This window comes from Gadus morhua, chromosome 14 (genome assembly GCF_902167405.1).
Source record: "Gadus morhua chromosome 14, gadMor3.0, whole genome shotgun sequence".
NCBI lineage: Eukaryota > Metazoa > Chordata > Actinopteri > Gadiformes > Gadidae > Gadus > Gadus morhua.
In genome coordinates this window covers 11,120,084-11,189,637 of record NC_044061.1, presented here as the reverse complement: position 1 = coordinate 11,189,637, position 69,554 = coordinate 11,120,084, and the positions used below count along the sequence as shown (strand labels likewise).

General features: G+C 42.4%; 3 protein-coding genes and 1 long non-coding RNA gene across 4 annotated transcripts; 2 read left to right on the top strand and 2 right to left on the bottom strand.

Moving 5' to 3' along the window:
• Positions 1-16,499: 16,499 nt before the first annotated feature.
• On the top strand, positions 16,500-20,071 carry zgc:162592 (G-protein coupled receptor). The gene is made up of 2 exons (XM_030378105.1): positions 16,500-17,583; positions 18,471-20,071. The coding sequence occupies exons 1-2, from the start codon at positions 16,791-16,793 to the stop codon at positions 18,782-18,784; spliced, it is 1,107 nt and encodes a 368-aa protein (XP_030233965.1). The 5' UTR covers positions 16,500-16,790; the 3' UTR covers positions 18,785-20,071.
• Positions 18,229-20,206, bottom strand: LOC115559296 (uncharacterized). The gene is made up of 2 exons (XR_003979476.1): positions 20,090-20,206; positions 18,229-18,780 (listed from the first exon to the last, which is right to left on the bottom strand). It is a non-coding gene; the product is annotated as an uncharacterized LOC115559296 (long non-coding RNA).
• Positions 20,207-24,479: 4,273 nt separating this feature from the next.
• Positions 24,480-27,098, bottom strand: cyb5b (cytochrome b5 type B). Its single transcript, XM_030377566.1, has 5 exons — positions 26,640-27,098; positions 26,322-26,450; positions 26,011-26,037; positions 25,844-25,875; positions 24,480-25,749 (listed from the first exon to the last, which is right to left on the bottom strand). Exons 1-5 carry the CDS (start codon positions 26,802-26,804, stop codon positions 25,659-25,661), a joined length of 444 nt encoding a protein of 147 aa, XP_030233426.1. The 5' UTR covers positions 26,805-27,098; the 3' UTR covers positions 24,480-25,658.
• Positions 27,099-29,967: 2,869 nt separating this feature from the next.
• On the top strand, positions 29,968-53,603 carry dhx38 (DEAH (Asp-Glu-Ala-His) box polypeptide 38). Its single transcript, XM_030377041.1, has 27 exons — positions 29,968-30,243; positions 30,487-30,815; positions 31,247-31,452; positions 31,625-31,777; positions 32,077-32,245; positions 33,031-33,149; positions 33,231-33,307; positions 33,398-33,553; positions 34,498-34,659; positions 35,353-35,460; positions 35,753-35,880; positions 36,026-36,163; positions 36,834-37,020; positions 38,074-38,259; positions 40,215-40,355; positions 40,715-40,825; positions 43,012-43,128; positions 43,560-43,667; positions 44,013-44,125; positions 45,493-45,701; positions 47,189-47,343; positions 48,116-48,271; positions 49,595-49,729; positions 50,007-50,132; positions 50,251-50,346; positions 50,490-50,614; positions 52,536-53,603. Exons 2-27 carry the CDS (start codon positions 30,490-30,492, stop codon positions 52,615-52,617), a joined length of 3,789 nt encoding a protein of 1,262 aa, XP_030232901.1. The 5' UTR covers positions 29,968-30,243; positions 30,487-30,489; the 3' UTR covers positions 52,618-53,603.
• Positions 53,604-69,554: the final 15,951 nt, after the last annotated feature.

Sequence of the window (69,554 nt, the reverse complement as noted above, 5' to 3'; positions counted from 1 at the left end):
ATGAATATCACCAATAATAATTTTTAATAACGGATCCAACACAGAAAAGTAGCTAGTTTAAGTAAAAATATTTTGATATATTGATGTAAAACCTAGAATGATGATGATACATCTTAAACATCTTGTAATGATGATACAAAACAAAATACACAAATATTGTTTTGCTTTGAAGCAAAACAATATTTTGTTGACTATATTAATTTTGTTATTCATCCTATAAAAGATGTCAACTAAAGCTGCATGGATCAAAAGGTTAAAAGATAGACCGACAAGCTTATTAGTTTTGATCAGATTCATGATATAAAATGCAACAAAGGTAGAGTTGAGTGACTCAGCTCAAAGACAAACAAGGTAGTATGGCCTGAATGACTATAAGCGACACACAGTTTTCATTCATTTCAATCAAGGAAATAATCAATCTTATCTGATAGATTGCCGACTTCTGCTACAGAACATCAACACATGTAAACGTTTTGTTGCAGCAGATCATTTGCCTGTGCGTGCCATTTTACATTTACTTCCACTCTATTAACAACCAGGCTAATAGATGAGGTCAGGACTCCAGGGTTTAAAGTAAGTGCGTAATGTGTAATTCTTATATTCGAAGCCTAAATCCCTTCTAAAAGGAGAGTTAATAAACCAGGATAACTCATTATATTTTTTTCTTCATGTCCTTTGCAGTTCCCACTAGTATGAGGTGCATGGGAGCAAGACAGGGTTGTGTTTGGGCTTCTGACCAGTCCTTTGTAGCCAAGAGGTGTAACAATTGGTTGAAACACTCAACTTTCTGTTTACAGTTTTGTTGAATTGACGTCCTTTAATTTTTCTGAAGAAGAAAAGGAAATATCTCTGTAGATGATCATTATTGTTCACTCTTGACTATTAAACAGGTCAACTATCTTCTTGGGAAAGTGATCCATATGGAACTATTCACCTACAGATTACCTCCGCTATAGTGTCTATTCAGTACGTTGTGGTACACTTCTACCCACTGCAAAGCTCTTATCAACATGAAGCGCTGTACTCTGATGATACTAATAAATGCTTTTGAAGCTACACATACTATCTGGCAAATTGCCCTTTTGACCAGGAGCAGTATGTCCTTTCACATTCAATGCAAGTGCTTGTGTGTGTGTGTGTGTGTGTGTGTGTGTGTGTGTGTGTGTGTGTGTGTGTGTGTGTGTGTGTGTGTGTGTGTGTGTGTGTGTGTGTGTGTGTGTGTGTGTGTGTGTGCGTGCGTGCGTGCGTGCGTGCGTGCGTGCGTGCGTGCGCGTGTGCGTGTGTGTGTGTGTATGTATGTGTTTAGGTCTAGGACTGTTTGTTAGCCAGAAAATCCCATAGGCAGGTTGGAAAATGGTAGCTGCCTATCAGATAATCAGGTGAGTCCAAATCCCACTTAATCAGCAAGTAAATACCTGGTGGATGCTGATCAGAATAGTTAAAACGTCTAAACAGCCAAATACTTTGTGTGTTTGTGTGTGTGTGTGTGTGTGTGTGTGTGTGTGTGTGTGTGTGTGTGTGTGTGTGTGTGTGTGTGTGTGTGTGTGTGTGTGTGTAGTGTGTCTGTGTGTCTGTGTTTGTCTGTTTGTGTGTGTGCATTTAAGCCTTCCAGGGGGGCATTCAGTCCCTCATGGAGTGGCACATGAAATCACGCTCTACCAGCAATAAAACTCAAGAACAGTGTTTTAAAATAACTTTAGATCAGTATTGAGTACAGATATATCCAAGTAGTTTTAAGCTGCAAATATCACTATATGACAATGACAATAATGCCAATATTATGGACATAGTAAATATGATGATAGTAAAATACTACTACTACTACTACTTCTACTTCTAGATATACACCCCGGATAATCTATTATTCTAAATGAAAGAGTTAAAGTTCCTTGCCATCAAATTGTTATATATATAGAGTCATATCTAGCGATAGCATTGCAGTTGAGGTGAGCATTGCGGCTATCAATGTTTAATTCTACTTTAATGAATTACAACGAGCATGCATATGAATAACGTGTTATGTTTGTTCTGATAAGGTATAAAAAGTGATTTTGCCTTCCTTACATTTTCAGATGACAGAAAATGTGGTTATTATTCCGGTTAGAGGGTTTATATTGTGCAATAATCCAGGGACAGGTATGGGTATGCATCAATTAATATTTTAGTCAATAATCGATCGGCATCAGTTAAAAAAATGCCAGATGGAGGAGGAAATATGAATGGGTGCAAATGTCATTGAGATTAACACATTATTTCCCACAAGGTAAAATACTGATCGACTCAGGGTTAGCTTATGCCCCACAGTCGGTCTGCCTAATGAGAGTGGCAAGCCTGTAAACAGATCATTAGAGCTACTACTGATTGGTCAAGGCTTATCATTCTGTTGGTCTCCTAAACGGTGCAGTGCATCTCAGGAGTGAGGCTAAAACAACTGCCCGAAGGGAGAGTGTTTGTTTGGGCGGCACATCTGGTGCGTGTCTGGATATTCGATAAGTAATTCAGAAAAGATAGTTAAGTTTCCGTTTTAATGAGCCAGTAATTCCCCTCTTCTCAAAAGGTCATGCCGTACTAATGTAGAGTGTTATTTTGTGTCTATAATATCTAAGAGGTTGAGAATTGAAGACAAACTCAGGCTTGTGGAAGTTTAAGGCACCTCTCAACACCCATATTGTGTTCAACCCCCAGAATAACATAGCATATGCATGCTAAACAGCAAGGGCTCTTTGTTGCTGCAGGCTGGAGGTTGTTTATGCCATTGAAGTTGATGCACAATACAGATAGGATTGTTAAACTACTGATCTGTATTGCTTGGATTTGGTTCCATTATGACTGTGGATTATCCTGCACAGTAAATAGCATTTGCATGATGTATGAGGAAATCTTCAATGTTTAACATTTAAGGAATCCAGCATTTATTTATTATTTGGCTGCTTAAAAAGAAGCATACAAAACCCAAAATATGTGGTCTAATATGTGTACTTACTATCAATTTCTACACAGATATTGTTTGCAGGCAATATATTTCGCTCCCCAAGTGACGAGTTCTGATATTATTTTTCCAGTTATAAGCCTCCTGCTTCCTCAACTAACAATTTGTGCTGAAGGTGGAATATTGATTTTTTCCTGACGTCAAACAAGAGTCGATGAAAGAAACAGACAAGAATCCATTCGGCTCTCTCGTTAATATAGTTCATATAATATAAAGTTATATAATATATACACACTCTATATATATATATATATATATATATATATATATATATATATATATATATATATATATATATATATATACATACATATAAATAAAGCATATTATAATATATAAGATATAATAACCTCAGAAAATGTTGGTTATTTAGTATTTTAAAAACTGGTGCGTACCAACAGCTTTCTCTCTTCCTGCTGTCCACATCAAAACACATCATAATAAAACAATCTAAAAGAAAAATAAACATTATGAATATAACACTCTGAACACATCGGGCTCCGAACTAATTCAAGGAAGTAAAAGGTCAACAACAAACAATCAAAATTCTATTAAGGCTTGCTGTTCTGAAACAGAACCATTCAATTGTATTTATCTATACATATGTATCATTCCAATTTGAAGTTTTCCATCAATCTCCGATTTTTTATGTGGGTAAAAATAAAAACACAAAAAAGGCGATTTGGGTTGGTTCGTTGTTCGCATCACTGGAGGAGTGGGGGGAAATATCCCAGGGTTATTTACATAGACCAGGAGTTGATTCGACTCACTGCAGACTCAATGGTTCGTTTAGTCTGATTTTTGCCATTCAACTATTATATAGCCACTATAGCTAATATTTTATATTTGTGTGTAAATCTTAGGTCCCCAGGCAATTTTGTTAACATAGGCTATGCATTAGTCACATTGTACAGATATTGTCAAGCCTCACAGAAGTTAATTGAAGAGGCTTCAAGAGAGCGTCCCCATGCAGGCTACCGTAGTAGTCATCGAGTCTTCAGTGAGGCTCAGGTGGAACTCTTGACTGAGTATTTTAAGGCAGCAACGATGGCTTGTTTTTCACTGACTGCCCCAAGGGGTTTTACATAATTCATGGGGGATACCATGTTTACTGTTGACTTGCTGTTTAGGTCAGGAAGATAGCATACCAGTCGACAGAGGACAATTGGTGAACACAACCCTAGTCATGGGTTGAGAATGACAGGATCAGAATGGTTTTGAGGCTTCATGAAACGCCATCCAAATCTGTCCATCAGGAGTGCACAGCCGACTAGTTTGTCTAGGGTCACAAGCTTCAATCGTCCAAATGTGGAGGGTTTCCTTAAGAAGCTTGGCATTTGATTGAGATGCACACATTCTATGAAATGATTCATAGAATGTGGATAAGACACCCATCACAACCGTCTAGACTCCTGACCGTGTGATGACCCGCTGTGATGTTCAGCTAGTTGCGATGACAGCAGGAGAGAGGGGCATCAGATGCTTGTTCTGTGAACATTCTTCCAGCCTTCGTCTTCCGAGGTAAAATATACAATGAGTGCTTGCTGTGAGGATGAACCACTATGTAGTGTTGGGTGGGGTAATGGCTCTGGCTGGATGCAGGAGGAGGTTTTCCTCATATTTCTGAAACACCAACTTTGTCAAGCATTCAAAGGTTAGCCCTGAGAGGAAGGTGCTATGTTGTTGAAAAACCACAATTGTCCTCTTTCAGTGAAGTGGAAAATGGGATATTGCTCTTTTCTTTCCCACCATATGTTCTCTCCACCCCAGCTAACCAGGCAGCCCAATCATCCACCTAAATTAACCAGGCAGCCCAAGCCTCCACCTCGGCTAACCAGGGAGCAAAAGCCTCCACCCCAGCTAACCAGGTAGCCCAAACCTCCCCTTCGGCTAACCAGGGGGCAAAAGCCTCGACTCCGGCTAACCAGGTAGCCCAAACCTTCCCTCCAGCAAACCAGGGAGCAAAAGCCTCCATCCAAGCTAACCAGATAGCCCAAACCTCCCCTTCAGCTAACCAGGGGGCAAAAGCCTCCACCCCTGCTAACCAGGCAGCCCTAGTCTCCATCTCGGTCCACAAGCCAGCCCCAGTCTCCTTAGAAATTGACCAGGCAGGCCCAGGTCTTTGTCTGAGACTTCAGAAACCATCAGCAGGAGAATCAGCAGGACCCCTAAGCTCAAGCCTCCCCTGCTCGACGAGGATTGAGGTAATCTGCTCTCCATCCATTTCCAGAGGCAGGACCAAGAAAGACTCTCAGTGGGACAGGGAAGATGAGACGTTCAGGAATCCTCAGGTACATCTGGGAAACAGGCACTTGCAGAGGAAGAAAGAAAAGAGAAAAAAACATACAAGAAATCAGCAGTCTGGAAAGGGGCAAAATAAGGAAATCCAAGCAAACAAGCATACAACCCATACAGACCAATGACCAAGAGGATTTGGACACCTCTGTTGATGAAAATGTATGCATTTTGTGCTTGGCACACTTTGCAAACTACAATGCAAAAATAAGTGTGTGTTAGGTGTTTACTTTGTCAGTTCTTGGCCCACAAAGCCTGCACCCAAGGGGTAGCCGACTCCATTTGGCACAATGGTGACAATGATTGAACCCTTATGTGACTAATGCAAATTCAGGAGAAACTTCACACAAATACACACAGCAGTTGTTTTTGTGCTTAATTTCAAGGTTTAGAATATATGCATTGGTTTTTCCACTTTAAATGGTTTACTGACATTATTCAAAACTGTATGTATTCCTTATTCTTCAATAAAGTCATTGCATTAATTGGATAAAGGATTTTATTCTAAAATAACTTCAAACCTCTATTAACCGCTAGTGTTACTCCAAAGGTGTGCTGTGTCATAACAGCGGTATTCAACATAATATATGCTGTGATTGTGTAGTAGACGTCCAAGTGAGTTATATTTGCAATATGACTACCATTTACCAAAGTTTGAGAGATCAAGCTATAATAACCACTCCATAACTGATGGTAAAACAAAATGTTATACCAGTCCCCGCCATTAAATCAGAAATGGAAGGAGATGAAAAATAGCAGTGAGGTCAGCGGTCATATTAATATCTGATTTATTTATACAATTTGGCTGTAGCGTGATAAAAAATATTGATTGGAAATCCTTTTTATTTTCAAGGCTGGATTCATATACAAAGCTGCATGGAGATAAAAAAATAAATAACAGAAATGTATCCACAGTACTAATAATAATAGATCTGCTCCACACTATGCATTATGGACCAGTGGGGAGACTCATTTTAATGCCCATCCCTGCCTGTGCAGTTGAAGCACGCTAGACACCTCATTGAATCCCTTAATCATCTTTTCATATCAAAAACGTTCACAAGCTCATCTCAATATGCAGCAATTAACAATTCACAGTATGGAGAATATGCAAAACTACTGTATAAATTATTAAACTGATACGGATACTGATACTGTACGGTTATAATTCTAAAGAAGGGCACGGATGGGATACACAGTGCGGTAAGAGCCTGCAGTAACAGACTGTATCTCTCTCCACAGAGTCTGAAGTGGAGGGAGTTAGGCGTTGGGTTCTACCACGCTTTGCATGCTTTTTGAAATCAGTTTGTGCAGAGGTCAGAGAGGGGGTTTCAGTGAGGAAACAGAGAGCCAGCTGGAACACTGACCTCCCGTCCAAACCATCATGAAGGAGAAAAATACAAGAGACTGCTGTGAATAATGAGGCTTTGATGAGTCTTCCAAATGCTCATACTGTATAGTGTAATGGTCGATAGGAGTTTATTTAATCCTATAAATGGATATTGCAGAGAACTATATATATATAAATACAGACATATATGTGTGTATCGAACCGCCCTTGAACCTTTTGGACCCCCACAGAATTCTGCTTCCCCCACATAAGTCAGATAAGATAAGCTCCATGACAGCTATTGGCATACAAATGATTTAGAGAAAAGAGGACAGTGGAGCTGTTTACATCACAGCACGGCTTTTCTTCCCATTTGTATTTATTGATTGCTGTGTTATCCTGCTATTCAGGCGTTTTAAAAAGGATGTGCAAAGTGTCTCTGACAGCTGGAAAGAATCAGAAGATCCCTGATGTTCTCTCCACTGTGTGCCCACTCCCTCTGGCCCACACCTCCTCCGCCTGGAGAGATGTTGACGTGGCTGACATTTTGGAACACTTTGATGGACACTTTTTCAATGCCACAGAATTGGCATGAGGAAAGCGAGTGTATATTCTTTTGGTTCTGTGCCGTCTTGTGACACAATGACGAGCTGACTGAGCTGTGCTGAGTATTAGTGAATGGATGATTGAAAATGAGACTCCCAGTTTTCTAGTTTAATAGTGTGCCTTTATGTGCTTTATTTGAATCCTACCCACCATGCTCCTATAAGGATATATATATGGAGTAATGGAAATGGCATGGAGCAACAGCAATGTGTATTATGACTTACAGGCTGAAATACATTACAAAGAAATTGTTAAACATAGTTCCAGTTAAGTTAATGAACACCCAATGAACACCTTGAAATAATGAGATAAATACATTAATTATGTCATTAATCTTCAGATTGGAAAATAATTATTGTCAGTCAGAATGAATTATTGACTTGAAAATAATTAAAGTCTGTCTTATTTACTTCACGCGTCGATACTGTCGTTTATACTTCCGACTTCAGGAGAGATTAAAAAAATAGTTCTGTTCAAAATGTCATTAGTTCCTTCTATTATTATTATTGTTATGAAGGATTTTTTCATTCAATTCATTTCTTGAAGCATGGTTTTAGCGTGGCATTTGCATTATTACACATAATAAGCCTGAAGGTTGATGTCTGTGGGTAGCTGTGGGTATTGTTCTATCGTACAGCAACTCAATCATGCAAGAACAGACATAAATCAATTGCACTCAGTACACCTGAGATGCAGATCATATCATAGCATAGAAGTTAATGTTTTGTGTGTGTATGTTTGATCTTCTGAAAGAAGGACTTCAAGAATCACGTCAACTGACATTTTTCACAGATTAAATTTGTTGTCATTCTCTTAAAGGAGATACTATGTGACTTTACACACTAGCTGCGTCTCTGGCTAGTTTCGGCCTTGCAGTCATGCCCTGTAGCCTTACCCTAAAATTGGAAACAAAATACATACAAATTCAGCATTTGAGAACTTCTCTGAGATGAGTGCATGCCCTCTTAGAATAAAGCCTTTTTGCCATGGCTGACATTTTCAGTGAGTAATTGGCATCTGGCATAATTTAATGATGCCATATGCCGTGAGAGGCTGGGGTTTACAGTGATTTTAGAACAGTTAGGGGCACTGTTAGGCACGACGTCAAGCGGCTTTGATCAAACAGCTACTAAAACCGTTGCTAAACCAAGGACCGAATCAGCCATTTTATAAATGTGGCATTTACCCTTATCTTCTATGTTTAAGTTTTTTTTTTTTTCATGAATGAGCTGGGCTTAAGAATTAATACCATATGAGGAGCTGGAGCTACCTTATTTCAGTGGAGTTTCTTAGGCTATACGAGCAATTGAGTAACTTAAAAAACAACACTATGTTGAAATATCTTTCCAATATAATGTAAGAAAACTTTTCGATTTAGTCCACTAATTTGTCAAACCAGAGCCAGTTGCTTTCAGTCACTATCATTATAACCAGGAGGCAGGAGATTTGTGAAATACAGTACAGAACTCTTTGCTGTACTAGATTGGGAAATGCCTGTCATGGTTTTAGCTGATAGGAAAAGCATTTAAAAAGATCAATATTGTGAATATTGTCCTTCTATAATAGTCAATCCCATTTCCATTTATATCTGCTTTCCAAAGGCTAGCCTCGCCTGCCATCACCAAAAAGAGGGCAAAAAGGAAAATGTTCCAATGTCAAGAAGTAAAAAAACACAATAGTTATCCTTTCATTTTGTTCACAATGACAACACTGTAATTGGAATAGCTTATCAATAAAAGGCAGTTAAAAAACACTAAACAAAATCCAGCTCAGGGCTGCTGCCGTTTGTTTCGGAATGTGTTCTGTTGAACTGCGGTGCCACAGTTGCACTCGCTGCGCTCTCTTCTTGACTGCCAGGGTGAGGCCTTCTTAGTTACAGTGAGTGAGGCTTGAGACTGGCTTTACCTAGGGCTTTCATTCACTTAAAAAAGTATAACCTGGCACATTTCCCCAATTTCGGATATTTATAAACGATGAGAACTATGTTATATATTTTGTTGAGTTGTGTACTGACGTGATCCCAAATGTTGAAGCTGAGAGTCATCCGTTTTATTCAAGGCAACAGTGTGTTTCATTCGGTCGTCCGTCAAAGGCGTCATATCCCCTTTACCCCTGCAAGATATTGCGGTAGCACTTTAGAATATTTGAAGTATTAATGAAGTAGTTATAGTATATAGTGAATTCAGATACTGAATTCCTCATTCCTCCAGCATTGTTTACAATTATACAAATTGGTAAACAATTCATAACCAGTTATACATTATTAAAAAATAAATATAATGAGAAAACGGTTAATGGATCATTTAAAAAGCATAAGATGCTTATTTACAAACAATTAACCGCTTAATAATTCTGCAATTCATGATTAGTTCAGGTAGTTAAACAACATTAGTAAAGTGTTTTTATGTGAGCTCAACTAAACTGAGGCTGCAATTGTTTGGGGTATGTGTGTGTACGTGTTCGTATGTCGTTTGGCCAGCAAAACCCGAGACATGGGACCAAAACCCATACCCCTCCCTATGGAGCCCTCTTTTGCCACTATTTCCAAAGTAAGGTCAAGGCAGTGTCCGATTACAATTCTCCTTACTACTCATAATTCACCAGAGCCTTGTTTTAACCCACGCTCAGGTTCTATGGTCATGACCCTATCTCTGTATGTGATTTCCGCTGCGAGGACACATTACCCTAATCTCATTCTTCCCAGTTATCTTTCCCTAGTAATTTTCCGGAACTATTCAACTGACTTAAATGTATTAGGCCAACAAGAATTGAATATATCAACCCAAAAATATCTGAGTTGTCATGAAAATGTCAGTAATCCTCCATCCATCCAGCCAAGATACTGAGTTTTCCACAAGATAGATAAAATGACCACAATTACAATTTATTTATCCAGGCAGATAAAACCTGAGATTAAATTATATTTAACAAGGGTGACCCGGCCGAGAATGAGGCTGATCCCACTTCGATTAATGTATTATGTAGAATGTACGCAAAAAACGTAGACATAAAATGAAGTGCATCTTGGAGCAAGAATACATTATCTCCTCTTCAGGATAACCAGCCAAATCTTTTTCCATCTGTGTGCCTCTTAAGGTTTGTCTTTGCTATCTTAAACACAATCAGCACACAAACAAATGGCTACATTTCCTTCCTCTCACGTCGACCTTGTGAGCTCTAGTTTCCCAGAACCCCCCGAGAGTTGTCATTGAACAGAATAACACCTCGTTCTCTGTGGCAACGCAGCCCCGTGCAGCCCACTAACCCCCCCCCCCCCCCCCCATAACCCCCCCGCACAGCCTTCATTTACAAGGGACCGTGAATGACTAAAGGAGCCGAGGAAAGTGAAAAGATCTGTTGATTTTCTTTCTGAATGCAGTAAGAAGTAAGGCTGAATTAAAAAAAAACATCTGCACAGTGGTCTTATCAAATAAAATCAATCAAGAGTATCCAAAATGATTACAAGTCAAACCATCAGCCAACATCAAGGCAAGTTAACGATTGATTCAGTGCTTAATGAGTTTTTGGAACAAGCTAAAGAGAGCAATAAATAAGTAAGTATTTTAAGCGAAGATCATAGACTCCTCATTTGAATTTACCCCCTAACATTGAACGTTTCGTGTGCAAATGAGTTGGTCAGTGTTAAGCCTGACACCCACCAGATCCGAATGCGACAAATGCTACTCGAGGCACTGATTGTGATTTTCAGTTCCATTTGAGTTTCCATCTGCCAACTTTGATGGCTCGTTGTCTTTGTTAGATTGTCATCCAAATGTGCCATCAGATTTTCCATTTAAAAACAGAGAGCATATGAGGGACAGCGGTGTAATAACTCTGTATTATCAGGCTTGACTGCACTTCTGGGAGATAGGTTCAAAGTTCAGGCCATACACACTGCAGTGGGCTTTTCATCTGCTAATGTGGTCTTCAAAACATGAGATAAGCCCTTGGTTTATGCACAGTGCCCCCACACTCCCATTGAGGCTGCCTGTGGCCCAAGTTCACGTGTGTGTGTGTGTGTGTGTGTGTGTGTGTGTGTGTGTGTGTGTGTGTGTGTGTGTGTGTGTGTGTGTGTGTGTGTGTGTGTGTGTGTGTGTGTGCGTGTTTGTGTCTATAAGTGTGTGTGGGTGTGTGTGTGTGTGTGTGTGTTTGTGTGTGTGTATGTGTGTGTGCATTTGGTTGCATGATTATTGTAAAATTGTATTTTATTTAGATGTGCTATGTCACGATCACATATACAGGACATTATTCAAATGGTTTGCTTTCATACACATGTGATACTATACCTTAAAGGTGGCTATGAGATAACAAGCCAAAAAAAGGCATTGACCTTAATTTTCTCAAAATTATATGTGGTGGCAATTATCTTCACCAATGTAACGTTTCAAACATTGTTTATTAATGTTTTCCCAATTATTTTCTATTGGAATTAATGTCTTTAACTTTGAAGTTTTGAAGTAGCAATTATAGTAGCAGTAGTAAAGTTATCTGCTCACTTGATTTTGTTTTGACCGGTGATTGATTTTCAGTTAGAAAAGGTGATTAAATTTGACATTAAAAAGAAAACATAGAAAAATAGCAAATGGTCATTTGAAAGGTATTGTAATAGTAGAATGTTGAATTGTTATGATTATAGTAAAATATGACTGCATTATGTGTAAAGTTTTGTTTAAGGTATAGTCTATCACCAAACAAGTAACACTAATTTAATCCATGTTGTTTTGTCTTTACGCACACATGGGCATAAACGATTCTTGCTCTCTCGGAATTCAATTAAAATAATTTGATTCTGAGACGGATAACTCGGCCAACAAAATGCAGGTAATCATGGCATAGAATCAACCTTCAATTGGTAGTTTTGATCTTCTCTATTATTGAAATGTAATAATGAAATAAAATGTAAGATGCCAGGGGAAATTTTCCACATTATTCATTATTCATTATGAAGACTGAAGAAAAAAAACAACAACTATGACAGTAACTTTAACTAAACCTTATGAAACAGCTATGCACAACACAACACTTATTTATATAAACGGAATCCTTATAAGAAGCAAGTAGCAATCAAAAGGTACATCTAAATATATTTTTTGGAATATGCTTTCCAAGATCAAATGATAAGCAGCTAACTTCCTAAAACAAAACAATGATTGGATAGAACTGGCAGTATGAACACATTAACCCTTCATTAAAATTGTGAACTAAATGGCCCATTTTCTTTTACAGGAGTTTTCTTCCCTTCTCTTTACATTCATCTATTGATCTCTAGCATGTTTTGGCCCACTCTCTCCCCTTTCACTCCATTTAAAACATGGTACACTTAATAGCAGAGACACTCTGTAAAACACTTGGAGGTGGATGTGGAGCTTAGTGGAGACTTTGTTTTGGTTGGACCAAAAAAAAGCACAGTCATTTTTGGCAAGAGCCGACCTTTAACCTCCTTTTCCCAAAGCAACCTAAAAGTAGAACATAAGTCCAAAAGCTCACGGTTGCAAACCAAGGGAAGAGGCAGAGTTTCAAACATTAGCCGATGTGAAAATCCAAAAAGAATAGTGTGGGAGAGCTGCAGCTCTCATGTAAGGCTGAAATTCAAGCCTGAAATTGGTATTGTTATACCAAAGGGAGGAGCGGAAGCATGACATAACAGGGTCAATACGGGTTGCTCGTATGAGCTGGTGTTAGGATCAATGAGGTGTCTCTGAAATACAAAGCATTGGATAGCTGTACCAAACAAAGGATTCTGTTCAGTTTTGTTTTCATTTTATCAGCCAACTGTAGCCTGCAGTTGTAGTGTCTGAATTATACCATTATAAGTAAAACTATTTGGGGAATTTTATTTTTTTATTCATGGCATAGACGGAGGTGGCACATTTCTGAAAGTTATATCATAGTTATGCTGTATTAAAGTGTAACAACAAACTAGTTTGAAATAAAAAAAACCCTGCTCTGGTAGCTAATACGTTCCCGCAACGCAGTAAGCTTCTAGTTCTAACAGTGGCTAATTGGAGTGACCTTGCTCGATTAAAAGAAAGAGCATATCGTTAGCCTCATTGCATAATTGCATAAAAAAACACTCTGATTGGCTTAGGATATAGCCAATGAGGCACATTGAATCAGCAGAGTTAGAAGAGTAGTTAGGTTACATATCATAATTTGGCAAAAATATGATTTAGCCAATTATGCTATGAGGCTAACGATATGCAACATACAGCCTTCAAGCCAACAGGCTGTTATATTGTCAATAAGATAGACACACAATCAGTTTATCCCAATTTCTTTTTTTTGACAAGATAACCCCAACGTGACAAAGACATAACTCCGACCCACATTTCCCCACAAATGGCAGAAAGGATGACGTCACGAAGCACGCCCCGCCCCCTCATTATTTCTACCCTCTAGCACACATGTACACGCACACACACACGCACACACAATCAATTATCCCCTTAATCTGCCGATGGTGAAAAGGCAAATGGAAGAGTCCACCCACTCACAGGATGTACTGTGTGAGCCTGTGCAAACGGTCTCAATCGTATGGGATCAAACACACTCAAACCATAGGGAAGGTAACACACACAGGCACAGCTGCACGCACGTAACAAAACCTCATGTGGTTAATGCCATACAGGTATGTTTATCATAATGGAGTCATTTTATATGTCTTCTTAAGGGCGACACACAGCATCCCCTCGAGTCGACCCCTGTTGACAGAGGAGAAAGCTCAATGGGGTTTCTTCAACAAACATGTGAAATATTTAAATCAGAGAGAGAGAAAGATAGAGAGAGCAATTTGAATTTCTTCATTTTGAGGCACAATGGGTGGAATATTTTCCACCCATAGTTGCTAGAAAGGTAAGTAAAACAATAAAATAGTAAGAAATTACACATTTACACATACAATTAACCCAAGACTTAATTCCATGTTATAATTCTACATGACCGTATACTTTTAGATTAGATTATTAATACACTGATAGGAAGATTGACTTCAAATGAAGTCCTGAAGCACTTTGACTGCATGAAGGTCTGAGTGTTGTTTTTAAGAGCAAAGTCAAAGCTTTCTTCCTGCTAGGGTGAATAAAAGGTCAGGGTGGCTTGCGTGCTTCATGTAACTGAATGACGACAGGAAAAAGGAACAGAAACAACCGATGCAGGTAGAAATCTATTGATGAGATATCATCACTGAGGTTGACCAACCCTATGCATTCAATCAGAAAACAATGTTTTTTTTCCGTATTAATCAGTGAAGGGTAAACAATTGAATAATTCATTGCTGCTAGTTATAACAATGACATTGGAGTTTAAGTAGGATGAAAGGGTCATCATCACTGTGTGGAATGACCTTACCTTGGTTTAGGAATACCTGGCTGTAAACAGCACCATTCCAATGAACATAATAGAAACAGTGTCCAAATAGAAGATAGCACATAACCTTTCAATTTATGTAATATTTATGTTATGTTGATATGTTGTGATTACTTTCTCATTGGTAATCATTCTTATGGACACTGGACAAGTCATCCGTCTTCCCGATGCATGTAGATTGATGTATAAGCAGTGGTATTGTGTGCAGCTCAACGTGTAAATATATCAAGTTCCATCATGATACAAAGCAGCACCTAACCATCTCAAAGCCAGATCCCCCGGAGAGACACTGACAGAGTTCTGCCTTTGATATATGTGCTTGTCGCTGCCCTAATGAGCACAATCCCCTTTGTGAAATGAAACACAAACAGCATGCACAAGGGGATGGACTTATTAGTTGCACTGTTGGGTTCCTTTTTTTCCCCTCCAGCCTCCTCTTGGGTCATTATATTCTCATTCATATGCTCCTCACCTAGTTGTGTCCTCTCTACCGCACCAAAGTCAGAGCAGAACCAAATCGTCATGTCTCTCTTAGGAAATGGTAAGTGGATAATTAATCTCGAATCCTGCAGTCCCGACCACGTTATAGCAGAACTTCTGGGGGAAGACGACAGAGTCTGGGCCAGAAAAAAAAGGTCTGCAAGGGGCTGAGTTACAACTTGTTTCCTTTCCTTTTACGGAGATATTCTACCTGAAAAACATCTGATGAGGCTTTCAGAAGGGGATTTTCAGAAGTGTATTTATAGTAGGTAATGATTTGAAACCTTTACAGACACTTATTTTCAGTTCACTACTGGCTGGGTTTGTTTTTGCCAATTACATGCTTACAGATCGCTGCCTCCAGCACATGATTGATGGAGAACAAAAATATGAAGCGAACAAAGCGAATCGCCCTGTTCATCCAGATTGGCAAAATAAATCTGAGTTGTAAGACTACAGATATATAAAATGCAAATGTGGCCATGTGTTACAACAGATACATAAAATATTGGTTTGGACTACGAAAAAAGTGTCCACGTCATCAAATTAAGAGAATTTGTCTTTGGTAGTGCTGACCCGAATTCCAAGTTTTCTTGAAAAAAACGCTTATCCAAATGATTAATATCTCAAAATCCCAAGAGGTGCTCTCATTCACTTTGAGAGCTTGATTTCATGGAAGCAATCATGACCCACCTGCTTAATTTAATCCAGCTTTATTTTGCGCTTTGTTTGAGACATTAGGTGAAAGCCATGAGGTATTAAGCAAATGTTCAGAACTAGACTAGAATGATCATTATTGTCATATACTATGGTACAATGACATTTTGTCTTTCGAAAACAAAAATAAGAAGTTACGAACAAATAAAACAAGCAGTTGTTTAAAAAGTCACACTAGTTAGAAAATAAACAACTTAATCTGATTTTTTTTTTTTTTAGGATTTTATAGGAAATACACACATTTACAGAGGCATGAAAGTTTACCCAGCACCAATAGTAGGCGATAGGATTTTATCTAGGCCTATAGTAAAAAAGAAAAAGAAAAAAGAAAATCCTAATCTCAGAATTCTGTGACAATAATCGAAAAGTTAATTGTAAAACTGAAGTGCTTCGTTTTTGGCAACAAATTAACTTTCGTGACTTGCGAAATTATCCCGAAATTATTATTGACAAACATCATCAAAGCAATTATTTGTCACTCCCCGTCGATATACGTCACCATCTTTTTTAGAAATGTGCCGGATACTGCACGGCTTGAGGACGTCCCTTCCAGGTAGGCTATAAAATAAATAAGATACGTGGTATCAAATATTGTATACGATTTTATCAAATATATATGACGTGATTTGATAAATATATAAAAAACAACTCGTTTGAGAAATGTAGACGTTAAAATGCTTTTTATGCGCCGTAAACTTCCGAATTTGATACCCGGCCAGTTTTGCCATCTCAAATATGGCTGCCAAATTTACGAGTCGAAGCAACGTGTCGACACAATGCGGCATCTATGTTTACAGGTCTATAGACCTCATCCTCCTCACTTATAGTCGTGTATTCTGTTCGGCTACATATGTTTTTGCGATCCTCCCACGTGATTGATTCGAGCCATGGTCGCACAGGTGTGCAATGGAAAAGCGAAGGTGACATAGGCCGATCCCACGTCTTTGCGTGTTTCACTTTGATTGCGTATCAAAGATGTCGAACCCTTGACTCATTTGTAAAGGGAAAATGTTTTCCGGACTAAATGTCTCAATTCACGGGGACTCAAACACAGACTCTCAGAGGCTTGTAGAACTCGCTCACTGGCCAATCAAAGTAAGCATCATCATAGTTCTGGGTGCGATGATCACCTTGGGAAATGTTGCTGTTCTCATGGTCATTTCCTCATCCGTGTCTGGCTGGTCAAGAAACTCTCGGTACTTTCTCTTGTCCCTTACGGGTGCAGATTCAGCATTTGGTATTGTTGTTATGCCATTGAACCTCTGGGTGAGTCTTGTGAAGGACTACCGCCAAGGTCCCGATGTTCTGTGTCACGTCGTGGCCTTTTGCAACGCCACAGTCTACTCGACATGCATGTATACACTGGCCATGATAAGTCTAGAGAGGTATATTGCCGTCTTGTATCCACTCAAATACTCTTCTCTAATGACAAGGAAAAGATCACTGATGTTGATTGCTTTCTCTTGGTTCTTTCCGCCGTTTTTACTACTCCCGGTGTCATTTCCCGGTGGGATCATTGAAGTTCATTTTTCGACGGCGTCCCTAGTCTGCAATCCAACCTACTCCACAAACGTTGGCTACTCCATGTCTTTGACATGTTTTATTTTTTTCCCATGCTCTATCATCATGACGTACACAAATTTGCATCTATGGTGTGCTGCTAAGAGACAGAGAAAGAAATTGCGCAAATATGATCAAAACTGTCGCAAGAGATCTGATGTGGCATCCAGAGTGCTGGTCCCTGTGATGGCAGTGTATTACACGTGTTGGGCTCCCTGCATGGCAGCAATGATCTACAATGGTAAGCAGAACCAATTAATGAATATGTGTCCCTTAAGTCATCAAGGGATACTTGTCATTTATCTTTTGTATAAATATTTTGATGTCTTAATATTTTGATGTGTTATCTAAATGTAGGCTATCCCTAGAATATAGTGTAGCTCCCATTTAGTATTCCTATATAATGTCAAAACGATCACATGCAAAGGTACAGGAACAAGATTTATTGAATAGTTAACCTATTCAGTTTTCCTTATTCCAGTGTTAAAGGTTTTAATATTAGGATTTGAAGGCAAATCCAAATCCCAAACAGTTTATACAGACACCATTGCTTGTTGGAATCAAAACATAAGTCAAATGTGTAGTTTGTAAAATTAAGGGGCATCTAGCTAGCAGAACAGACTTGGCAGGTGTAGGCCTACTTCGGGGTATTCCTGTCTGTTGTATTCTGCCACCTCAACATTAGATGCAACTCAATCCTGCACACCGCATCTTTAATAAAGTTTCACATGTTATTTTCCTTTAGTATTTTATTTTTTAATAGCTTTACAGCCTGATCGCTATTTGCAGGTGTATTTATAACATTCTTTCGTTCCTTTATTCCTATCCTTTCCAAAACCAAATTCCCATCCCCTACATAATTCAATAACAACTCTCAATCTTTGGAGTCTATTTCATGTTTTTTAATGAATCCAAAACTGTTTTTAAATGTTACTTTTCAAACTGACAGTTTTGTTATTATAAATGCAATCATTTATCATGTCCTGTTGCCTGCTAGTTTATTGTTGGGATGTAATGGGCTCATTGGCTAGCCAGACATATGAGGGCTGCTCTGATGCACCTGTTCCAACCAATTGTCTGTGGGAGGCCAAATTATGAGTTGACACTGTTGTTTCCTTCCATCCATAGCCGTCTCGGGTAACAGCGTACCAGAGTGGCTAGAGTTTGTTGTGGTATGGCTGCCCACCTCCAATGGTTTTCTCAACTGCATCTTCTACTTTTGGATAAACCGCAGCTTCCGTAGGAAATTCCACCTGGTCTTTCAACAGCTAATACTGGCCCTGTGTCCGTCGCTAGCCAAGGCTTTTGGATGGTCGGCAGATCCACAAACACTGTTTGTGTCAGGAATGTGGGATAACAACAACAGTGTTTACGAGCGCTCGTCCAGCATGTCCTCTACTTGCACCATGATGACACTTGCTGAGGATGTAGGACACACCTAGAGACACACACGCACACGCACACGCACACACACAGCATAAGCCTTTTGTACTGTCATTTGTGGTCGAACAGATAACAACCAGGTGGAAAACTATGGTTTACAGGTACACATTTGCAATGAAGAGTATGAACAGCTTCATACTATCCGATGGGAAGGCAAAGCTTTACCATATCCATCGCACGTCACACATCAAATTCTATTTATTTTCTTTGTAGTTTCTTTTCTTTTTTAAATCAATCGTAACAACTGTTGAGCAGGAGGCATAGACAGTGAGTTTTATATATTTTGTTTTACCAATGCACAGTGTTATCAAGATTCTATGCACTGTTAAGGTAGGCTTTTAAGACACATTTTAGTCTACGTTTTAGATAAACTATCTTTATTTAAATCGTCCCTGCTCAATCATTTCTCTTATGACCTATGCATGTAGGCACCTATTCAATGTTTTAATATTGTTGGGCATTTCCTTTTTTATGCGTGTGCCTTGTGTAAAAGTTATCACAAAATTGATTTAAAAATACTGATATTCAATGGGAATTTATGAAGCTAAAATGTATATTTATCCTAAACATGCATGAAATACATTTAGTTATTAACTTCATTGCGAGATATTACTTCATCAATTTTAAAAGTGTGAGGCAGTCTACCTGTTCATACATTCAAGCTTTGTCGTTCAAAGACCTTGACATATAACATCTGTGGCAACCTTTTAAGGCAATGCATTACACTATAATCAAAATGGGAAATGTAATTAGCAGCTAATAGAGAAAGGTCACCCACTCTGTGCCTGTAAGAGATAACCTTATGTTGTGATAATTTCTCCGGCCGAAGCTCATGATTTGCAAATGTTAAGCCTATAATCTGTCTGGTGTTACGTTATGTTATGACATCAATTGGCTAGTGGCTGGCTTAGTTTTTTTTTGTTATGGTAAAATCTGGTTTAGATCCTGTGTACATAGGCATTATTTTTTTGGCAACGTCACTTATGGAGTTGCATTGTTTGCCATTTACCTGGACAGAAAAGATGCAAATGTTTTATTCCAAATTTTAGTTATGTGTAAACTAAGCCAAGTGTAAAAGCTGGGATATAGTATTCTGCCCCTTTTGCACTTCTATAAATTGTATTGAGTATATTTACATATGCAACTTTTACTAAATCATATTAATTAGAAATTCTGTAAATTAATTACTTGTATATAATGAAAAAATAATTTAAGTATACTTTTGACATGTGCCTGATTATGAACTATTTGAAATAAAGCTTTTTGCAAATATACCTTAATTTAGAATAATTTTCAGACTTTACCAGATAAGGAAGGCAGCTGCTTTGGATCTCCAGTATTGGAATGTGTTCATTGCCGGTACTGTATGACAATATCAGGGTTATGAAAGTGTACTAGTGGAAAGTTAACTTTTAGTTCGGTATGAACGTCACTGTTTACTAAAGAGAGCGCACAGTTTCCTGGACTTTAACCTCTACGATTAACAGGATTGGTGTGAGCTCCATCCTTGGCCCTCTAGCCAGTTAAAGTGTGGTATGCTGGGATGCCCCGAGGCTTTATAAAGATTCATAATGCCCTGACAGCACATTATGTGAACAACTCCCTCGATAGACAGCATACGTTGCAGGGATTCTAGACAATAAAACAGCATGGCTGTTGTGGCCCCTCCAATACCCTGTATGAACCATCAATTTAATTATTAATTTATTCTTAATTTAAAACTCCCCCTCCCCAATGGAGTCTCCCAATATCACAAGGCAGTGCTCAATCAATAAATACTGTATGTGCCATGTGTAACTATCCACAGACGCGTTAGCTACCAGCTGTATCCTAGAGCATCAGTAAGTGATTTTCCATGTGGTTGAGGTTTTCAGTAAGGTCTCCCAGGACACTGAAGTGTTGGGCATTAGAAGCCAATAGTCTCCTTGAGATGACCTGTAGATGTGGCTGTCCAAACGAGCAGTGATGCCTGACTTTAGGATAACAGACCCATGGTATGCTATGTTAATCGTTAATTTTCTTTCCATCAATAGCAAAGCTGTCTAAGCTGATATAGAGGAAAAATTTGTGCATATATTGGACAATTTAAACTCCTTATTGGGTCAGGTTTGAGGAAATATGAGATGGCTTATTCTTAACTACAATAGTCATTGCATTAAATTGACATTTTTATTTCCTGTTATTTAAACATTACTGTTGAAACCATGTCAGATTGTTGCAAATATTCCACTCACTGACTCACACAGCCAGTTTCCCTTAAGATGGCCCTTACCATGATCTTTATGGAAGCCCTTTTTAGAGAAAAGTGCGTGCATCAGAACTAGCATAAATTATACAAACACACTATCTCTGTTTAGGAGTTATCAGTATCCCACACAATCACTTTTTCTTTTGTGAGCATAATTTATTCCCTGACGTGTGAAGGCATTGTTTGTTAATGAGCTCTGGTGGAAGAACCCGGGAGATATACAACGTTGAATTACTTGATGAATGCATTGGAGTGGGTGCAGATGAGCAATGTGGATAATATGTTTAACCATTTTAATAAACACAAAAAAGACATGGGATGACGTTGAGGTTTTGCTGCCACCTTGTGTATTGTTTTATTAACAGGAGAGTTTTCCTTTCCTCTACCCTTTTAATTAGATTGTAGATCTATACTCAATATGCATATCTTAAAATAACTTGAAAATTGTTACTTTTGAGATCTGACTTAATGATGACAGCCGGGTAATGCTAATCCAAAACATTGTCCCCCCAACTATAACTTTTAAGTAGAAATGTGTTGAATAGGTCTACTATAGTGTGTTATGAAATCATCTTCCATCTAGCTTGTATATATATTGCATTTGTACTCGAGGATTTATCTGTACCACTAACAGCAGCCTATACATGCCACCAAAATGCACCACCTACTGCACTTGTATGATGCTCAGGTCTTGCCAACATGTCAGACTGCAGTCAGCTCATTCCTTCCGTTCCTGCCTGTATGAGGGTTCACCCTCAGCTTAACCAGGCTCGGCTGCCAACCTCTGTCGTCTCCTTGTCAAGAGTTCGGCTGCCACGTCTAGAACATCGGGTGCTGGCCCAAGACCAAGCAGACCACCTTCCACCGACAGGACAGAGGCCACTATAAACCATTGGGAAGAGGGTCCTAAACTAACTCGGTGGTACCTAAGGTTCAAACTCCTCCCCCCACGGATGGGCGGAAGGGACAAGCCGCGGTTGCTCTCATCAACACCTTAGGGCAGAGAGAGGCACCTTTGCACCTCTCCTACCCAGAGCACTTTCCACTATCACTCCGTTGCCAAAGAGGAAAGGCAAACTCTGTCCTCCACCCATAGTCCTTCACCCAGGTCAATCAAGCATGCTCACATATACTCTAGCTCTCATGGAGCAAAAGTCTGGCAAAGGGCTCCAATTCCATGTTCACTACATTCAGAGCCCCTTTCTCATAGAAAGGGAATTAAAAGATTACTGTCATCCATGCCAAGTGCCGAGGATGCAGTATAAAAAAACGACAAATCCCTGGTTCAATGCATGTTCGGACCCCGACTCGAGAACGCAGTTGAGGTCTTCCTATGCAGCACTCATCCGCTACTTAAAGGTGACATATTATACCACTGAAAATCTGCGTCTTCTGACATCATCAGTGGGCGTGTCCACCTAGATGTGTGCTGGATAAATCAGCAATGTTTGCTTCAGTCCACTGGGTAGGCTGGTAGACTGATCTATCCAGCACACATCTAGGTGGATACGCCCACTGATGATGTCAGAAGACGCAGATTTTCAAAACGGCTTGTAACAGCTAATCAGACTCACACCTGGTGGTATAATATGTCCCCTGTAAGTTTCCACCAGAGCCATTTAGAGTTAATAAATTCTGAACCGCTGTTCCAGAACCTTGAGGAATCTCAGCCCACCCTCTTTGCCGTGGTGTGGAAGAAAAACTTGCTTGAGAAAGCTGAATCAAGAGGGGGCAGCGGGTTGTATGGAGGACCTCCTTGTAGCTTCTGTTCTCAATGGTCATTCTTATGTGTTCCATGATTAGATCGCTAATATATGCATCTTCTGCATATATTAGCACAGAATTGGCCTTGTGCTCTTTTCATTCAGATGAATATCAGACTATATATACATTGAGTTTGAACTGTCCCCAAATTGCAGTTACAATTTGGGGAGGATGTCTAGACAAATAACTGAGTTTATGACATGGTAATTGATGTTCTGTACATGAGCACAGGTAGCGTTGTTGTAGGCATTGCTTAGTTTGTCACCTGTATGGGTTGACAACCAAGATATGTGATGCAGTGATATGTGATTTCACTTTTTTTTAGTTTTCAGGTTACTAACCTGAAGTCAATATTATTTTTTCTCTATTGCTTCGATGTTAACGTACATTCATTTATATTTGGGTCCAAAGAACTTCCTGAACAACCTAACCACACTATAAAAGGTGCAGTGTGCAGAATTTAGTGGCATCTAGCGGTGAGGCTGCATATTGCATCCAACTGAATACTCAGAATCTCTCTTCTCTGCTGTTTCTCACACCTATCCTGATTTGATAATGTGAACATGTTACTGGCTTAGATATTAATGTCTTCTTTATCTCCTAATTTCCTTGATATTGACTTTTGTCTGTCTTTACCATGTTATACAATGGCATGCAGTAAGAGGTTTCACTGCAAGTACTGCATGTTATAACATTTCTGAATGAAGAATGTACGTTCTCCATCACCTATACTTTTTGAAAAAAAACGTAGCAATCCGGCAAGAGTAAGACCTCCGTAAAAAATATTATCTATTATCATGATTAATTCTTTAAAAAAATAAAAGGTGTTTAATAATATGCTTGGTAAACCAAGAGCCTTGTCTTGTATGTATTCTGGAATTAATGTACCAATTGCAAGACTGGTAAAATTGTATAGTATTTCTATTTAACAAAGATTACTGCGGATAAACGTACCATGGTTTCCGAGATTATAGAAGACTTTGGACTGGAGGTTAGGGAGCACAGCAGTGTTGTCAATGTTACTTTTTCAGAAGTCAAAACCTATAAGACTAAATCACTTAAGTGGACATTGCATATTGTTTGGGTGAAAAAAAAATCAGTGCGCAAAATTAAGCATCAAAGTACCAAAACATCCATTTAAAAATGCCCACTTCATGGAGAAAAGTGAATATCTTTCAACAAACGTCCTTATAACACATAATTCTGTCCACATGCAATGTTTTCAATGCATGGCATGCAACTGTTCTACATTCCTTGTTCGAAGATGAGTGAATGGCTTCCTGCAGTATTCCTAATTCTGTCATGTTAAAACCGAAATAGTAAACTATCTGTAGATTCCACAATTTGAGACCAAACATGCTTCAAGATCAACTTTAAAGTTGGACTATATAGACATGAACATTGTAAACATGGATTTCATGGATGACATGCTCCAATAATGATTAAATGGATGGATTAGAACTCCATATTACGACTAGCTTCATACAAATAGGCTATAGAACATAACCTAGATATGCAAATACAATTCTAATGAATGTCATGACAAATGAAAATCTGAACACCATGGAGCTAAATGTTAGCTTCGCCAGAGAAGAAAATTATTCAAAAGTTCATCCAAGAGTAAAAATCCCTGTTTAAATACAGCATATGGGCAACTGCTTACACCAATAGATCTTTTAGAATAGTTTTGTTGTATATTTATGTTTTTAAAACTTGCATAAAACTACAGTTGATGTGATAGAAAAATGCATTTAATTATTCACCAAATAAATACCTTGATACATAACATTTAGAGATGTCTACATATGCGGAAGGCAGGTTATGGTATAAATTATTAAATTATCAATGACATTAAATCATTAGATCTCCAAAAACACATTAATACACCTGATGTACTACACAAATGATAAAATGGTAGTGTACTTCTGAACCATAATGCATTAAATGTCAACGGAAATTTTCCCAGCACCCGAACAAAGCTTTCGAAGAATAGATTACTCATTAACTCAATTACAAAGTAACATTAGTTGTTAATATATATGCTCAATGACAACCATATGTACACCTTTCTGGGTGGGATCCATCGCCAGCAACACTGAATCAGCAGGTCCAATACATCCTTATAGTGCTCCAGTGAAATGAGATCTGGAGACTGTAGAGGCACTAGCGTACACTGAACTCATGTTTAAAAACTCTGTCAAGTCACAAAAGTAATATATCCATTCCCTAGAGTCGTATGCAGGAAAATCTGAGAATCAGATCAGTAGTTTAAGATAATCAAACCATCCAACACGTCACATTTGTCTTGTGTATCATGGATCTCCAACAACTGAATCCAAAAAAATATGACAAGCATGCTTTTATGCATTGAGTTGCTTTCACATGATTAGCGGAATAGATAATTGCATTAACAAGCAGGTTTTCCCAATAGTGGCCACTGACTGAACAGAAGATTGCAAAATAAACTATTCAAACCAGTTATTCCATGTTGTTGCATTTGCATCAATAAGCTGCTGTTTATCATCTGCATAAAGCAGAGTATGTATAGCACTGTATTAAAAAATAAAATAAAAAAGCATGTGACCGTGACATTTACATATAGCAATTTGTCGAACACATGACAATGGTAATGTTTATGGAGCCTAACCAAAAGGCATAATGGAAATACAGTTTCATGGACATACAATTTAAAAGCCTTCCTTCAGCTGTCCATTTTGAGTTTTCTGAAGAGCAGGAGCGGTAAGGATGCCTCCCCTTTCTCTGTACAAAAGACTGACATAAATGTGTGCATTCAACACAAGGAGGTTTTGGTCCAACATGCCGTGGCCTCCAGACGAACAGAAGGTGCTAAATTCCTGAAATCAAGAGGACTTGTGCTCCAGCATATAGTAACGATACACAAGACCCACAATAAGAGCAGCAACAGCCGGAATCATCCACGTGGTCCATGAGCTGGAGAAAAAGTGAAACGATAGAAATCAGATAAAGGTATATACAATGGCAACCACAATACCTTTTAATGTTGCATTCTCATTCATTAACTGACCTTGACTCTCCAGAAGTACTGACATAGATCTCCTAGTGGGGAGAATACAAATATACTTATCAACATGCGTCATCAAGAATGGTTTTGGTTGTTACAATGTATTGTTTCAGATATAGAGAGAAGTGGATGTTTACAGTGTTAATGAATGTGCATCTCATGTAGCTTACCTTCGAGTTATTTTTCCCCCTGTCGTCCTAGAGGAAGAATCAAAATAAAAATCAATATTGTTGAATTACCCAGCTGTAACACAAACCAGCAATATACAACTGAATGAATGGCAAAAACATTCTTCCCTTTACATATAAATAAATATGACAACAAAACGAATCAGTTCTGTTAAATGGTTGCTGACATGTAGAAATGTAGGCATTTAATTAATTGCTTTAATCTGCTTGGTTCCTTTCATGGCATATGCCATTTCTTGTTTACAGACACAAAACCAACGTGAATTATTTCATGGCTCAAAGCAATAACTTACCATATGAAGCTCCCCAATGAAGTACTGCAGAAGAATCTCTCTCGCGTCTATAGAGTGACCCACATCCTCGAAGCTCTCCGTTGCATCGGCGCCGGCCTGTTCTAGCAACACCTCCTCGCCTCCAGGATGCTAGATAGTTATTAGAAACATTGCCCTTAAACTGGTTTTCCAACGCTTACCAATTCATACAAAATAGTTACGTTGAACAATGTTATTAAAAAAGGGTACGCTATTAGATGGCGGTTTTCCCTGGGGGTCTTATTAGTGGCACTGTTTTAGCTAGCAAACGTGTCTAAATCAACACAAAACACGTCTTACCTCCTCTAGGAAACTTGAAACGTCGTAGACTTTATCGTGAATGATAAGCCAAGTGTCTTTGCTCGTATTGTGCGCCGTTATTTCTTCCAGTGTGTAATATTTGACACAGTTATCCAACGTTTCTGTAACATCTTCCGTGTTGGAGTTCTTCATTTCCTCACCCATTCTGAAGTTGCAGTGTATTGTTAAGAGTATGCTAGTATTAGCCTGGAAATAATAACCGACGTCTCTGTCTACCTTACGAAGCGTTAGCGTTACCAGAACGGTTATCAGAGGTCAATAAAGATGCACTGCTACAAATGCCTTCCGTCAGCTACAGAAACGTGATAAATAAACTAATCGTCTTCGGCCTACTATGCTATTGCCAACAATTCAGCCGACAGCACACATAAGCGTGGGAGACGAATAGGATTCGTGTATTTCTTAACCAATCAAACAAACTAATGTTATTATACCTTGACCAATGGGACTCAGCTGCATGGGGAGGTTACCAATCGGAAGCTTTTTGACGATCACGAGACATAACCGGGAGACAGAAAGGGAATGAGTGGGTTGAGATCTGAATAATAAAGTAATTCAGAAATGATCTACCTTGTAATTCCAGAAAATACAATTATGTTTTGTGGGTTTATTTTATGAATCGCATTTTTTTTAAAATAAAATAAAATAATTCTAAACCAGTTACTGTTTTTGAAATTGAAATGAAATTGGATATGCAGCTGTATTGTATTTGGTCTTCCATAATGTAAAGGGGATAAAAGCGGTTGATTTATATTATTATGTGATCACTCAATGCAGTTGGTGTACTGTATTCCTCGGCTTTACATTACATAAACAGTTACATAAGAGTGTTTTCTAACAACAGGTCACGATGGCACTTGTATAACATCATCAATGTCATCATCAGGGGTTAATAAGGAGGGGCGCAGGGGTTAATAAGGCGCTAAACCTGCGCTGAGGCCAGAAGGGGTTTCTCAAGTTAAAGGTTGGGTAGGTGATTTGCGAAACGCCAGCAGATTTTGAAAATACACAACTCAAATGGTCCTACCCCCTCTCCTTCAACGCTGACTCTGACTCCACCCATTCCAAGTACCTGGACGCGCAATCATGCACGAGCGCGAACAGAGATGCGCGAGAGCGAGCCAGGCTAGCGTAGGTTTTCGTTTAACAACATGGCACTACATTCAGCTGTAAGTTGCACCCAGTATCGCGGGAAGTAGGAGTGCTGGGGGTGCTGCAACACCCCCTGTCCGAGGCCCTGTCTTATCACAGAAAACGATCATTTCTAAAAACTCCGGCCAAAGTGGAGATTTCTGAAAACGCCGGTTATGTGTTGTCGTGTCAACGGGGAGAAACGGGATTTTAGGTTCTGAAGCGTCACATTATGCACCAGGAAATGCTTAACGTCATGTGAGCGCCCGCTGTACCGTATTGGTCCGAATATAAACACAAACCCCATTGTAAGACGACCTATATTTGGAAAAAAGATTTGAAGACCAGATCCGTTTTTTATGAATAAATAAATTGTATTCATTGAAATAATATACGAAAATAAAAAGGCATCGAATAAAACACTGCATTGCCACTAAACAGTAGTGCAAATAGGCCGTACTGATGTGTACACCAAAGACTATTCCTGACACTCCTCTGCCCCGCTGTGTTCGCTCTGGCTGTGGTCGCTCCGAACTGTTTCGGCCCGTGGCAAAGCGAGTCATCCTCGCTGCTGTCCAAGGCATTTTGAGACGCAGCATTTATTTAATGCTCATATGACCTAGTGCTGAAAAAAGGTTATATGAAAAAGTGTGAGGGTAGCGGTGGTGCGCTAAACTTGTTCTTTGAGCAGCTGGATGTGAACGATCGATTTTCAACTGTCCGCGCATGCACTGGTGTAATTGAGCTGCGCTGCTATACATCTTTTTTTTATCAATGTAACGAGTTGCGAGTCTAGTGCAGGCTGAGTTTTTTTTTTTCCCAGCACCCCCTGCTGAGAATACGTTCTCGCTGCTATGGTTGGACCAGATGTTATAAACATTAAACGGTCACATAAATCATTACTATTTTTAGAAAATGTATGTTTGTTTCATATAATTGTATTGGAAGTCCTGGTTTTCACTAGGGTTGCCGCGGTGTGGACATTTTCACACCGAGTAATACACTCGTCTCCACACCGGTATTACCGAGTATAAACGGTATAAACTTTGAAACTAGGTCAACCGCCACACAAGCATCGGTTTTTAGACCCTTCTCGTCCTTCAGTTGCCGCCAACGTTCGAAAGCAGCGCCTAGGATTATTCTTGATTTCAGTTTTTCTCTTTCAGCGTTTTTATTATCAATTACTCTCTGAAAAAGAGTTTTCCTTCTCTTTGCTGGTGGTGGTGGTGGTGGTGGTGGTGGTGGGGATGGTGGTGGTGGGGATGGTGGCGTCTTGTCTGCCATGGAAATTGTCTTCTACTGCTAGGTCCAAATGTGGATTAACTAGTTCCAGTAGCTACCGCAGGATAACAACAAACAGGAGCTTGCTCTGGGTCACGAGCTCTGGGTCACGAGTACTGCACGAAGGGGTCGCGCGCGGGGCGCGGGGGAGGGGGAGTGCAGTACGACCGTTTGATTGACGTACTTACTGTCCAATGCAACTCGGTGGCAATGGAAATGATTGGCTGGAGTTTTTCGAGCCCTGCCCGTTCCACAGATGATTGACTTGTTTAATTTTCATGTCAGTACTTCTAACTCAGTGGCTGTAAGCGGGTTATGATAAGGATTTCAAGTAATTTTGCAAAAATGGCCAAAAAAGCAAATCACCTATACAACCTTTAATAATATGTATATATTAATATGTCAAAGTCATGACCCTCGATTTACTGGAGACACTTCTTACTTTAAAGGCTGGCTTCAAACAAGTGTGTGTGTGTGTGTGTGTGTGTGTGTGTGTGTGTGTGTGTGTGTGTGTGTGTGTGTGTGTGTGTGTGTGTGTGTGTGTGTGTGTGTGTGTGTGTGTGTGTGTGTGTGTGTGTGCGTGTGTGTGCGTGTGTGCGTGTCGTTTTTTTTATACGCATAATTTCAGATTAAATTATCTGCAAACACAAAAAAGTACTCTGTAAGTAAAGTATAATTAATCTCATTGGATATTGAGCAAGAATTGATCAAGTCATATGTATACTAATAATGGCAACTCTGACCACTGGAACTATGTTTAGTATATTCGATTTGGATTCAGAAATTATTGTTTTTTCTATTGAACGTATGAATCTAGAAGACGTCCGAAGTTCAATGGGCACATCCCGATAGGGGGCGGTAGTGCGCTTATATGGTACAACTGAAAACCTCAGAGTAGAGAAGAAGCGCAAAGTCGTTGAATTCTGGGATTGCAATGGCAGCCGTCGTGGATGTAAACATATACGTGCTCTGTGCTACCCATTTTCTGATGTAATATACTGATTTAATCTTATGCTCACATTTTATTGGATTTATTTTGTAATATATTGGTGACCAGCTGTCGGAATTGGGATCCGGTCGTTTATGCAACTGCGTGGACCGCTAACAGGCGCTAATCACAACAGCCGCCTGCTCATCGGTCCTGCTATCCGGAGTTAGCTAACCGATAGAGGTATGAAAATGTTCATCGTATCACATGTTATTAGGCTTTAAATACCTCCATTATGTTTCGTCAACGTAGAAAATACCAAATATACGGCCAGTTCTGTAGAGCTAGTATGGTTATATTTAACAGTGCAACTCATTTTCGCCTTCCACGCAGGCTCCAAAAACAAGATTCAGATGCACCAAAATAGATGAGGCTAAAATAGTATGAATCCATTATTAACACACGGCATTATTTATTTTTCCTCAGATTATGGATGATGATGTGTCGATGCACAGGCTTGAAGGCAGTGATGTAACGGCTCAAGTTGGCGGACTGATCATAAAGAAGAAGAGTGCGGCAGCCGAGCCTCATGTTTTCCGGGCCCCCACTCCACGCACCTCTCTCCTGGGCCTGGATCTTCTAGCAGCTCAGAAGAGAAAAGAGCGCGAGGGCAAGGAGTCAGTCGATTCAGCCGGTGATGACAGGACGAATAAAAAATCCAAGGTTACCTCCTACACAGACTGGGAAGAAGGGAAAAGTGATTCCGGATCTGACGATGAAGAAGATAACAAGGACACTGGTATAAAGAAAGAGGGGTAGGAGGCTACACTCAAATCCCAATACCGTTTAACGCACCTTTTCCACATTATTTACTTGTAATAGTAAATTATCAATATTGCCATGGCTTAATATCCAAGATATGATGGTGCTGCTCAAACATATACTCCGTACATCTGCGGTTACAGGTGTAATAATGAACAGTTATGAATGGTACTTTATGGCCAATGCCATATTTAGATTGATGATACCAGTGAGGTAGAAGAACGTGCATTTTGCCCTACATTCTGGGTTAGAAGCAGCCCAATTAGAATGTAACATACTTTTTACTGCTCGTGTTAAAGTCCACAACAAGTCCATATTTGGCTAAACATTTCGTCTGATCTTCACAGTTTAAATAAAAAACAATCACTTTTCATGCAAAGGACCTAAAGATTATAAACAAATTGTCAATGTCTTATTCCATCAGCATTCGCAAGTATCGCGTGACCGGCTCTGAAACACCATCCAACCCTGGTGGTGTGAGTGAAGAGTTCCGCCAGAAACACCTGCAGAGGGAGAAAGAGAGACGTGAACATGGAGTCCATGCTTCCTCCAAAGAGGACAAAAACAGTGATCAAGAACCTGAACGAGAGAGGGGCAAAGACAAACACCTGGACAGACGGAATGAACGAGGTGATAGACCCCCTCGTTGCAACTATTTGTACATCTGTGTTATTTTTTTTTCATGTTTTAATGTTGATCAGCAGTAGAAAGATGGTCGTGGATGGTAAATGTCTCTAATTGACTACTTTGAGTACTTTTATTAATTAAAAGGTAAATTGTGAATGGTATTTCCCTATTTCAGACGAGCGGGAGCGTAGCCAGAACCATGGGAGCAGCAGTGGCCGCTCAGAACGTGGAGAGAGGAGCGAACGCTCCCAGAGAGAGGGCTGGTCTGACCGTCTCAGCCGAGGGAGTAAGAGGGACGAGCCACCCACACCCAAACAACGTCCAAGAGGTACTTTATTTTTGTCTGAGCTAATTTCTTTATCCGGATGGCATTGTAACGGTGGCATGGTGCAATGGAAAGACCTGTTGTCTTTGAGTTGTGTCTGTGCCTTCCTGCATCCCAAGCTCCTGTCCAGATGGTTTTCGACAGACCTAATGCAGTAGCATGTGTCCGCTAAACCTCATCTCTGGGATAAGAGTAGCCTGTAAACATAACGTCCTAAAGTGTCCACTTTCTAGAACATTCAGCGTGTGATAAAACCAATATCTTCTGCAATAACGTCATGCTTTACCCTTTTACACGTTCAGATTCCTTCACACCATCCCGGTCCAACTGGGAGGAAGACGACAGCGGTTACTCCAGCTCAAAGCACTCTTCCCAGTGGGAATCTCCGTCTCCCGCTCCCTCCAACCGAGAAGGTTCCGACCGCTCGGAGCGTAGCCAGCGCTCTGTCAGGGACAGCGAGCGCAGGGACAGGTAGCCCACCACCCGACGGTTTCCTCCAAATATGCGATAGCATATCTACTGTTACCGTCTTTATCTCTGTCCACCAATTTTGTCTTTTTTTTTTCAGTGTTTTGCATTTCGATAAGATACGAGTAAACTTTATTAATCCCAGATGAAAATGTGGCTGTCGCAGTGGAGATTACAGGACAGTAATGGAATTCTAGATTTAAAAAAAATACAACTGCAAAGGCTACACCAAATTTTAAGTCTTTAAACACAATACGAGTATTACAGTTTATGTATGTATGTGAAAAAAAAAAAATTTAAACGATATATACGGGCGGGGTAGACTGATTGAAACGCTACATTATCAAAACAAGAAAATAATGGTCATGTCATAACAGGGTGTCGGCGCATCCTTAAAAAGTCTTAAATTCATGTTTCTAAATTGAAGGCCTTGAAAGTCTTGAATTCGTTACAAATTTCATATGCTGGTCTTAAATACTGTAACTCAAGGTCTTAAATTTGTCGGGGCATTCTTTTTTCTTGTGGGACTTTTCAGGAAGGACATGTAGAGAGGCTTCTTTCTTGCTAACTGCATATATAAACGATTATCTGCGTGCTTGCTAGCTAGTCTGCGACAATGGGTAGGTGACACATGCTATGCTTGGGTTATAATACAGCGGGATCCCCCCCACCATCGTGTGTTTTAGGCCTTAAATTTCATTCAAGGTGGCATTAAAAAGGTCTTAAAAAGTCTTAAATTTGACTTGCTGAAACCTGCAGATACCCTGAATCCTGCTTTCTCTCCATAGATCGGTCAGAGGTCGTTACCCCGATGACACACCACTGCCAACCCCCTCCTACAAGTATAACGAGTGGGCCAACGATAGGAAGCATTTAGGCTCTACACCTCGTCTGTCTCAAGGAAAAGGTATAATTCAACAAACCCAATGTTATTTATGTTCACCTGTAGGTTTGAATCTGTCTGACAGCCTCTCTATCTTTGTTTCAGGGAAAAAAGGAGAGGGACAGGAAGGAATCATGTTTGACAATGAATCTGAAAAGGAACAGTGGGAGGAAGACCAGAAGGTAAGGGGGTCAATAATCTATTTCCCCCTCTGGGTCCATTTAAGCTATGATGCATATAATTATCTCACTATTGAAAACGTGTATTGGCAGCAAGCCGACCGAGACTGGTACATGATGGACGAAGGCTACGACGAGTTCCACAACCCTCTGACGGCTACCTCTGAAGATTATGTGAAGAAGAGGGAGCAGATCCTCCAGAAGCAGACGCAGAAGCGAATATCTGCCCAGCGACGGCAGATCAATGAGGTAACTGCCAATGGGTACAGGGCTGTCACCGATCACCTATGACGTCAGAGTATAATTGAAAGCTGTGATTGCAGGGATACTTAGTCTACTCCCAAAAACAAATTATAACGGCAAGGAAGTGGTGTTCATTGCCCCCCAGAGTGAAGCTTACTAGATCAATTGGTTTGTTTACGGTGAATCCGAATCATTCAGAGGGGCTGTAGGTAAGATGCGAGGGTTGTAAACAAAGAGATTCCCTGAACCAATCATGGGGAAGATGCACTAATGGGTCAGAAATTAGCTGGGAGTGGTCAAAAAAAAAAAAAGGCTTATACACAGTAGGAGCAGTCAACTAAGAAATGGATATTCTCACAGTAAATTTCTTTCACTAATGGCCATCGGATGGCTTTCATCATGGCGAACACCTTTTCTATCAAATTACACTAAAATAATAGATCCTCAATCTTACCTACTGCGCCTTTTTAATAGCTTTGCTGTCAAATAAAATCCCTACAGTGCTTACTAAGTAATTAAGAACATTGTAGCCCTACCAATATGCCTATAAAAGAAGCCAAAACTGCTAGAAAACAAAAACTTTCGTTTTATAGATTGCTCTGGTTAGTAGTTTGAATGTTTGTTCGTCATCAATGTACAGAGAAGTGTGCTGCAGTTGGGGCATTTGTCTGAGTGCCTGTGTGTCATATTATGCCTTGGGGCAGCACAAGGTTTGCACTGTAGTATCACACCCAGAAGATCATTGGTTCAAACCAAACTGGGACGCGCGTTTGCTCATGTGCGGTTCCTCGGAGTGCAGCGGTTTCTATATTGGGGTGATATACCTGCAAGGGGTAGACCTGGACTATGTCCCCACTATTCTCCCTGTGATGGGTAAATGCAGAGATCCCAATTCATTGTACTTAGATATTTGAAAGTAGAATCTAATCTCAGTGTGTCTGCCCTGTCAGGATAACGAGCGCTGGGAGACAAATCGAATGCTGACCAGCGGGGTGGTACAGAGGCTGGAGGTGGATGACGACTTTGAGGAAGACAACGCCGCCAAAGTTCACTTGCTTGTCCACAACCTGGTCCCCCCCTTCTTGGATGGGAGAATAGTGTTCACCAAGCAGGTACACTTGTTGTTGTGTTTATAATCCAACACGTTTATTAATACTTTTGAAGGCCTTTATTAATCTGAATGGGAAAACGTATGAAGAAAAAGTAAACTAGCAGAATCCAAAATATGTGTCTACATAGGCTTTTTTTTTGGTTGAATTCATGTACAATGTACAGTCGGTACGTTTTTATATGCGTATTTGGCATTCAATGTGCAACATCAATAAATTAAATAATCAGGATTGGGGAAAAAGGTGAATTTATTGTACTGGAGGAACTATAGTCTATCTACATAGAGGAATCTTGATCAAAACTATATGAACATAACCGAATGCCCTTATGAAATGTAGTATATATTAAATATAAAAATGTTAATGATGGAGTAAAACACTGCAATGTAATGGAAATGTGCGGTTTTCGAAGATTGTAATGTAGATCATTGACAATGAAGGCTCGTGGTCGGCTTAGCTCAGGAGGTAGAGCAGTTGTCTTGTAACCGAAAGGTTGCTAGTTCGATCCCCAGCTCCTCCTAGCTGAGTGTTGATGTGTCCCTGAGCAAGACACTTAACCCCAACTGCTCCTGACGAGGTGGCCGTCGCCTTGCATGGTTGACTCTGCCGTCAGTGTGTCAATTTGTGTATTAACCGATGTAAGTCGCTTTGGATAAATGCGTCTGTAATTGTAATTGTAATCCTTGTGTGTTTCAGCCGGAACCAGTTATCCCTGTTAAAGACCCTACATCTGACATGGCCATCATCTCTCGTAAGGGCAGCCAGCTCGTCCGTAAACATCGTGAGCAGAAGGAACGCAAGAAGGCAAGAAAGATCCTATCAGAGAGTCTGTAACCAGGCATATTTGTTTTATTTTATTAACATAATTGGAAATAAGCTTTAAAAAGGATGCAGATGTCAACTTCAACAAATTAGGCGTCTTAAAGTGTGGAGACAATACAGTTAAATTTTTCAGTATTCCCACCGCAACGCATCATTTCTTGTGAACATTTGAAGCTGAAATGCACTGCATTGGTTTTGATGTGATGGTTTTGGGTCTTTATATTTTCACACTCCTAAGGAGGCAAAAGGTCTAAAAGTGTGTTTTGGTCTCCAGGCGCAGCATAAGCACTGGGAGCTGGCTGGAACCAAGCTGGGAGACATCATGGGCGTCAAGAAGACTGAGGAGAGTGATGGGACTCCAGCAGACAAGCCAGTAGGCGAGGACGGCAAGGTAGACTACAGGTGAGCCAAAACTTGTACTCTCGTACATACTTCTTACATTCTTTATGTCCTAAAAAGTTCTTCAACTGCAGCTGTTTGGATGAATGTCTACACGTGTCATGTTGTTCAATGCTGTTGGTGTTTCGTCCATGTTGTGTCTTCGCAGAACCGAGCAGAAATTTGCAGATCACATGAAAGACAAAAGCGAGGCGAGCAGTAATTTTGCCAAGAATAAGACCCTGTTGGAGCAAAGGCAGTACCTGCCCATCTTTGCTTGCAGACAACAACTTCTAAATATCATCAGGTAATGATTAACACCGGCTGCATGTTGGTGGATCGATAAATGGCTGTGAGTTATTTTTGATGATATCCACATGACAAAAGTAGTAGTAAAATGTCTGATGGTACGTTCACACCGGCGGGTAGTTAAACACACACCAACAAATGTGCCAAAGCAGCTACAGATTTCCCATTGTATCCAGTGATGCACTTTGACGCTGGGGCAGGATGTCACATCAAATGACTTAATCTCAGAGCGACCATGGAGGAACAACTGATCAAAGCCATTACCAGTTTTTCTTATAATTCATGATTTGTCTCCTGCTACGTACAGAGATATAATAAAAACTCAGAACGGCACAACGGCATATTGATAGATAATTTGGATACCTAGTCTGGTTGCAGGCATGTCGATATTTAACTATAGAATGTGGTTGTTCCACTAGATGCATGCCCATGGCCGCATAGTTGGTACTGGCAAGAACCTTAGCCGCAACTCTGCAGCGATTTTGTAGTCATTTTTTGTTATTGGAATGAACCTGTTTTAATTTCTTTTTTTGAAAGAAAATGATAAATAACATGAAACACGATGAATTGGATAATACTGACTGGAATACAAAAGATTGTTGATTGACACGCACACATCGTTTGTGCAGGGTCCAACCCACTCACTCACTTTCGCTTTTACTCTGCAGGGACAACAGCATTGTGATCGTGGTTGGGGAGACGGGGAGTGGCAAGACCACGCAACTGACCCAGTATCTGCACGAGGACGGCTACACCAGCTACGGTATGGTAGGCTGCACCCAGCCTCGCAGGGTGGCCGCCATGAGCGTGGCCAAGAGAGTCAGCGAGGAGACATCCAGCAACCTAGGAGCGGAGGTGAGGCCTTGCACTAGTGCTAGTATAAGACATCACATAGGGTTCCCTGTTTTCCAATGGGCCTGGAATGGAAGAGGCCATGATATTTTTTTTTTACCTGCTAAATGGTCAAATCCATCTGCCATTCGCAGATGTTCATTTGATCAAACTCAAAACCCAAGAAAAGCATACAATCAGCAAGATATACGAAACGACTAATCGAAAGATTGCACACAATATCAAAAGTGCACTTTAAGTATGGATGAATTTGTAAGGATTAGTGTGTCAGTTTTTAGGTGTTGACTGATTTACGTGCTATATTATTAAAATATATATTAAAGGAATACAGGAATGTCCTGATACAACATCGTCTGTGTGTATGACGAGTCTGTGTAAGATATAAGCTATGCGACGAAGTGAGAGATTTATTTAAAAGTCTCTTTGCTTCAGTTAAATATCTGTTACCATTACCAATGGTTAGTTACTTTCTTGTATGGATTCTCCCGAAGAGCATTTAGCGCAAGTGCGCTGTCGCCACCAACGTTATTAATGGAAATGCAATACCGCTTAATTTCAGAATCAATTCACCTCATTACGGCGCTGGTGGACGAAAACAACTGAATTGAAGAAGTTTACACAAGGCCTTATCCCTAGACCATAGCGCTACTGGTATTGTTTATATATGCAGGCACATATATATATATATATATATATATATATGTGGCAGGCACAGCCACAAAAGATACATTTATAATCAGTTATGATTGTCCTTTTAGGTAGATAATTTTTAGTTACTCTCAGTGTTACACTGACACCAAGTGGACACATTTAAAATAGCATTGACTGCTTATGGGAAGGGAAAATCATGTTATATAAAGCAGACAGCCCTGGGACATAATGTCTAATTTATGTATGGATAAAACATTTCATGTCATCTTATCAGAAATGAACCCGCGCTGGTCCTACTCAAACCTAAGCGAACTGACACACCATACTTTCCTCGTTCGGCCTTTCAACCAAACCAGCTCAATCGTCGTGGCTAACCCCGAAGGTGTTCCTCCCTTTGCCCTGCAGGTGGGCTATGCGATCCGCTTCGAGGACTGCACGTCCGAGAAGACGGTGATCAAGTACATGACGGACGGCATCCTGCTGAGGGAGTCTCTGAGGGAGTCGGACCTGGACCACTACAGCGCCGTCATCATGGACGAGGCCCACGAGCGCTCCCTCAACACCGACGTGCTCTTTGGCCTGCTCCGCGAGGTCAGACCCTGGGGCCTAGCACTTCTGGTGCTTTTTTTTTATAGTTATTTTAGTTGTTAGTTAGTGTTACATTGAAAATATATACATACTTGGAATATGCAGAAATCCGCCCCACATTCTTTTGGTTTCCTTTAGCATTTTGTATAATGTTAACTTTGAATACAGCAGGATGCACATGTTGGGTTCCTACTCCTGCCTGTGCACTTGACCAAGGCACCAGCAGTAGACCTGGAGTGAGTCCCCGGGCACCCACTACTCACAGTGCTGCAGCTAGTGATGGTCTAATGCTACTGCTCCCAGTGCTGCAGCTAGTGATGGTCTGATGCTACTAGTGCTGCAGCTAGTGATGGTCTGATGCTACTAGTGCTGCAGCTAGTGATGGTCTAATGCTACTAGTGCTGCATAGTGATGGTCTAATGCTACTGCTCCCAGTGCTGCAGCTAGTGATGGGCTAATGCTACTAGTGCTGCAGCTAGTGATGGTCTAATGCTCCCAGTGCTGCAGCTAGTGATGGGCCAATGCTACTAGTGATGGGCCTCAAGGTACGGCCACACTGAACTAACCTGCCTAACCTGATGCTTGATCATTGTGTGTCACAAAAGTGGTTCAACGCCCCTACGCAGCTAGATGAGCCCGCCCAAAACATATTCTCCCCCGCTACTTTTCTTTTGCTCCACAAACATGGCTGAGACCATCGCTGCGCTGTATTTGTTGTGGGAGTTCGAGGAGAGTTGGAAACCCAAACGCCGCCGTGTTTGGGTGTATAACAGAGCTTAGATCGGACCCAGAAAATCAAGCAAGACCCGGCCCGAGCCCTTGCACGTTCTGTCTAAGCCCGGCCCGGCCCTACTCATTAACTGTAATTATGAGCCCGAGCCCGATTTCAACCCAACATTTTTTTTTAATTCATGTGTAACTTTGTACACATTTGTTACCAAGGCCTACTCTGCTAAATATTTATGTAAGGGATAATGAATAGAACGTCGGTCATTATCGAAAATAAGCCCCGACGTTCTATAAATTATTACACGGCTACTTGCCAAAACGAAATAATATCTTCACATGTTTTTTTTTTTTTACAATTTATTCGTTACCAGCATTTGTAGTGTTGATGAGCAGAGTAATAGTCCACCAAAGACGTTGACCTCGCTTAGCAACCGAAGACGCTGGGGTTAACAAGATGTCGGGCTACTACCCATGAAAGTGAACGGAGCGTTCCACGGCATTGAGAAGACCCGTGTAATAAAGGCCTATAATATTTCTGTTTATTTCTTCTCAGATTAGGCCAATAAAGCAATGATTTAAAACTAACGCTCAATCAAAGGCCCGGCCCGACCCGGCCCGAGGATAGTGGTGGGAAATATCGGCCTGGGCAGAGAATCTAAACTCCGTAGGCGCTCACAGCTGGGTGAGTTTCACCACCTCCTCATCGTTTCAGCACACACTGAATCGATGACTTGGTCGTCCATGTTCTTTCTGCTTCTGTGCGTCCTCTGTCTCTCTGCCAGTGGCATCGGGTCAAGCTCAACGCTGATTGGCTATCGCGGCTAAGTGTCACGCGTAGGAGTGTAAAAAGTTCGATTTTTTTAACTCTGCGCGTAGGTGCGTTGGGCGTGTTATTTAGGTGCGTCTAACGTGCCTAACGCACTGCTTTAGCGCGTGTAACACATCTACAGTATGCGCCCAAACCAATGGTTCTCTATGCAAAAATGTCTCTCTAAGGTGCGTAACGCGTTCAGTGTGGCCGTACCTTAATGCTCCTAGTGCTGCAGCTAGTGATGGTCAAATGCTCCTAGTGATGGTTCAAATGCTGCTAAAGCTGCAGCTAGTGATGGTTTAATGCTACTAATGTTGGGTCAAATGCTAAATAAAACATATGTCTTTCCTCTGAGAGCTATTTCATAGCTCTGTTTCATACTTCAGGGGCTTTCCTCTCTGTTCTATCCTTTCTAAAGGTGGTTGCGAGGCGGTCAGACTTGAAGCTCATCGTCACCTCTGCAACCATGGACTCCGATAAATTTGCAGCATTCTTCGGCAACGTTCCCATTTTCCACATTCCGGGTAGAACCTTTCCAGTGGACGTCCTGTTCAGCAAGGTACGCTGTGTCTGTTTAACCTCAGCACATCGATTGGAGCCATCATGGATGTTCTGTTATATATTCCTAAATGCATAAATAATGTAATGCCAGTCGAGATCCTATCTTAGTGTTACATTTTTATTTTGTAATTTCTTTCCTCAAAATAGTCTAATTTCTGTAAACATAACTCGATGCAGAGCAAGATGTACCACAAATATCTATTTCTCCTTTATATTTTCTAAAAGAGACGACCATGTGCATAGATCTGTGCTGATGGTTTGGCCCGTCTAGCTGTTCAGAGTTCCCGTTGAATCTTGGTTTCCAAGTCATGTGATTTCTCTTTTTAATCATATTTTGTGTATTGTTTTTTTGTGCAGACTCCTCAAGAGGACTATGTTGAGGCAGCGGTGAAACAAGCCCTGCAGGTCCACCTAAGTGGGATGGTGGGCGACATCCTCATCTTCATGCCTGGTCAGGAGGACATTGAGGTGAGCGCTCTCACTGCTTCCACTCTGCTGCCACTGATCTTAAGGGAGGGCTGAACCACAACACCATTTTTGTACATGGATTGCATTGGTTTGGGATTGCTCTATACAGTTGCAACATATTACACAAAGAACCTCGGATTGGCTGATATGGTGACCAGCCAGTCATCTGCTGATTAATCTCTGATTCGGCAGTCCTGTCGGTTAAAGCACAACTTCTGGCTATACGGCCAGGTTCTTTGGCTCTGTGCTCTTCTGTACACTTTGTTTCCTGATTAGTCAGAGATATTCTACCGAGGACAACCTGGCTGAGGCTTTAGGAAGGGGATTTAAATAAGTGCATTTCTACAGTGGCCAGTCTACAAGGTGTTGATTTTGAAACCCAACACATATTTTTACAGTTTGCTTCTGCTGGTTGAGTTTGTGCTTGCCACTATCTGATTCCTGCCTCCAACACCTTGATTAGTAAAAAGAAATATGAAACGAAAGAGATTCAAAGGCTATATCTAAATTCAGACTTCAAATATATACCGAAACTCTGATTTGGTAAATATTTGCTGAGTACCTGCTTATTCAGTGTTTATGCGACACACCTATCCTCTGCTCATTGAAACTAGGGCTGGAGTCAACCAAAGAAAGTCTTGGCCAAATTAAATTCGACCAAAAAATATATATTCACGTTATCTCATAATTAAGCCACAGTGCACTCTACCTGCTAACATAAACATCACTTGAGTGCTGTTTATAGAAAGTCAGTGGGTTTCAGATCCACTCTTGGTCTGAGTCCAACTCGGTTACGGCAGAGCTTCGATCATGTAGAGCGGGTCGCACACCAGACGAGCCACGGATTGCCGTGTTGCGTAGTAGATGTACAACACGCGTGGGAAGATTCAATTTGAGGTTTTGCTCTGTGTTTAATATAATGGGTCCCAATGGATTTCGTGCTAAGGTGCCAGTTCTGATAGGTTCACATTCAAGCCTATCGAGCGTTAAACAAAAAAAAAGTTGATGGAGCATCGCAGGCATGATAAAAAAAGCCTAACGTTTTCAGATGATATGCCGGCATACTTTTTGGCTTCCTTTTTTAATAAAGTGCCGCCACACCGACGACCTCTGACATATTTTCATTAGTTTGGAGAAAATAAATGTTCAGTAATTTACAACTAGCAGTCTACCTTAAGTTGGGTGAGTTCAGAGTTGTGAAAACGGGGCTGTTTTGACCTTCTGTTTTTTAAGGCTTATAGGTTATTAAACCGTATGATTATTAAAATGGAAAGTACAGAGCCCTAAACATTATTTTTATTAATAAATAACACATGCTTGCACATCACTCTGAATTTAAATTCATTAGTCTGCATTTCTCCCTCCCAATATAATATAATGGATTAAGAAGCGCTTTTTTCCGTACAAAGGATCACCAACAATTGTCCGACCAATGAGAATTGGGTTGAGCAAGTGCATATCGATCAACCAGAACTTGACTTCCCTAAACTGAATTGGAGGTTTGTTTACAAGGGAGCCGCCCCGGAGCGATAAATACCTAAAAGCAATTTTTAAAGGCACGATCGCCGCAAGCTGTGAAATTCAGATTAAGGTTCTGTTAAATGCATTCAACACCACCAAGCTTAGCGTGTGGATCCTAGTCATTTAAGCAATAGCTCACGACAGGCTGTGGTATGTGCTCATTATACCACTGTTAAGGGGCGTTGTTCGGCCCGACGTGCAGCGGAGGGCCGGCGACCCCCTTCAGGCTGCCTTCAAAATGCATGACGGTCGCTATTCAACACACTTAAGCGTCCCTCCGAGAGAAGGCTCGGCTAGAGCGGTTCGCCGGCAATTTATCCGATGGAGCAGTTCACTCACGTGTGCCTAAGCTTTCGTTAGTCTCTCCATCGTCTTGCTCACTCCCGGAGTAACAACATTTACACCCTCTCCATCATTCAACATGCAAACAACATGATCGACAAAAAACAACAAAATAACCGTTTTTACTTCCAGGCGCGTAGTGATATGCAAACTTCCACAAAATGATTGGGCGTCATAGCAGTTATGTATATGCTCATTATACGACAGTTAGGAACCAATCAGATCGCTGGATTTAAGCCACCTGTTGTAATAGATTATACGCATGCTCTAAAGTAGAGCGGTGGTTGATCAGTGGTGGACTGCGTGTGTCCATGTTCATGCAGGTGACGTCGGACCAGATCCTGGAGCGTCTGGAGGCCCTGGACAGTGCTCCTGCCCTGGCCGTGCTGCCCATCTATTCCCAGCTGCCCTCAGACCTCCAAGCCAAGATCTTCCAGAAGGTGCCTTATTGCCACACCCTCATGCTTTTGACCAATCAACTGTATTTTAATAACGTGCATAAAAAAAAGTGTGTGTGTGTGTGTGTGTGTGTGTGTGTGTGTGTGTGTGTGTGTGTGTGTGTGTGTGTGTGTGTGTGTGTGTGTGTGTGTGTGTGTGTGTGTGTGTGTGTGTGTGTGTGTGTGTGTGTGTGTTGAGAGTAGTAGAAATTTGAAAAACTCATCAGTTAATTAACCCAATTATTGATAGTTTATGCTACAGTATGGAAACCATACCTTATGGACCATTATTTGTAAATCAGTTTTTAGGTGAATCAAGTTTCCAGTGTATGTTCAATTGTTTTAAACGACCGGTAAACATTATCGCATGCAGTGAATCTTCACTAACCTATCCCGACCCACACCAAGAGCATTATTTGTGTCCTTGCCTACAGGCTCCGGATGGGGTGAGAAAGTGCATCGTTGCCACCAACATTGCTGAGACCTCGCTGACCGTGGATGGCATCATGTTCGTGGTGGACGCAGGCTACTGTAAACTCAAGGTAATGCTCCATTTATTTTGTCTTCATACTGTTAATGGCTTCAACCTAGCATCCGCCTTTAAGTCTTAAAAGACTATGACTGTGTGATTTATACCATGATAACCGTCTCTCCTGGCTTCACTTGAGCATACGTTGCCCATGTCCTCTGTCAGAAAGACTTTTTGTTTTGGCTATTCTGCTGAAGAGCGTATAGTGTTAGCACGCCACCGCCACAAACATTAATATCAGTAGCACTTCGGTGTTTAGATTCCGTAAGTCAGAAGAGCTGTTCAGTGTTATCGGTTAGATTCAGTGCTGTGCTTTTCCTGTGTTGTTGAGTCTGACTCATTGTGTCACATTTCCCAGGTGTTCAACCCACGCATTGGAATGGATGCCCTGCAGGTGTACCCCATTAGCCAGGCTAACGCTAACCAGCGTTCGGGTCGTGCTGGCAGGACCGGGCCCGGGCAGTGCTATAGGTGGGTGTTGCTGGGTGGGTGGTACATCCCACATGCACCTGAAACATGCTTGATTACTGTTTGGTCCTTTTCATGACATTTTCAAAGGGAGTAGCATCAAATTATGCACCGTGAATCAACGTTGAACAAAAATGTTTTTGTTGAAGGTTTCAGAGTAGGTGAAATTACATAACATTATCACGTTGAAATTACAAGCTTTAGTGGGAGGATTTAATTCATAATGGTTTTTAATGCTAGTTGAGGTTGAGGGTAATGTTCACCCAATGATTTATGTTGAAAGGATCTCTTATTTTATGAGGTTCTACATTTTGATTAACGACAGTCAGATCACCTGGATGGGCACGGATGTGGAACTGGACAGCAATTACAGTCTCGCATTTCTCTTCCAGGATTCCTGCAGAGTGTATTGAACAGTCCCAGTTCATAGCTCTTCGACATCCAATGCAGGAAATCTAATCATAAGTCATATGTGTATTATGTGTTAGGTTTGTGGCCAATAGTGTTGTGGTGTTTCCAACCTTTGACAAATGGAGCACAGCCTTTTCTTCTGATGTTTTGAACCTCTGATGCGCGACAGTCATGCTTTCAAGACAGTCCGCGAGGAGGCCCCCAGAGTCCTAATCTCCCCAGGATTTCATGCAGTTTAACTTTGTTTACCACGGGAAGAATTTGCCCAAAAAGCCCCTGCTGTCAAGAGGATATGCATGGCTCTCTTCCTCCTTTGCTGTAACTCTTGTAAAGACGGATATTGACGTATGCAAACGCACCTTTTGCCTTGCAAATGATCTAGCGTGGCTATGCACTTGCATATCCAGCCATGCATAAACAATCTGTTTTAATCTTCCCCCCAATTCACTTGCCCTCCAGCTATAAATTCTGTGCCATGCTGTTTGGTTTAGCTAAATGTGAAATATTCTCTGCTTGAAGAATTTATTTCTAAAGCTGTGGCCCACACAAACTCTCCGGTTTCATATAATATACATCATATTTAATAAGCCCACAATTTAAATTACTACAACAAAGCCTGTTTAAGATATTAAAGTAAACTGTCGAGGATTCTCAAGAGGGTTTGAGGCTTGCTAAAAGAAGCACTGTGTTTTCTAGTGCTGTTTAGAGTGTGCACACAAAGTTTACCTTCCAAATCCAGGCAAGGTGTGTATTAGTCCCACTAAGTTGATCTATAATTTCATGATGGCAAATGAAACCCCAGCTAATCCACTTTCCACAAAAACTTCAGGCATCTCATCATGTATTATAGTTCAATCAGAATTGCGGGCAACACTCACAAGTATGTTTCCATCCAACAAATCCCCCACCTGTCCAGAATGTATCCAGTAATGAACGTCTGTCTCGCTCTTCCTGCACAGGCTGTACACGCAGAGCGCCTATAAGAACGAGATGCTGACCACCACCATACCTGAGATCCAGAGGACCAACCTGGCCAACGTGGTGCTGCTGCTCAAGTCCCTGGGCGTGCAGGACCTGCTGCTCTTCCACTTCATGGACCCACCCCCAGAGGACAACATGCTGAACTCCATGTACCAGCTGTGGATCCTGGGCGCCCTGGACAACACAGGTGGGCGGATGTTAATGATGGTACCAATGCCTTCAAAGAATGTTTCCCTGTAGGAAATTCATGGCACAAATCATGCAAACAAGAGTTTAAGTCATGCTGGAGCCAGTGAAGTAATTGCCTGGTGAACACGGATCATAATTTTGATTTTGCTGCCGGGGGAACTCATCTGGCTCATCCTTGCCAGATTCCGGGGGATTTTGGGGGGCTACTATGATGGGGGGGGTAGTTCTGATGATTCCCCGGCTGGTGTGTTAACAGCAGATTATCTCTGATATGCCCACCTGAGCCCAACTGTCGGCTCTTCCTCTCTCTACTCCTCTTTCCTCCCTTAAGCCTATTAAGCCTACTTCTCACCATTTCAATGGACGTTTATTTTGTAGCCATGTCTCACCACCCCCTTTTCCTCGATTTAAGATATGCATAAGTGCCAGCAGTTTACTCTCTTTCCATACTATCCTGCTAATGCTTACAGCAGATTCTACACAATGGCAGCAGGCATCTATTGAGCAAGAAGTGAGTAACCTGGATTTTGAAAGAATCCAACCCAAGATATCCCACTCTATCCTTCAGCCCTCCCTCCAAAGCCACTCCCCCAAAACACGTGACTAGCTTGCTAGCTTTAAGGCTGCTACACACTAGCCCCACCGTGGGCCATCTGAAACGTTTGGGGAGACTCGGGAACAAATCTTTTCGGTGTGTTCAGCTGTGTTGGAGGTTTTTGGAACCGCGTGGATGGTGTCTGGTCTGATTTATGCAAAGTCTGAGAGAGATGGCCAGTGAAGATTTGAGCCATCGGATACTGTTGATTGGTTGTGTGCTGCTAGCACACTGTCTCTGATTCGCTAGCACACTGATGCTGATTACGCTGAATCGCTGGTTGCGTGCTGCTAGCACAGAATCAGCACTGTGCGTGGGAGGGTCAAACTAGCACCACGAGACTAGCGCCTGCATCTCAAGCAAGCGTAGAACCCACACGCAACTGGGTAGTTGGCAGTCTTTGCGGTGTGTTTCAATGCAACTTTTTCTGTCAGAGGAGAGGCAATGGAGTGGTAGGATAAAGGTGGTTGGCCGTTGGTTTGAGTCTGGTCGTTGTGTCGGCCCCTTTAGCGACAGGTCTGCCATCTGGGAGACTGGTCATGCGCAATGAATGCAGGCGAAATTTTGCACAGGTTGACAAACGGGATGAAATTGTTGTACTGGCTTATTACAGGCCTGCCACAGATGTGTGGGGTTACTTTTTTTTACATGGGCATTTGATTTTTTCATTGTTATATATACAAATATTGAAACGTATGACAATGTTCTAACCCAGCTTTAATGAAAACAAATGTAAATAAGTGTCACTGCATGGCATGTGGCTTCAGATAAGAGCATCTTCTTAATGGCAAAATAATCAGACAAGATTATTTTTAATATGAAAATCGTGTGTGCGAGAGCGCCTTTGTGGGGAGTTGTGTGTTTTGACGCTGCAACGCTGTTGTCCCCAGGTGGCCTGACTCCGACGGGTCGTCTGATGGTGGAGTTTCCCCTGGACCCGGCGCTGTCCAAGATGCTGATCGTGTCCTGCGACATGGGCTGCAGTGCAGACATCCTCATCATCGTCTCCATGCTGTCGGTGCCCGCCATTTTCTACAGACCCAAGGTACTGCTGAACAGGGGGGTCTGATATGAGCTTGTCATATCACACGAGTCAAATTGAAATCGTTTTAATACTGCATGAACTCGACGTGATGGCTTTGACTGTACTTTAAGGTGGGGAAAAAATAAATAAGCCAAGGCCACAGACTTTGTTGGCTGGCAAACAGACCAAAATTTAAACGACATGTAAATATGTAACTTTGTCTATTTACCTCGTAAACAGTGTCGATTGCTTGCTAGAGCAGTTGTTACCAACCCCTTTTTTGGCAAAGCAACGCCATGGGGCCAACTGTAAATTGAAAGCACACTCCTTTTTTATAATTGTAGGGCATGATTATGAAAAATGTCCCACACATTATATCCAGGATTATATACTAGGTTCTTAGCATTTCTCTCAATTATTTCAAACAGCAGCATTTCAAATAACTACAGGTTCATAACAATTTCAACAGGCAATTGCTATACGCATCAAATATTTACCTATTATGAGTAAGCCATGTCAGGATTATGCATTCAATCCCACAAAATGTCACGGCACAACTAGTCCAGCCTCAAAGCAAACTGGTTGTGCACCACTGCCCTTGAGAGTACCCTTTTTATCTGAGCAGAGAGAGAGGATGTCACAAACGGTACGTCAGGAAAGAAGTGACCTTTTTCCGGCATCCAGGAGGCTCCTTGGACGAGTGATCAATACAGAATTGATCAGAGCTCGACGGAGGGTCGTGGTACCTGAACTCTAACCCCCCCCCCCACGTGTTCCCGCCCTCTCCCTGCAGGGTCGCGAGGAGGAGAGCGACCAGGTCAGGGAGAAGTTTGCGGTGCCCGAGAGCGATCACCTCACCTACCTCAACGTGTACACGCAGTGGAAGAACAACAACTACTCCAGCGTCTGGTGCAACGATCACTTCATCCACACCAAGGCAATGCGCAAGGTCAGCCTACCGCATACCGCGTCCTTTGCTGCTCACCTTGCGTTCTCACCTAATCCTACTAACCGTGTTAAAGGGGGGGGGCCGAAGCACCAATTAAGCCTCCAAAAGCCTACGCCAGATTCAATGGAAATACCATTGAATGACCTATAGGTCAAACAACCGTGGAGCGTAAGGGAGTTTTGCTCTGTTGCAAACCAGGTTGTTGTTTTTGTAAAGGTACTGCCTGGTATCGGTCACTGGCGTGCTAGATTTGTGTACAACTTTTTCGAGTGCCATCCTCAAATCTTATCTTTCAATAAATTGTATTAATAATAATACAATTTATTTTATATAGCACCTTTCAAAACACATTTACAAAGTGCTGAACAAATAAAAGCACAATTAGAACAAAGCATAAAATGCATACGTGATATACAGACAATAATGAGCCATATGAAAACAAAAGGATGACAGACGGGAATAAAAACAAAGGCAGGCTCAAATGAAATCTGGAAAAGCTCTCAGATAAAAGGGGTTTTTGAGGAGAGATTTAAAGATGTCCAGTGACTCAGTCAACCTAATTTCCTCAGGCAAGTCGTTCCAGAGCTTCTGTGCCCGTATGGAGAAAGCTCTGTCCCCTTTAGTCTGGATCCTGGACACTGGAAGGAACAGCAGTCTACTGCCTGAGGACCTCAGACTAGAGATGGCATATAGGGGACTAAAAGCTCTGAGATATAAGCTGGGGCCATGTCATGTAAAGCCTTAAAAGTAATCCACAAAATCTTAAAATCAATCCTAAAACAAACGGGAAGACAATGTAGAGACTCTAGAACAGGTGTGATATGGTCATATACAGTATATTAACTCCTTTTGTTTATCTGCATAATTCCTTCCTGCTCCCTTCAAAGTATTTAGGCTATAAGTGCCTTGAGTCTGCATACATCATACGCCATCACAACATCCATCTTGTTTGGCTGAAGTATAACAAGGCAGATATTGGATAAAACCATGATTGCAAAAAATATGCAATTTACTGTTTGATGGGGGCTTTTAAAGCCTGCTTCTCACTTTTCAAACTCCACTTATTAGAAGGCTTCTAACTATGTGACGCATATTCCAAATCGCCACCTCGGTGCTCTCTCACAATATTACAGTATTACAACAACTGGTCGCTTGGTTATTCTGAAATTTTGGTCAAGAAGAAGCACCAAATCACATGATTTAAACCCAATCTATTGGATTTTGCGTCCCATCACTGTGGAACCAATCATCCCTGAGATCTAAGGCTTGGTGTTGTTCTCTAAGTATTAAAGAATACTTATCGTTCCTTGTTACCTGTATTAGGTGCGTGAGGTACGCTCTCAGCTGAAGGACATCATGGTGCAGCAGAAGATGAACCTCATGTCCTGCGGCTCCGACTGGGACATCATCAGGAAGTGCATCTGCGCTGCCTACTTCCATCAGGCGGCCAAGCTCAAGGTACTGGATATGTCTGGATCATTGGCAGCAAGTCCGGGTTTTAAATCGTTGCCCGGGTTCTCCATTTAAAGCCCGGGCTCACAAAACCAAACAAACATCTCTCCAGAGTCTCTGGAGAGATGTATCCAGGTTTGTAAATTAGCCCTGAGAACCATGCTGGCTTGACTCTAACCTTAAAAACATGCATGAACAATACACTTTCATGGTTGCCCTACACTAGCTTGAGCCAATTGGCTAGTCGATGTGTATTTAACCAACGGTTTGCTGTTTTGGTTAGGGTATCGGAGAGTATGTCAACGTGAGGACCGGCATGCCGTGCCACCTCCACCCCACCAGCTCTCTGTTTGGGATGGGCTACACACCAGACTACATCACCTACCACGAGCTGGTCATGACCACCAAGGTAACGCAAGACCGCTTACCAGCCCCTCGAAACAACAGCAAACCTATTTCATGTGTGCAGGTTTCTGTGGCTGTCCTCTAAACATGATTTGCACGGTCCCCCCCCCCCCCCCCCGTAGGAGTACATGCAGTGTGTGACCGCGGTGGACGGGGAGTGGCTGGCGGAGCTGGGGCCCATGTTCTACAGCATCAAACACGCCGGGAAGAGCCGTGGGGTAAGAAGCAGAAGAACGCCAAACGAGCTGCTCCTCACACGCTGTGGAAGTTGGTAGATCGATCCAAACAGGAAAACATCCAAATCGTAATATTTGCTCTCCTCCTCCTCGTCCTCCTCCTCCCCCTCTCTGTGGACTTGCAGGAGAACCGTCGGCGGGCCAAGGAGGAGATCACCATCATGGAGGAGGAGATGTCGATGGCTGAGGAGCAGCTCCGCTCGCGCCGGGAGGAGCAGGAGAAGAAGAGCACCAACACCGGCAGCGTTCGGTAACGTAGCTTTATTCGTACAACCAGAGGTTACAAAGGGCCTTAACAGGACTAACGTAGGGAAACGGAATGAAAGACCGAATGCAATGGACGTCACGGTATCGGATAACCACATAATACACTGGATGCACTAGGACGAATATCGCGCCATAAAAGCCATTTTGGAAAACGGCCTGCCACTTTGTTTGCATTTAAGACTGTTCAATTTACCTGGCTGCATGTCCTTAACCCCTCCACACCGCCCTTCTCTCGCTCACGCTTTAGCTCTTGCTCACTCGCTCTTCTGCTCACTCTCACGCTCTCTCTCTCTCTCTCTCTCTCTCTCTCTGTCCCTCGCTCTTCTCCCGGCCTTCTCCTCTCTCTCTCTCTCTACTGCTCCTCTCTCACTCTGCATGATGAGCTTTTCTCACCTCTGATCCCTTCAGACGAGACAAAAAGAAATAATATTGACTCCTGGCTGACCTCCATTACTGCAGCAATTTAAACCGCGGCACCGCGGCGCGGCCGGCCAAGGCGGCGTTCATTTTCAAATTACAACCCTGGTTAAAAAAAAAAATCATAATTTCACACCCCATCCTTAAGCCTCACAGAAAGAGAAATAAGGTTGTAAAAAGCACAATTATTTTTTAATTAATCAGTCGATTTATCTCCCTCCGTGTTTGTGTGACCGATATGTCAGAGAATAGACACATCATGGGGGGAGGAGATGGAGGGTTGGGTATGGGCGGGGGGTGACCACCACACTGTGGTGACCACCACACTGTGGTGACCACCCCGTAGCCACTTGTTTGGTTCCCTGACATCAGCGTACAGCGGATCAGGCTACAAGATTGCACATCAACAAAGCCCGGGATAAGTAAAGGAGGGGTTGTTGTTAATGTTATTGTTCATGCCGGTGCGCCCCCCAGTGTCCACATTTTTTAAGACTTAATAAAGCCCGAGTCCTTCTAGAGCTGCCCACCAGACACGACGGCAAACCGAGAAATCCTGGGTCCCCCCTCTTTCATTCTATTCAACCATCCATCCATATTATAAAATAATTGGCTTTCTTGTCTTGAAAGAACAAACGTTCCCAGAAAGGAGTACCAAAGGAAGGTTTCTACGTGACGTCGGGGGAAGGAAGGGGTGGTGGTGGCGTTGGTGGGGTTGGGGGGGGGAGGGGGCAGATGGATTGGCTGTAATTGCTACTTGTGGGTGCGAAAGATGCTGGGGTGTCGTGGCGTTGCTGTAATTAAAGATGATAGATTGTACTGTCACCGGCGTCGGGCTACGGATCCCACCAGCCACCAATCTGCAGCGGAGACCCCAACCAACAGGCCCTTTTTAATTTCCCCTCCAGCCGACTGCTAAACCCCCCCAACCCCCCCACCTGAAGCCTCATTCTCTCCGCCTCTTGAGGCCCCCTCCATAAACATGCCGCAAAATTGACCCAAATCGGCATCAGTGATGTGTGAGTTGTTGGTTTAGCGACGGCGCTGTTCAGTTTCCTTCGGTCTGGTGGTCGCTCGCCTTGCAGTCATACCGTTTCGCAACGTTAGCCAGCTTGCTTGGAACTGGTTCATATTCAATGAAACCAAGAGTAGGACACTGATTTCACAGAACCCTAAATGTTTATGGATCCCAGATACTAACGTCATCATTTCTGTGGTATTGTTGACCAATCGCCCTTCACACATTGCAGCAATAGAAGCTATAGAATAGAAACCCAATGCAGCGCTTGGGTCGCAAATCCACTATTTTCCATATACTATTAAATATATTGTGGCCTTTAAGCTAGAGCTTCTGCTGGCCTCATCTGTAAGGGGAGTTGTACGAGCTGCTTGGTTTCTCAATGGGAACGTATAATATCCAGTGAAGCAGGCAGTCCTCCATTGCCATCGCTGACAGGCCTATGCTGACATTGTATCGTTGCACACCACAGGTCGGTGAAAATCCTCACCCCAGGACGAAAAGAAGAGGCACCCATGACGCCCAGACGCACGCCGGCGCGCTTCGGTCTGTAAAGGGAAAAAAGCGACAGGCACACCTCGCTTCATTACGGACACCACTGCAGTTCCATTAGAGGCCACTAGAGGGAGAACTTGTATAAGGTTCCCCGGGTCTACCTGCCGTTGAGCTCCATCAAAATGCATCAACCGTCAGCCATGTCAGTGACAGAATACAATGCAATTTTTTTTTTTAACAGCTCTGATTGCTTATAAAGGATTAAAAGAAGAATTATGTTTTTATCCACAATTCAATATCTTAGAGTACCTTGCAATGACCATTTTGCAAATGATCCAATTTCATTGTTGTAATTTGCGTCTTTGTGTCCCTGTGATTGCTGGTCTTGTGGCTACTTCTGCAGCTTTCCTCTCACACTCAAGAGATCAATCTCCCATACTGCATCATTGGGCCGACCCCACTCTACTGTGTTGTGTGTTGTGGGCTGAACAGCATGTGTGTGTGTGTGTGTCATTATGAAGTGCTCCTCAACCAACTGAAGCACTATTCAAACCGTACTCGGAGCATGAGTGTCTTCAGAATAGTTATTGTAAGACAACCCCCCAACCCCTATACAAACACAAAAGCATACAAAATTGATCTTTCTCGGTCTCTCTATTAACCTTGCCTCAGCATTGTAACACCCACCTTGATCAATACATGTTGGATTAAACTTGTAATTTTTCAATTTAAATACTTTTGTGTTGGTAATGTAAGCTGCCTCATCAGTGTTCTCTTCACTGTTCATTTGTGAATGAATCTTATTTTTATTTAATGACAATTGGCAAGTTTGTGTTGGTACGGTATGGGTGCCTATTGTAGACCATCAAAAAGTTAGTGTTTTTCATTATCGCCATCTATGCGCTGGACATGTTATTTTTTGGGAGGGTGTAGGGGGGGTTGCCATGTTCTGTGCTTATGTGTCTTACAGTAGTGGTCAGTCAATTCAATATGATTTGTATTGCAACTTCTTTTTAAAGTAATAAACACTATTTTTGCTAGTGTTTCATTTGGTATTGAAGTTCTTGTCCTTGTTGGTGTTAACGCATGTATGTAGACACGGTATAATGTTTATGAAAGGCCATTGCTCAGGGCTGTGTTAACACTTTGACTTTGAGGGAGAAATGAAGCCCAACTAAGATGTGCTTCTGAGGGCAGTTCATTATAGGCGTGAGTTGAGCTATAATTAATTTAGCTCTTCTTGACAGGTATCAGGTTTTTACACTCGGCCACACGCCTATAATTCAATTACTTGCTACAGCTCGACAATATTAAGCTGGGGACGGATCACCCAAAGATGAATTGACACTTTTTAATTAGACTTCTGATGGATAACCCGCCGTGTCCGACGAAGCAGTGTCCTTCACCATCTTGTCCGCTTTTACCAACGTTCTCCACCTTCCCTTCGCTTGCAGGCCGAGCATAAAAGTTTCCAGGTAATCGATCATGTACTGCGTTGAAGGCGAAATGGCCGGAATCAACACGACGCAATCTTCGGTTCAATAAATAACCTCTGCAGTGGTGTTGGTTGTTATTGTTGTCCCCTTTGGAGTATTGTGCGAGACAGCGAGCTAGCTATGTACTGAAGAGACGAATGCGTTCGAATGCAACATGTCTGCGTTGTGAATGAGCCCACCGTTCTCGTCATCGACCTCATCTGGGAACATGTTGATGGTGCTTTACGGCTGCAGAAAAGTTATGTGCGAGCGTATAGGCTCTGCTGTACTGAAAGCCATATGTAAATCCTCAAGGTGATAAGAGTGTGGAATTAAAGCTTGGTTCATGTCGCACACACTGGTGTTCCGGGGTTTCTCATTGAGTTGGAGGATGCGAGAACAAAAGCCGGGTTGGCAGTAATACGCAACTTAAATGCCCACAGCTCGGAGCTGTGTACATGGAGACGTTGTTCCTTGAAAATAATCCTTTCTTGATGGTCAGTGTGGCTGTGTCTTAACAGCCTCTCAGGGATAGGGATGATGATGAAGACGACGGGGGGTCCTTGGCTGAAACCCTTCAATCCACCATAGTCGTCTTGATCGAGAGTGTCAGGCGGGGAGAGGGGGTCCCATATAATGGACCCGGCCACTTTAATGAGGCAAATCTCTGCTGTTGAGCTGACATTTTGAAATAGCCCGTGTGAGTGACAAGAGCGAGGGAGTCACCTTTACCACGGCTTTCCAGAGAAGGTCCCTGTAATGATGGAGGAAATTAAAAGGGACTTCAAGGCGTTGAAGACACAAGCCCATAGGATTATGGGGAGATGGAGTGCACACCGAACACAGTTGAGCCCCGTTATGAGACCACACCCCTGCAGAAGCTAATGCCTTTTCATACCAGTAGCCTTCATATCCCCGCTGGCCAGTGTTCGGCGCCTCTCTGAGACTTGTTGGAGGCAGATGATGTCTGACGGCATGTTGTTGACACTGTGCCATTTGTTATCATGGACATAGGCCGCTCGTCTCGTTGTTGACCTTAGTAAGATTTATTTTCATGGGACAGTGGGGTTGGGGGGGGGAGGGGGGGGCGTCGTCGTCTCTCTCCTAGCCCATCACATTGTGTCCTGGACCGAGCGTGCCGCTGTCATTACAAACGTAATAAGAGCGCGAGTGAGATTGATGAGAGAAACAGCGGCATCAACTGCTCTTTTAATGAACTCCTGTCCCGTAATGGTGCTGCATGGGACAATGCTCTCCCCCGTCCCTCCTTTTGTTTTTTTCCTTTTCCTTTTTTTTTTTTTTTTGTTGCCTCGCTGCCATCTGATAATGAACAGCCTTCTGGGACCCAATTACATCCAAGGCTGCATTAGGGGCCGCGGCGGGGCCCCCATGGAAACTTCAGCTGAATTCTCCCTCATCACCAATCTCCACTCTTTCCCAGCCGGCTGGGGACGGCCTTGACTTGATTGAATTTTGAATGGTACCTTCAACTCCCCTGTTCCCCCCCCCCCCCCCCCCCCCCCCCCGGCCATACATACACACACACAAAACCGCACACTAAAGCACAGACGGACAAACACAGACACATATACTGCGTCTCTTGTTGCACAAGCAGAGACCGCAGTGCTAATCATGAGTTGTGCCGACCCTCGTCAAGTTCTGCGCTCGCATTCTATCTCCACGAAACACAGAGAATCCTTGCAGTGAACCCAACCTCACTTTACATTGATAGTGGGGTTATTCTCTATGCAAGGCGGTCAGGCTGTTGGAGGTGGTATATCAAATGTGTGCGGAGAAAACCCTCTGATGCCCTCTCACGTGCTACGTCTCAAACGCTCATCTCAAGGCCGGCCAGTTTTTGTATGTCAAAGCGTCCTTGCAACATATAGTTTGTGTTTCGGCATTGTGCTGGGAGAAGTCTTTCCAACTAGTGAACCGTATACCCTTCGCTTTTTTTAATGGAATAAACACTGTGATTTCATGTGATTTAGAAATCCAAACAATCCAGCATTGGTTCAAGGTTTAGTAGATACTTATGGTGAGTCAATTTTCAGTGTTGGTTGCTTCAAGGAATTTCTTCGTCCATTGACAGCAAAACAGAGTTGGTATTCGGATTGTTTGCGAGGTGAAATATCGAACCAAACAAGGTAAGACTGCAAACTTCTTCAGATCAACGTCAAATATGTATGTGGAATATATAATATCAATTTTTTATCAACCAATATGAGGATGAATGTGACACAAATTCATTGTGCAATAAAACATAATATCCATTACGTTTCTTGCACTCTGTGGGGGGGATTTATGAAGATAAAAGACTCAAATTTACCACTGCTTTGAATCCCTTTTAATGTTGATCACATTCACCAGTCACAAATCAATTCTGGGCACGTAGTGTGCATTTCAGCTGTTAATAAAAACACATTTATGATTGTAAAAAATATATCAAATAAGGTCAACAGTATCATGGCTCCTATTTTTTTTAACAACTTGGTTGTAAAAAAAAAATGTTTTATCTTTATTTTCTTACGACTCGGTATTAAAGAAAATAGGATGTGCCACCATTCCCAGATTTTTTTTATATATTTACATTCCTATAATGCATATAGTCATGCCCATTTAGTGATGTTACGAGGGCATTGCTGGCATGCTAGCGAATGGGCTGTTGGGGAATCAGGAATCCTCGTCTTAATGCAGTGCATGGAGATACCCGGAGCATTAATAACAATTATTGGTGTTCTTTAGGTTCCTGAGACACCTTAAGTGTTGGGTATTGACTGGCAATGCTGGGAAGAATCTTGCCTATTGATTTGGCAGAGGAAGAAAGCAATGGTGTCCTCTTCCTGTAAGGATGGGATTAATCCTTCCAGAGTGGGCCTGTCCTCCACCTCAATGGGACACTGCAGCCTGTATCTCTGTGAGCTCATTGCCACTCTTTATGGTTACGCTCCAACCTAGAACTAGACGGCAGTCCACAGCAGGAAAATAGCTTGGATCATACTTTATTACACCAGAAGAGGAGTGGTAATGGCTTGCTGTTATTGCGGTAAGAGAAAGCGGGCGTCAATTACTCCAATTTTGCTATAAGAAGGAAGAATGTTCTCCATATGTTGTGCATCCAACAATAGTTGAACAGGTTATTTTTTAAAGTAGAATTACTACTTTTTTTTGTTATTCCAAGCAGTTGTTTTTAATTTTCCTTTTGTTTCCCTAGTGAAAGCAGTATACATCACATCAAAATAAAGCCCACTGTACCTCTATGAGTGAATCCAGGGAGTTTCAAAGTATTGCAGCATCCAGTAATATTTTCATTCTTCCAGTGTCATGTGTCTTATTCTTACACGGTATACAACTAGGGCTTGTGTATCTCCCTGTGGATGTGCATGCTAACAGCTCATCCACTATTGCTTAAGGGTCTTACTGTGTTGTAGAAGAAAAGACGTTATACTGTCAAACTCAGATATCCCATGCGATCGAAGGCCGATGGGCATGGAACTCTCAGAGTTGCCCTCAAAGCTGTAGCAATGCCCACTTACAACAAAGGCAACTTATGGAGAGCAGAGAAAAAGAACAAAGAAGGACTTTTAAAGGTTTAGATGCCTTTATTATTGCTCTCTTTCACTGCAATATCTTGTTGATCTGTTCACATGTATTAGGTTTACAGCTGCAGACATAGCTCTAGGACAAGTGGGACTGCTAGAGCTTGAAATTTAAAACAAATCTCAGAATTTATTTTATTTCTTCGCATTCATTTATTTGTCTAAGTAAATGATGTGTTTTTTTAACTGGCTTGATAGCGTGAACGTTTTAAAATGTTGCATACTTTTATATCTCCTATGTTAACGAAATATTAAAAAAAAAATGTTTTTGTAAAACGCACATTTAATATTAAAGCAAAAGCTCATTCTGTCTTTTGTAACACAAGGTGGAAATGATGTATATTTTCAACAACTAGTTATCTCATAATGGTTACCGGCTTATCAAAAAAGAATCGCCTATGTGGTCAAAGATCCCACACACACATGCACACATGCACGCACACACTCATACGCACACACAGACACACACACACAAAACCGCACTCACACACGCAAACACACTAGCATGCATGCAAGAACACAAGCACCTCAGCTACTAGTCTGCCTGTTAGAGATCGTCTCACGATTAGAGCACATCTAGAAAAAAAACATTTAATCCACCCGATCAATTAAAGCCAGATACAAAAACAAATGTGAAGAATAAAAATAATAACTAAACGTCCAAAACATGATTGTATTGATTGTGTCGGTGCTTTTTAAATACTTATATATACAACATGTATGTATATCAAAAATATAAGTAGCTTTTATTTATTTGTTAGATTTGATGCACCAAACACCAAAATCCTTCATGACTCGACCGGACAAAGGAAACCCCGTGAACAGTTCACTGAGCGACATGATAATTCCAGCAGAATGCTAATTTGCTCCACTGAGTATGTGGCGGCCTTCTACTTGTGTCCAAATCCCTCTTAAGCTTCTTGTTGACTGTGACAGTTTAGTGTGTCCGATGAGCTCCTAGCCACTCTGGCTGCATCCTAAACAACTGTCCTCTTGTGAGGGTTAACGCCGGCAGGATAAACAGGCCCACAAACGTGATATCATTTCTGCGACACAGATAATTAGCTGAAGGAAACAATCCGAATAATTATCACCGTTGTCTGTATTGTCATAACTTTTTCAGTCGCACAGGAATAGACTCGAGCAGTGTGGGGAAATGAGCTTATCAAATGCAGCTCGAGAAAGAAAGAAAAAAAGAAAGTGTGCTGTGAATGAAATGAGTCAATCATTTTAATGTGCGATGGAAGCCCTGAGGAGAATACATAAGCAATCGCCTCATCATGCAGGAAGAACAAATGAGCACGGCACACAATTAGGCCGGGTCACATTCTGCAGGAGCCCGCGAACGTGGGCTGCGCTAATGAGGTGTGTGAGGGTGTTGTGTGATACGAGAGGAGCGACAGATAGGGGGGGGAGAGAGAGAGAGAGAGAGAGAGAGAGAGAGAGAGAGAGAGAGAGAGAGAGAGAGAGAGAGAGAGAGGGTGAGGGGGTGAGAGAGAGAGGGTGAGGCAGAGAGAGAGAGAGGATGAGGCAGAGAGAGGCATACAGAGAGTGCTAGAGAGAGAGAGAGAAATAAAGAGAGAGGCATAGAGAGAGAGGCAGAGAGACAGACACAGGTAGGAAGGGAACACAAGCTAAAAATGACTGATTGCCACTCCAGCCCGAGACAGCAGATACACACAAGCAGGTAGTCAAGACAGGAAGGAAAGAAGATAAAAGTTAGAGTGGCGGCTTGAAAAGAAAAGAAGGCATTTGAGAGGACAGTCAATTTTGGCATTTGAGTGCGAGAGCAGACGAGGCGAGCGGCGATGGACAGGTTAAACAGCCGCGGAGACAAAGAGGGGAAAAAGAGAAGGAAATGCTCCGGGAGAGGCCAACGTCTCTGGCTTTCAAAAGGTGACACGTAGTTATTAACTATTCAATCACATAAGAGGGAGCCCAAGGCGTGATAGGTTGTGGAGCAGAGCACTTTTGCTTCAGTGCATTAAAAGGCCGGGTTGGGTGCCTTGCAGGCGGCCTCGCCAGAGGAATAGATTGGATCCCCGCAAGAAGATGACCGCCCACCAGGGGTGAGGCCCCCCCCCCATTTGCTGACAGCCAGCTCCTTGGAAAATCACCTGATCCCAAGTAGCATTTACGCCTGATAACTTCTGCTCGGAAAGGCGTACAATATGAATATTTCAGACCCCCTGGTAAACAAATATGGAGAACGTCTGTCAATCGAAAAGGGGGGGAGGGTATTCACTCGAAAGAGTTGACTGGAGGAATGGATCAAAACAAACATGCTGATGATCATCGCAGGGCCGTAAAGTCACATGCTGACGATGACCGTGACATTCAGACGTGGATCCCTCTTACAGCCATCGAAATCTATTGGATCACATGAGCGGCAGTAAAAAAAGATTACCACGGCGATAAAAGGCTTGAAAAGTCTCCGTAAGAGCTGCTTGTTGAGCCGGGGCCTGCTTCGCCCGAGCTGTAGTCTCTCTGTGAACTCCCTAAACGCCACTACCACCAGCCCCCTCCACGCCACCCCCCCCGCTCCCATGTCGTCTTACCCACCATCCAGTCCGACAGTACGGCATAAATAAACAAAACATAGTTGCGTGAGAAAGGACAGAGAGCATCCCCCCCCCCCCCCCCCCCCCCCCAGCTCCTCTTCATGTTTATCTATTCATTTGTTGCCCTGCTCCCTGGGCCTCTGGGCAGCTCTCAGCCTGCCACTGTTCTCCCCCCCCCCCTCCCCCCGCCCCCCCGGCAGGCTTTCCGCTGGATGTCCCAGGAACATTAGCCCGATGCCTCTAATGGCCTTGGGGCCGTTCGTTTCCCCCCTCGTCTGGTTTTGAGGTCAGTGGCGAGGCGGACATAACAAATATACACACATAAGTAAACGGCAGTGGAGGCAATCATCAATATCGCTAACACAAACACACACGCACACACAATCACACACAGACACACACAGACAGACACGCACACGGAGCTCTTCTTATAGACCAGCGTCCGTGACGACAACTGCACTCTGTCATAATGTATTGCCAAACTCAACTTCCAGCCAACAAGATTGTTTTTGAATGTTGTAATTCTAATATGTGATATAAGCTTTCATCAATCTAGGAAAAGGGGAATAGATAGCTTTGAGGGGAATGGGCGAGGAAGAGGAGGCTTGTGAGGAAGCTCGGAGCAAACAGGAAGGAGGATGAGGGGATGGAGGGGCTCTTCACAGCTCAAGCTCCTAATCAGCACGGTCAACACGGAGCTACTTTAAGCTAGAGCTTCTGCTGGCCTCATCTGTAAGGGGAGTTGTACGAGCTGCTTGGTTTCTCAATGGGAACGTATAATATCCAGTGAAGCAGGCAGTCCTCCATTGCCATCGCTGACAGGCCTATGCTGACATTGTATCGTTGCACACCACAGGTCGGTGAAAATCCTCACCCCAGGACGAAAAGAAGAGGCACCCATGACGCCCAGACGCACGCCGGCGCGCTTCGGTCTGTAAAGGGAAAAAAGCGACAGGCACACCTCGCTTCATTACGGACACCACTGCAGTTCCATTAGAGGCCACTAGAGGGAGAACTTGTATAAGGTTCCCCGGGTCTACCTGCCGTTGAGCTCCATCAAAATGCATCAACCGTCAGCCATGTCAGTGACAGAATACAATGCAATTTTTTTTTTTAACAGCTCTGATTGCTTATAAAGGATTAAAAGAAGAATTATGTTTTTATCCACAATTCAATATCTTAGAGTACCTTGCAATGACCATTTTGCAAATGATCCAATTTCATTGTTGTAATTTGCGTCTTTGTGTCCCTGTGATTGCTGGTCTTGTGGCTACTTCTGCAGCTTTCCTCTCACACTCAAGAGATCAATCTCCCATACTGCATCATTGGGCCGACCCCACTCTACTGTGTTGTGTGTTGTGGGCTGAACAGCATGTGTGTGTGTGTGTGTCATTATGAAGTGCTCCTCAACCAACTGAAGCACTATTCAAACCGTACTCGGAGCATGAGTGTCTTCAGAATAGTTATTGTAAGACAACCCCCCAACCCCTATACAAACACAAAAGCATACAAAATTGATCTTTCTCGGTCTCTCTATTAACCTTGCCTCAGCATTGTAACACCCACCTTGATCAATACATGTTGGATTAAACTTGTAATTTTTCAATTTAAATACTTTTGTGTTGGTAATGTAAGCTGCCTCATCAGTGTTCTCTTCACTGTTCATTTGTGAATGAATCTTATTTTTATTTAATGACAATTGGCAAGTTTGTGTTGGTACGGTATGGGTGCCTATTGTAGACCATCAAAAAGTTAGTGTTTTTCATTATCGCCATCTATGCGCTGGACATGTTATTTTTTGGGAGGGTGTAGGGGGGGTTGCCATGTTCTGTGCTTATGTGTCTTACAGTAGTGGTCAGTCAATTCAATATGATTTGTATTGCAACTTCTTTTTAAAGTAATAAACACTATTTTTGCTAGTGTTTCATTTGGTATTGAAGTTCTTGTCCTTGTTGGTGTTAACGCATGTATGTAGACACGGTATAATGTTTATGAAAGGCCATTGCTCAGGGCTGTGTTAACACTTTGACTTTGAGGGAGAAATGAAGCCCAACTAAGATGTGCTTCTGAGGGCAGTTCATTATAGGCGTGAGTTGAGCTATAATTAATTTAGCTCTTCTTGACAGGTATCAGGTTTTTACACTCGGCCACACGCCTATAATTCAATTACTTGCTACAGCTCGACAATATTAAGCTGGGGACGGATCACCCAAAGATGAATTGACACTTTTTAATTAGACTTCTGATGGATAACCCGCCGTGTCCGACGAAGCAGTGTCCTTCACCATCTTGTCCGCTTTTACCAACGTTCTCCACCTTCCCTTCGCTTGCAGGCCGAGCATAAAAGTTTCCAGGTAATCGATCATGTACTGCGTTGAAGGCGAAATGGCCGGAATCAACACGACGCAATCTTCGGTTCAATAAATAACCTCTGCAGTGGTGTTGGTTGTTATTGTTGTCCCCTTTGGAGTATTGTGCGAGACAGCGAGCTAGCTATGTACTGAAGAGACGAATGCGTTCGAATGCAACATGTCTGCGTTGTGAATGAGCCCACCGTTCTCGTCATCGACCTCATCTGGGAACATGTTGATGGTGCTTTACGGCTGCAGAAAAGTTATGTGCGAGCGTATAGGCTCTGCTGTACTGAAAGCCATATGTAAATCCTCAAGGTGATAAGAGTGTGGAATTAAAGCTTGGTTCATGTCGCACACACTGGTGTTCCGGGGTTTCTCATTGAGTTGGAGGATGCGAGAACAAAAGCCGGGTTGGCAGTAATACGCAACTTAAATGCCCACAGCTCGGAGCTGTGTACATGGAGACGTTGTTCCTTGAAAATAATCCTTTCTTGATGGTCAGTGTGGCTGTGTCTTAACAGCCTCTCAGGGATAGGGATGATGATGAAGACGACGGGGGGTCCTTGGCTGAAACCCTTCAATCCACCATAGTCGTCTTGATCGAGAGTGTCAGGCGGGGAGAGGGGGTCCCATATAATGGACCCGGCCACTTTAATGAGGCAAATCTCTGCTGTTGAGCTGACATTTTGAAATAGCCCGTGTGAGTGACAAGAGCGAGGGAGTCACCTTTACCACGGCTTTCCAGAGAAGGTCCCTGTAATGATGGAGGAAATTAAAAGGGACTTCAAGGCGTTGAAGACACAAGCCCATAGGATTATGGGGAGATGGAGTGCACACCGAACACAGTTGAGCCCCGTTATGAGACCACACCCCTGCAGAAGCTAATGCCTTTTCATACCAGTAGCCTTCATATCCCCGCTGGCCAGTGTTCGGCGCCTCTCTGAGACTTGTTGGAGGCAGATGATGTCTGACGGCATGTTGTTGACACTGTGCCATTTGTTATCATGGACATAGGCCGCTCGTCTCGTTGTTGACCTTAGTAAGATTTATTTTCATGGGACAGTGGGGTTGGGGGGGGGGAGGGGGGGGGCGTCGTCGTCTCTCTCCTAGCCCATCACATTGTGTCCTGGACCGAGCGTGCCGCTGTCATTACAAACGTAATAAGAGCGCGAGTGAGATTGATGAGAGAAACAGCGGCATCAACTGCTCTTTTAATGAACTCCTGTCCCGTAATGGTGCTGCATGGGACAATGCTCTCCCCCGTCCCTCCTTTTGTTTTTTTCCTTTTCCTTTTTTTTTTTTTTGTTGCCTCGCTGCCATCTGATAATGAACAGCCTTCTGGGACCCAATTACATCCAAGGCTGCATTAGGGGCCGCGGCGGGGCCCCCATGGAAACTTCAGCTGAATTCTCCCTCATCACCAATCTCCACTCTTTCCCAGCCGGCTGGGGACGGCCTTGACTTGATTGAATTTTGAATGGTACCTTCAACTCCCCTGTTCCCCCCCCCCCCCCCCCCCCCCCCCCCGGCCATACATACACACACACAAAACCGCACACTAAAGCACAGACGGACAAACACAGACACATATACTGCGTCTCTTGTTGCACAAGCAGAGACCGCAGTGCTAATCATGAGTTGTGCCGACCCTCGTCAAGTTCTGCGCTCGCATTCTATCTCCACGAAACACAGAGAATCCTTGCAGTGAACCCAACCTCACTTTACATTGATAGTGGGGTTATTCTCTATGCAAGGCGGTCAGGCTGTTGGAGGTGGTATATCAAATGTGTGCGGAGAAAACCCTCTGATGCCCTCTCACGTGCTACGTCTCAAACGCTCATCTCAAGGCCGGCCAGTTTTTGTATGTCAAAGCGTCCTTGCAACATATAGTTTGTGTTTCGGCATTGTGCTGGGAGAAGTCTTTCCAACTAGTGAACCGTATACCCTTCGCTTTTTTTAATGGAATAAACACTGTGATTTCATGTGATTTAGAAATCCAAACAATCCAGCATTGGTTCAAGGTTTAGTAGATACTTATGGTGAGTCAATTTTCAGTGTTGGTTGCTTCAAGGAATTTCTTCGTCCATTGACAGCAAAACAGAGTTGGTATTCGGATTGTTTGCGAGGTGAAATATCGAACCAAACAAGGTAAGACTGCAAACTTCTTCAGATCAACGTCAAATATGTATGTGGAATATATAATATCAATTTTTTATCAACCAATATGAGGATGAATGTGACACAAATTCATTGTGCAATAAAACATAATATCCATTACGTTTCTTGCACTCTGTGGGGGGGATTTATGAAGATAAAAGACTCAAATTTACCACTGCTTTGAATCCCTTTTAATGTTGATCACATTCACCAGTCACAAATCAATTCTGGGCACGTAGTGTGCATTTCAGCTGTTAATAAAAACACATTTATGATTGTAAAAAATATATCAAATAAGGTCAACAGTATCATGGCTCCTATTTTTTTTAACAACTTGGTTGTAAAAAAAAATGTTTTATCTTTATTTTCTTACGACTCGGTATTAAAGAAAATAGGATGTGCCACCATTCCCAGATTTTTTTTATATATTTACATTCCTATAATGCATATAGTCATGCCCATTTAGTGATGTTACGAGGGCATTGCTGGCATGCTAGCGAATGGGCTGTTGGGGAATCAGGAATCCTCGTCTTAATGCAGTGCATGGAGATACCCGGAGCATTAATAACAATTATTGGTGTTCTTTAGGTTCCTGAGACACCTTAAGTGTTGGGTATTGACTGGCAATGCTGGGAAGAATCTTGCCTATTGATTTGGCAGAGGAAGAAAGCAATGGTGTCCTCTTCCTGTAAGGATGGGATTAATCCTTCCAGAGTGGGCCTGTCCTCCACCTCAATGGGACACTGCAGCCTGTATCTCTGTGAGCTCATTGCCACTCTTTATGGTTACGCTCCAACCTAGAACTAGACGGCAGTCCACAGCAGGAAAATAGCTTGGATCATACTTTATTACACCAGAAGAGGAGTGGTAATGGCTTGCTGTTATTGCGGTAAGAGAAAGCGGGCGTCAATTACTCCAATTTTGCTATAAGAAGGAAGAATGTTCTCCATATGTTGTGCATCCAACAATAGTTGAACAGGTTATTTTTTAAAGTAGAATTACTACTTTTTTTGTTATTCCAAGCAGTTGTTTTTAATTTTCCTTTTGTTTCCCTAGTGAAAGCAGTATACATCACATCAAAATAAAGCCCACTGTACCTCTATGAGTGAATCCAGGGAGTTTCAAAGTATTGCAGCATCCAGTAATATTTTCATTCTTCCAGTGTCATGTGTCTTATTCTTACACGGTATACAACTAGGGCTTGTGTATCTCCCTGTGGATGTGCATGCTAACAGCTCATCCACTATTGCTTAAGGGTCTTACTGTGTTGTAGAAGAAAAGACGTTATACTGTCAAACTCAGATATCCCATGCGATCGAAGGCCGATGGGCATGGAACTCTCAGAGTTGCCCTCAAAGCTGTAGCAATGCCCACTTACAACAAAGGCAACTTATGGAGAGCAGAGAAAAAGAACAAAGAAGGACTTTTAAAGGTTTAGATGCCTTTATTATTGCTCTCTTTCACTGCAATATCTTGTTGATCTGTTCACATGTATTAGGTTTACAGCTGCAGACATAGCTCTAGGACAAGTGGGACTGCTAGAGCTTGAAATTTAAAACAAATCTCAGAATTTATTTTATTTCTTCGCATTCATTTATTTGTCTAAGTAAATGATGTGTTTTTTTAACTGGCTTGATAGCGTGAACGTTTTAAAATGTTGCATACTTTTATATCTCCTATGTTAACGAAATATTAAAAAAAAAAATGTTTTTGTAAAACGCACATTTAATATTAAAGCAAAAGCTCATTCTGTCTTTTGTAACACAAGGTGGAAATGATGTATATTTTCAACAACTAGTTATCTCATAATGGTTACCGGCTTATCAAAAAAGAATCGCCTATGTGGTCAAAGATCCCACACACACATGCACACATGCACGCACACACTCATACGCACACACAGACACACACACACAAAACCGCACTCACACACGCAAACACACTAGCATGCATGCAAGAACACAAGCACCTCAGCTACTAGTCTGCCTGTTAGAGATCGTCTCACGATTAGAGCACATCTAGAAAAAAAACATTTAATCCACCCGATCAATTAAAGCCAGATACAAAAACAAATGTGAAGAATAAAAATAATAACTAAACGTCCAAAACATGATTGTATTGATTGTGTCGGTGCTTTTTAAATACTTATATATACAACATGTATGTATATCAAAAATATAAGTAGCTTTTATTTATTTGTTAGATTTGATGCACCAAACACCAAAATCCTTCATGACTCGACCGGACAAAGGAAACCCCGTGAACAGTTCACTGAGCGACATGATAATTCCAGCAGAATGCTAATTTGCTCCACTGAGTATGTGGCGGCCTTCTACTTGTGTCCAAATCCCTCTTAAGCTTCTTGTTGACTGTGACAGTTTAGTGTGTCCGATGAGCTCCTAGCCACTCTGGCTGCATCCTAAACAACTGTCCTCTTGTGAGGGTTAACGCCGGCAGGATAAACAGGCCCACAAACGTGATATCATTTCTGCGACACAGATAATTAGCTGAAGGAAACAATCCGAATAATTATCACCGTTGTCTGTATTGTCATAACTTTTTCAGTCGCACAGGAATAGACTCGAGCAGTGTGGGGAAATGAGCTTATCAAATGCAGCTCGAGAAAGAAAGAAAAAAAGAAAGTGTGCTGTGAATGAAATGAGTCAATCATTTTAATGTGCGATGGAAGCCCTGAGGAGAATACATAAGCAATCGCCTCATCATGCAGGAAGAACAAATGAGCACGGCACACAATTAGGCCGGGTCACATTCTGCAGGAGCCCGCGAACGTGGGCTGCGCTAATGAGGTGTGTGAGGGTGTTGTGTGATACGAGAGGAGCGACAGATAGGGGGGGGAGAGAGAGAGAGAGAGAGAGAGAGAGAGAGAGAGAGAGAGAGAGAGAGAGAGAGAGAGAGAGAGAGGGTGAGGGGGTGAGAGAGAGAGGGTGAGGCAGAGAGAGAGAGAGGATGAGGCAGAGAGAGGCATACAGAGAGTGCTAGAGAGAGAGAGAGAAATAAAGAGAGAGGCATAGAGAGAGAGGCAGAGAGACAGACACAGGTAGGAAGGGAACACAAGCTAAAAATGACTGATTGCCACTCCAGCCCGAGACAGCAGATACACACAAGCAGGTAGTCAAGACAGGAAGGAAAGAAGATAAAAGTTAGAGTGGCGGCTTGAAAAGAAAAGAAGGCATTTGAGAGGACAGTCAATTTTGGCATTTGAGTGCGAGAGCAGACGAGGCGAGCGGCGATGGACAGGTTAAACAGCCGCGGAGACAAAGAGGGGAAAAAGAGAAGGAAATGCTCCGGGAGAGGCCAACGTCTCTGGCTTTCAAAAGGTGACACGTAGTTATTAACTATTCAATCACATAAGAGGGAGCCCAAGGCGTGATAGGTTGTGGAGCAGAGCACTTTTGCTTCAGTGCATTAAAAGGCCGGGTTGGGTGCCTTGCAGGCGGCCTCGCCAGAGGAATAGATTGGATCCCCGCAAGAAGATGACCGCCCACCAGGGGTGAGGCCCCCCCCCCATTTGCTGACAGCCAGCTCCTTGGAAAATCACCTGATCCCAAGTAGCATTTACGCCTGATAACTTCTGCTCGGAAAGGCGTACAATATGAATATTTCAGACCCCCTGGTAAACAAATATGGAGAACGTCTGTCAATCGAAAAGGGGGGGAGGGTATTCACTCGAAAGAGTTGACTGGAGGAATGGATCAAAACAAACATGCTGATGATCATCGCAGGGCCGTAAAGTCACATGCTGACGATGACCGTGACATTCAGACGTGGATCCCTCTTACAGCCATCGAAATCTATTGGATCACATGAGCGGCAGTAAAAAAAGATTACCACGGCGATAAAAGGCTTGAAAAGTCTCCGTAAGAGCTGCTTGTTGAGCCGGGGCCTGCTTCGCCCGAGCTGTAGTCTCTCTGTGAACTCCCTAAACGCCACTACCACCAGCCCCCTCCACGCCACCCCCCCCCGCTCCCATGTCGTCTTACCCACCATCCAGTCCGACAGTACGGCATAAATAAACAAAACATAGTTGCGTGAGAAAGGACAGAGAGCATCCCCCCCCCCCCCCCCCCCCCCCCAGCTCCTCTTCATGTTTATCTATTCATTTGTTGCCCTGCTCCCTGGGCCTCTGGGCAGCTCTCAGCCTGCCACTGTTCTCCCCCCCCCCCCCCCCCCCCCCCCCCCGGCAGGCTTTCCGCTGGATGTCCCAGGAACATTAGCCCGATGCCTCTAATGGCCTTGGGGCCGTTCGTTTCCCCCCTCGTCTGGTTTTGAGGTCAGTGGCGAGGCGGACATAACAAATATACACACATAAGTAAACGGCAGTGGAGGCAATCATCAATATCGCTAACACAAACACACACGCACACACAATCACACACAGACACACACAGACAGACACGCACACGGAGCTCTTCTTATAGACCAGCGTCCGTGACGACAACTGCACTCTGTCATAATGTATTGCCAAACTCAACTTCCAGCCAACAAGATTGTTTTTGAATGTTGTAATTCTAATATGTGATATAAGCTTTCATCAATCTAGGAAAAGGGGAATAGATAGCTTTGAGGGGAATGGGCGAGGAAGAGGAGGCTTGTGAGGAAGCTCGGAGCAAACAGGAAGGAGGATGAGGGGATGGAGGGGCTCTTCACAGCTCAAGCTCCTAATCAGCACGGTCAACACGGAGCTCTGATTGGGTTCGTATCCCTCCACTCCCTTCCCTTGGCCTCCCGCCGCAGAACTTATCCCCTCCCAATCACCTCCTATTTCCCTTGCTTGGGTTTGAACAGGCGTCATATTGGAATGCATTAAAGGCAAAATGCCAGCCAACATA

What these genes read in the sequence shown, in the direction of transcription:
- zgc:162592 (XM_030378105.1), top strand. Translation starts at nt 16,791, where the DNA reads ATGTTTTCCGGACTAAATGTCTCAATTCACGGGGACTCAAACACAGAC. An exon ending in GGCAGCAATGATCTACAATG is followed by an intron (nt 17,584 to 18,470) that starts GTAAGCAGAACC and finishes TTCCATCCATAG; the next exon opens with CCGTCTCGGGTAACAGCGTA.
- cyb5b (XM_030377566.1), bottom strand. Translation starts at nt 26,804, where the DNA reads ATGGGTGAGGAAATGAAGAACTCCAACACGGAAGATGTTACAGAAACG. An exon ending in TCATTGGGGAGCTTCATATG is followed by an intron (nt 26,038 to 26,321) that starts GTAAGTTATTGC and finishes TTCTTCCTCTAG; the next exon opens with GACGACAGGGGGAAAAATAA. An exon ending in GGGGGAAAAATAACTCGAAG is followed by an intron (nt 25,876 to 26,010) that starts GTAAGCTACATG and finishes TCTCCCCACTAG; the next exon opens with GAGATCTATGTCAGTACTTC.
- dhx38 (XM_030377041.1), top strand. Translation starts at nt 30,490, where the DNA reads ATGGATGATGATGTGTCGATGCACAGGCTTGAAGGCAGTGATGTAACG. An exon ending in ACCCAAACAACGTCCAAGAG is followed by an intron (nt 31,778 to 32,076) that starts GTACTTTATTTT and finishes TTACACGTTCAG; the next exon opens with ATTCCTTCACACCATCCCGG. An exon ending in AGCAGAAGGAACGCAAGAAG is followed by an intron (nt 35,461 to 35,752) that starts GCAAGAAAGATC and finishes TTTGGTCTCCAG; the next exon opens with GCGCAGCATAAGCACTGGGA.